Here is a 71,735-nt window from a genome sequence, read left to right as displayed (position 1 = left end):
GGAATTGTTCCCTCTCTGCTCTGACAGGTATTCAACTTGTGTGATTGAAATCTTTGTGGAAGAGGCTCGATCATGTGCTACAGTCAAAAAATCTGTGTACAGCATAACCCAAACCAGGATGGCTGACTGCCTTTCAACAGGCATGGTGTTTTCTTTAAAGTAAATAAGTTGGTGTCTGAGCTCTTTGGTCTCTGCCCACAGGTGTACTCTTTCCAGTGAGGAAGTGGATGAGAATATTTTTGGATGTTTTCGGAAGAGCTGGCTAAGGAGCTCAATTCATGTTTTGAAGCCAGCAATAAGTACTTTGAAATAACTTTTAACGAATCACATTTTTTAAAAGTGGAGGAATATCTGCACTTTCCAAACATTACTGTGAACCTGCACACCCATATTTACGTTGTGCAAATCCTGCAGGTTTGCAGTCCCACTCAGTCACTCACTATATCACCAGCACCAGGCTCATAGTGCAGCTATGCCCTGCAGAGATGGGTTACATGAATGCCAATGGCACTTGTGCACATGTTTCCCAGAGCAAGTGGGCCTTAAAGAACATGGCTCCTTACATCTTGCCTTGCATGTGGGAAGACGAAGCACAATGAACAGAGGGTTTATGACATACTGGTCTGCAAGCAACTTTCCTCTAAATGTGTTTGTATTTATACCACCCTTCACTGGCAAACATTACTCTCTGGCTGGGCTTGTGCTGCTCTTGCAGCTTGTGCACAGAGGCGGCTCCCAGCAATTTTCAGCCTGAGCTGAAAATTTCTCCCTTGCAAAAAGCAGCGTCTGGCTGAAGAATACCAAAGAATTTCAGCTCTGATACTATGGATAAATTGCCTTTTTCTGAAGATCGTTTTCCTTCATTCTGTGCTGCACTGTAGTGACTCATGTGTATCCAGTATTCTTTATTCATTTTTTGTAATACACAAGTGATTGTGTAATTAACTTTACAACATCTGGGAGTAAAAAAAAACCCTATACCAAGAAAAAAAGTTGCAAACGGGAAATAACCATGAGCATGAGATCATCTCTATATCACTGCAGACTTTTATTAATGTTTGACTCAAAGGGATCATTTTCTCTAGATTCCTTGGAATCCACTTCTTCATTTTCATTGACATTCTGGCAGTATATTAAACATTTTCAAGCATTTCATGCTAAAGCTTGCTGTTTTCTTTTTCCCCTTGATTTTTGACTCTTACTTAAAGTAAAAGAGCAGATTCTTTTTCCTTTCACCTCTGTACAGAGCATCTCGGATGTGACCCCTGGGTGCGTTAACTGGGGCTTGGCATAATTCTCAGCTGGTGCAGAGCAGTGCTGCCGGCTCCCGCCCACATCTGCTCCTCCTTGGGTGGAAAGGAGAATAGGAAAAGGCATTTTGGGACAGGGTGGGGCACACCTGTGCTTGGCTAGCCCTCAGCTGGCATGGGGTTTCTTATAGTCTGAAACCATCTGGTATAAATTAGAGCTGTCCCTCCTTGGGTGCAGGAGGGGATCTGTGTCAAGAGGTCTAGGTTTTGTGTTATATTGAATTATATGATCTGATGGTTGATGGAGATCATCACAAGATGAAGGGGGAGGCAGAACATGTCCTAGACTAGCATAGTTTTGATTTGTGTCAGTTTGGGATGGCCACTTCACTTGCGAGTGGTGAAATCATGGTAAAGTTATGAAGCTCATCTCACCAAGTGTTTATACCATATGAGGACATGTTTTGCCCATGCCACAATCTCAGAAAAGACATTAATTTATTGTTCTAATGAGGTGTTGAAATTTCTCCTTGTACATTCTGTATCTCTGTAGATAGAGCCCCACTCTGCTGATTAACAAGGCTTTGTCAACAGATGAAAATCTGCTTTGCCACATAATCAAACACATTTGTTAGCCATTTGAAAGGATAAGGAGTTCAGAGCTTGTCGATAGAAAGGCGTACTGCGTGCTTTAGAGTGTGGAGTCAGTGGTTTGATAGTGGGGCCTGTGCTTCTCTGCAAGGTCTCTGGCTGACTCAAGCAGCCTGCTCAGCTTTGAAGTATTCAGGCCCAGACCCTCACTGAGCAGCAAACGACCTCTCCGGCTGCCTCTGGAGATTCCTGGACCTCTCTAGCTTTACACGCCCTGCTGCCATCCTTATCCCCTTGACAGGAGCAAGGCCACGAGGGAGCCATGGGGGAGTTGCAAGGGGAACGGGTGCACCTTGGCACAGCCACAGGCAGACCCCAGCAGAGTCCCCCTGTCCCAGGAACTAACCCTGCTGCTGCCTTTGCTCAGTGATGTCTGTGCTTTCTGCAAGGCAGTGGGCAGCTGTTTGCGACAAAAGCTGTGGCTGTTGCTGGGTCCTCCTGTTGTACCCAAAGGACACAGGTTTTTCTGCTTCCCAAGCCCCTACCTGCAGGGACAGACCTAAAAGCAAACACATTCTGAGATGTTGTAGCAAGACTGAAAACTAAGAGGTTTTTCTACTTAACTACAGTGTTGTTGGAATAACTGAGAAGTGGCGGGTCAGCTTGCACACCTGGGGTGACTGCAACGGACAGGCACTGGCTCTCCAGGAGAGACCAGCAGGGAAGATGAGGGAGCAAGGGGCTTCCTATCTCTGTGAAGGAGCAGCCCGGTTACAAGGAGCTCTTTGGTGGAATGGATGATGGGCTGAGCGAGAGCCTGTGGCTCAGGAGAGAGGCCTGTGAGGGGGATATCATGATGGGAGGGTATTACAGACATCCCATCAGGGTGAGTAAGTGGATGAAGCCTTCTTTGAAGCACTGGAGGAAGCCTCTGAAACACAGACCCTGGTTCTCATGGGGGAGTTTAACCTCCATGACATCTTCTGGAAGGGCAGCACGGCAGGACACCAGCAGCCCAGGAGATTTCTGGAGGGCATCATGGGTAACTTCATGAAACAGATACTGGGTGGGCCAGCTAGGGGTTACCCATAGCTGCATCTGCTGTTCACTGTCAAGGAAGAACAGTTTGGGGATGTGGGAATCAGCAACACCCTTGGCTGTTTTCACCATGAAATGGTGGGATGTGAGATCCTGGGAGAAGAGAGGAAGGAGACTAGCAGAAGGCAGACCCTGGACTTTAGAAGAACAGATTTCATCACATTTAGGAAACTGATGGGTGGGATACCAGGGCAGGCAGCTCTGAAGGGCAAAGAAGCTCAGGTAAGCTGACAGACCTTCAAGGACAGCATGCTCCAAGCATGAGAACAGTCCAGCACTCATGAATACAAGCAGACATATCAGGAGACTGCTTTGAGTAAACAGAGAGCCCATGGTGGAGCTCCAACACAAAAAGACACCATCCAGGAGGTGGAAGCAGGGATGTGCTACAGAAGAGGAATTTAAAAATATTGCCCAGGCAGGCAGGGATGGTGTCTCCCTAGAGGTAATGCTTCCAAGTGACATCAGGGGTAATAGGAAGGGTTTCTATGGCTACACTGGCAGTAAAAGGTTGAACAAGGAAAATGTGGGCCCATTGCTGAATGAGAGGGGTGGCTTAGTGACAGTGGACACAGACAAGGCTGAGGTAGGTGCCACCTTTGCCGAATCTGACTCTTGTGATGTATGCTAATAAAATAGGTTGCTATGAAGTAATCTGTCACATTAATGAATTGTTTTATTGTAAAATTGTTTACCATTTTTAAAAAGTCTTATGTAGTCATGGCTGTAACATCTGGAAGCATGATAGGAAGAGGAAAAAAATAAAGATTTGTTAGTTTTATTCTTACTACAGTTCTCTCAACATAGTAAACAATAGGAGTGGACTTAAGTTCAAGTTGCATTTCTATACCAGTAGAAAAAAAAAAACACACAAGCACACAGGGGCTTTCCAGTGATCTCTGTGAAACTCTCCTGCTCATGGAGATCTATTTTCCACTGAAATGTTTCATCGGGGGCAGAACTCTTTTACACAACAGCACCTCATTTTTTCTCTGCTGAGATCCAACCCTCCAGCCACAGGCGACTAAAAGCCCACTGAATTCCTTCCACGAAGTTCAGTGGGCTCCGGAGCAGGATCTGGAGCCCTCAGGAATTAAAGTTGGCTTTCCTGAAAAGTTGGACGTTGCTCTTCCCCTCTCCGAGCCTCTGACTTCTCCTACGCAAGCACTGGAGGATCCCAGTTCAAGTATTGTGGGTCAGTCCTGAAAAAAAGAGAGGCATCCTCCAGCATAATGTGAGACGCTCCTGTCCTGACTGCACGGAGTTGTCTGCCAAGTCACCGTGCATCTGTGCACATCTCCTGGGCTTCACAGGGCAACTGCAGAGCACGCGCGCCGGCCGTCTGGCTTTCTCCCCCAACTGAGGGAGCTTCTCCGTGGGAGAACGGGGGCCCCAGGTCCAAGAAGTCAGGAGGAAGTGAGTTAGTGAGTTAAGGAGGAATTTGAAATAGAGAAGGGAAAAAATCTGGCAGATAGGAGGAGGCCAAAATGTTCCAGGTGTAGGGGACAGTATGAGAGGCAATGCAGAAATGAGCAGGAGGGGAAGAAGTCCGAGAGGCAGGGAGCCTTGTAAGCTGCTCGCTCTGAATTCCCAGGGATGTGCCTTGCTTTTAAATTTCTCACCGCCTTTTTGAGGAGTGAGGTCACTTTCTTAGAAAATTTCCTAGGAGCATGGCCCAACACATGAAAATCCTGTTAAAATATACAGGCTTGCTCCAGTAAGCCTGTAATTTTAACAGGTCGGTTGTTTTAACAAGACCTATTTTAGAGTGCAGACCTATTTTCTGAAATATGTTTTGGATTAGTGCGATGGAAATGCGTTGGTTTTATAGGTCAATTCTCTACTGTAAATTGCTTCTCACTTGTAATGGATTTTTATCCCCTAGCAGATTTAGTCTTTTAACAGGAATTCATTGGACGGACACACAAGTAGTTCAGTCTCAAACTAAAAGTTGCTTCATTGTGCTAACAGTAACAGTGGACCTCGCTCTAGCAGCTGGATCCTCAGCATCAGTGGAGTAGTTATTCACGCTTCATTGCCACCCCACTGCCAGTCCTGAGCCAAGCCAGTGGCTGGTAAAACCTTATGGCTGTTCTAAATGACCATTATCTAGAGAAGTCGTCAGAGGAGGCGCTCTGCATTGAGAGATAGCAGGAATACCATTGCCATGCTGTTTTCTTCCCAATACAGACATAATCAGACTTTGTACATCCCTGGGAGCCTTCCCTGTGCTGAGGGGCTCCCCACCTCGCTGCTCATGGCAGCTCTGGACTGCAGGAACTGGATGAAGCAAGCTTGAGGGAGCTTCATCCTAAATATTTAGCTCTGGGCTAACGTGGTCATTGCTAATGCTTCCCAGGATGCAGGTGGATGGGATTCACCTCATCTAACTCAAATCACCTGCATGTGAGATGTCTGGTCTGGGCTCATTGCCTGGGCTCCCACTGCACCAGGGGCAGCAGCAGGGACCCTGGCAGGTGAGTGACCCTCCCCACCCGCCTCCGACTCCTGCCCTGTGGGGTGGGGTGGGGTGGCTCAGTCTCAGGTGGAGCTTTACCTTCCTCCCTTGGCTACAAAAGCATAGCTTGATCTGGACATCCAACTTTAAGAAGAACCCTAATATTAGAAAATTAACCCTGTCCTCTGCTGATGGCATCTCGCTCCCCTTTTTTGCCAGGGACAGAGGCATCTGACATACAGGGGTTGGATTTTTGCAGCTGTGGCAGAAATGCTCCTGGGAATCAGCTGAGGGACAATATTGTATGGACACATGCTTCACAGACTCGTCTTTTACCTCTCAGAAACCCTTGCAATATGTACATTTTGATATGGGTATATTTTATGCAGACACTTTTCAGTTATATCTTTAGCCCTTTACTTTCTGCTTACTAGATGTCACTAATATTTTCCTGCAAGTATGGCTACTCAGTGCAAGCGTAATGTTTTTATGGACTTGTGAAATTGTTTCATAAGTCCAGAGGCAGGAAATTGAAACTATTTACTAAATTAAGACAAAGTAAACCTCCCCACCCCACAAAGATAAAGTTCTAGTTTTTATTGCTTTGGAAGCAAAATGTTTCAGCTTCTCATTAGGAAATGGTGTTTTGAATGTTGGCTAATATTTTTTAAGAATGAAAGGAAAAAGATAGCTTAAGAACAGGGGAAAAAAGTTTTAATTACAGGTTAAATGAAGCATTCTGCATTGATACAAAATAAGCTTTCTGTTCTGGCTAGAAGATTTTTTTCCTCTCTCTTTTCTTTCTTTTTTTGGTTTGGCCATTGAACCAAAAAAAAAAATCAGCTGTGGCCTGAGCTCGTTTATATGTTTTGAATGCTAATGGCCACAGGAAGAATAGCTCAATGTAAATAAGTCACATTTTCAAAATTAATGAGGTCTGCTAATTGAGTTTATCCAGGTAATAAAATCCATCTAATAAAATGTATCCATCAAATATAATTCTTCCAGTTCTATAAAAAATATATGTTTCTTTGCCTGTATATCATCTGTGTGGAGATAATGAATACCTTGTGACATTGGGGTCATAGGTCAAATCCCAGACCTTATTACAAATCTAGGGAAAATTACTTTTTCACTGACCTATAGTACGACCTAATAGTCTAGGAGGAGTTAAAGGCCAATTGTTCATTCAGCATCGCCAAATAATATATATATAAGTGTATATATATATTTAATAACACTGATGCAATGAAAACTTACTGCTGTAGATATGGATTTACAGCACGTCCACAGGGATTTCTCATGCAGATCTCAAGATGTCAAAAAACAACATAACAGCAACACTCTGAAGTGCATGTTTGAAATGAATGATGACAGACCTTGGTGTGTGGGGTAGGGTTTTATTGTTCCTCCAGTGATTTGCCATAGCCCTGGATAGTGCATCTTTAACAACTCTAGATGACAAGCCTTTCTCACACTTTTAAGGATGTGGGTTAATTGCAGCTACTTTTGCTGGCTGCAAGGAGGCAAGGTGTTCAAGGGTGTCACTCCACGCAGCAGCGCCGCTGGTGCCAAAGCCTTTCCGGGAGATGCCAGCCCTCCCTTGCCGCGGTTTCAGCTGTGTGGGGATGGGCTGCTAAACTGAGCCAGGGAAATGATTCAGATCTTTACAAAAGCCCTTGGAAAGGGCACCTGGGGTTGTGAGGAGTTCTTCTTCCTCAGCTCTACAGCACAGCCCCTCACACGACTGCACCGGGACGGAAGGATGGGTGACCCACGTGGTGTGCAGGACCAGGACCAGAGAGCAGGGCTGGCAGAGCGGCATGGCCACTGAGGACCTTGTAACATCTCGAAATTGCACCCTAAAAGGTTACACCAGCCAAAGGTGCTGGCACTCCTAAGAGAGCAGTTTTGATTTGAGGAGGAGGCTGCTGCCTTTTTTGTGGCTGAAGATATTGTCCAGCACCAGTTATTACCAGGCTTTTTGTAAGAGCCTCATGCAGTCAGAATGGGGGAGCCTTAAATAATCACACATGTTTTCCACATTCATTTGCTCCCTTCTTTTAAGGCTCAGACACATTCTCAGCACGTAGGTCATTCACACGTGTCCTCGGCAAACTTGTGTCCCAACTCCCTCCCAGCAGCACAATAACATCTCCCATGTTTCCTTCAATGGCCGTCTTGAACAGGATCCTGTGCATTTGAGCCTGCCTTGATTTGCAGGTCTGCTGCCCTATAATGACTGACAAACAGGCCACAGATTACTTCCATTTTATGACTTGAGTTTAGGGAAATTGAGCATCCTAATTAAGCACAGATGTAAGGTTAAAGTGTAGAACAATCTGGACTGGTTTTCATTTAAGTCCCTTTCTGATTCATTTGGTTCCATAAGAGAGTCACAATTAGAAAAAAATATTTTGTCAATGTTGAAAGACATGTGATGTAGAACTGATTGGATTAAATCTGAGTTCATGTGAATTTTGGCAAATTCAATTAGGAGAGGCCCTTGCAAGTACTCTGTGGAAAACCTCCAATGGCTTTGCAAACTGTATTTGGATTTTCCAGTCCATAACGCTGCATGTGTTGACAGCGCGCCATCCCCGTGTAATGTGCAAGCATTACAAACAAGTTTCTTCGCTTTGCGGGAACCGTAAGGTCAGGCGTAGAGTGAAACTGCAAACCCGGGCTCATTTGAAGATTCCCAGACTGTGCAAAAGACCAGGTGAGTGTGGGTTAAAGGGTGATGCAAGGAAAGACCTCAATGAATGGCTTCAAACTGCTTGTGGTAGTACAGAAGTGGTAGGCTAGGTGGGAGAGCTTTCTGAAGCAGGGGTGGTTTTTGTGCAATTATTTGTCTTATGGCTGTGACAAAAGGACCCTAATTTCTGGCTGCAATGTCTATGTGCCACCACCGTGAAAAAGTTTTAACACCTGATATTAAAATGTCTTATGAAATGCGTTTCTGGGTCTGAAGAGGGTGGGTCTGATCCTGCTACTTTTTGACAGTCATCTGGTTGCTCCCGGCTTTGGTTCATAATGTTTTTGCAGGGAAAATATTTGTAGAAGTACCTGTGTCAAGCCAGATCTACTTGGGGGGGGCAGGCGGGAGATTGACTGAGTTTTGTCCAAACCAAACCTTGCTCCCCTCCCAAACCTCTCCTCCCCAAACAGACAGAAAGAAATACCTCCCTGTTAGAGGTAATAAGACTGAAACAGTTTGCTTTTATTTTCTGACTTTGTTAAAGATAAAATCCAGCTCCTGGCTTCCCCTATGCTACGCAGGAATGTGCATCAATTTTAATACTGGTAACATATGTTGTCGGTTTATATTATTTTTAATAATCCTTTGTTCTGTCTGTGCTGGCAAAACATGATCACCAGGGCTCCTTTGGCTTGATAACCGTTCTGCATGAACCAACAGACAAACAAGCACAGCCTTGTTTTTAAAAAGCAGTTGTTTTCCTTCCCTTAGAAATGTGGTGTTTTCTTATTGATGCAAAATGGATTCGCCTTTCTTGAGTCTCTCTCTCTCTTCTTCAGTCAGGCACTGGATAGCACTGCAAATAAAAAACAAAACAAAACAATAAACCCAGCACGTTAAAATGGACCCCCGCAATACAGTCAAAATAGAAAGCCAGGAGAAGGCTTGGTGAAAGAACCACGAAATTCGTTGGCCGTTTCCCATCTCTCCCCGTGGTGGGGGACTGTCACGTGTGCCTGATGGGGGTAAAGTCCCCTTTTGCTGTGGCTTTCTAAGAAGCCTCTAGCTGTGTTAGCTTTGTCTAAGCGCTTGAACTGATTTCAGAAGCTTTAGAAATACTCGTTGCTTTTTGATTCACTTTACAGAGCTCCTTCTTTTTCTTGTGTAAAATATGGGGGGGGGGGGGGGGAAAGTCACTTCATGCTTTTCCTGAAAACAAAGAAGGCAAAGCCCCCCTCCATGAATACACACACCCCCCCGCCCCTGAAACAAGCAGCCAAAGATATCTCTGTTGTGATGGAGCAGCTATTTGGGCTGGAACAGCTGTGGCTGCGGATCTGGCTCCTGCACATTGAACACAAGTTTCAGCCATGCCCAGATCAATGGCTGAGGCTCTGGAGCAGGCTGGGTCCCTTTGCAATGCTACCTCACAGCTCCTTCAGTCCTGTTAGCTTACAGTGAGGACAAGCTTATGCCTGGCCTGCACCCAGAGTCCCCCAAATCAAAGCTGTTTCTGTTTTCACCTTTTATCAAAATTTTGTATTTGGTTATTCTGCCAGCAGCAAGAGTTGTTTACATTGACCCTTTCCACTGCAGCTCCCTTCTTCTGTGCATCTACCTGTATCGGCTCGTGGCACTCAAGTTTATACTAAAATGTGGCAATTCAGCTTGCTGATATATCTCAGACTTCTGCTTTTTATTGACAGTTCTCCCTCACAGCACAATTTTTCCTCCTGGAGTAAACTCTGGGCTCCACTGAGTCAGTGGGAATTTTGCCTTTTCCTTTCATCAGGCCAAGATTTCCTCTGTCATCTTCAGATACCGTCATGAATTTTCTCCCCTTGTTATCATCTCTGCCTGCTCTGAAACTTTCTTCCTATGTTCCTTAAGTACTCCCTTTCTGTTTCTTCCAACACCCTTCCCCTTAAGCGCTGTACTGTGGTCGAAAGTCCTTGTAGGGAAGCCCAGGGAAATTTTCTCTGGAGAACCTTAAAATAATACATACAATCTTCTGCAATCTGGTATACCACAAGGCAGAAGAGGAAATTACACTCAGATCTTTTGTACCATTAGAATTGACATAGAGATTAATCCTTCAGACTTAGGTGGAATCTGAGCTGGCTCTTCCACCTCTCTAAGTTTTGAACGTGTAATTATGTCTCTGTGGGGAGAACATGGATAGATTTTGTATGACACAATTATTCTTCCCCTTGTCTGGCCATCACGAACAATGAGGCCGACTTTCTTGATACTTCTTTGGAAGGGTGCATGCAAATCCCATTAACAAATTAAATGCTATGAGGAAAATCTTCTTGAAGCCTTGCTGTAGTTGTTGGGAAGCCAAGATGGGTCATATTGCAAACTTGAAAAGAAAATGACTAAGCTAGTGATCTCTGTTTTGGAAAGAAACTTTTCCTTGGAGGTGCTTTGGAGGCATGTGGGAGTATTTATTTGTCTGGTATATGTGAATTATTTGGTTACGTCTTACTGAATTGTGGATTATTAAGTTCTTTTTTATTGAAGTACTTTTTCAAATCCTCTGTAGCCAATCCAATTCATACTCGTATGGTCTTAGTACGTTATTGTTAAAATAGTGCACAAAATGTTACCCCCCCCCCTTTTTTTTTTTCCTTTTTCTATAGTGCTATTACAGGATTTTTGTAGAATTAGCAAATATGAAGCCACCGCTTATGTCTTACAACCGCTTGTGTCAAGGAGACAGATTTTTGAAGTTACTTGCCTAAAATGGCAGCAATGCTACAGGTTCTACCAAAATCAGTTTCTGCATCACTTGCCTGGGTTTTATGAACCTAATTTTTATTGAGTTGGTAGATCGTAGGACATCACTTCTGAAGCATGGCTGAGTCATTTGGGGGTACTGACAACATCTACTTTTCAACACCAACTTGAGCATGTAACTTTAAAACTTAGCATCATATGGGGACCACTGGCAGGTGGGAGGAGCCCCTGAAACGCAGCTCTGTTAAGCAGTACGTGGGATCACGCCTAAGTTAAGAACCTTTCCTCCTTCCCTGTAAGCTATTACATGCTACTGTCTAAACATCTTTTATCTGGCTCTGTCTTCCTTCACTGTACAGAATGTGGTTTCTGGAAAATGTGCTTGTCAGGGACACAGACAGATATCTGTCCAACTTGCATTGGTTTTGTATGGGTATGAAGTCCACAAGCAAAATTTGTCCAGGAGAATGTGATTTCAATCCTGTTTGGAAATGACAGAGGAAACAAAATAACCACTCTTATTATCATAAACACACAAAACCTGTGCCACAGCTGACATGGCAACAGATTTCAACACATTCAGTGTTGAATCTTTGTTTACTGGGCTTGTTCACTTACTCATGCGCAAAATCCAGCTCCTAGTCACTCCTTTCCCAGCCCGTAGTGCGACTTGGTGCAATTCAACTATACTAATTTCAAACTCATTAGGAAAAAATCCAAGCATCGTATTACTCTGTGCATTGTATATGTACATGGAAGCAGCTAATAAAGTCATGTTCGTGCCAGGCAGGAAGGGGAAATTCACAGCCCTGTTAACACTTTTGAAATGAGAGGGAGAAAAATCTCAACTGGATGTGCAGCTCTGTCTTCTTACCACCACAAGATGGATTCTGCCTTGTGCCTTTGCAGCCGTGCAAAGAAGCAGGACCAAAAGCTCTCCTAAAAATGGCTTGGGTTAACCAGTTTGGAGATGCACCAACCTTGTCATTTGCAGGGAACCGGTTAGAATTTTCCATGTAAATCAGAAATGACCTGAATGGAAAGAAGATGTTGCCAAACTGTTAGCAAACTATTCATGCCCACCCTCTGTTTTCCTATAGCTGTCCTTTGGCCTGACTCATCTCCTCCTGGAATCACTGGACATCCCTCCCCTGGATTTGTTGGAAGCTTATCTGGTCCTTTGCTTTTTACCTAGAATTTCTGAGAAATTTATGTACAATTTGGTGAGTTAATGTAAAAGTAAACATTTATTGTACAGAGAGTAAATACTGAAAAGCAATACTGTTTTATGTAAAAATCATTCTGCTGTGGACACTGTGCACACAATCTAATAAAACTCTTAGGAACACATATGAGAAAGGTGGGGTCCTTCACTTTGGGGTGAATTTCATATGTAAGACCTTAGCTACACTGAGATCACACTATGAAACAACCTATTGTACACACCTTGCATTGAAAACAAAAGGTAAAACTTCATTGAAATAATCATAAAACTATTTTTCCTATACTAACTACAGCTGTGGGGCATGTTTCTATGGAAACAGTTTTCCTTATGTGCTTCTCTATAGCTAAAGGTCTCAAATGGACCTTCTGTCTACTCATTGCCTGTATAAACTGCAGATTCTGTACAATAATCTCTAACACAGATCACCTGAATCTCCTGATATGTGTCAGAAAACATTATCAGGAGGCAAACACCAGTTATCGCAGGTTCCTATAAATTTATAGATAATCAGGTCCTTAGCGGCAAGTTGGCATCTTAAGTGTAAGGACGGTATTGAGGAGTTTTGATTAGAGGTCAATGTCCTATCCAAAGCTGTAACACACAGCGATGAATTCTGCGGCTTCACCTTTGCTGTGCAAAGATTTATGTTGCTTTGATTTGAATAATTTATGCTGCATACTGCATTCTAGATACCAGACGCTAAAAACAATTTGTTCTTTGTTGACATAAGTAAAACACTTGCAAAATTGCTGATTAAATGAGCCATGCACCTTTAATATTTTCCTTATTGTAAACCATTGCTGTAGAAAAAGAAGGCATAAGTAAAGCTGATATTCTGTCAGTGATACCTGGCAGTACAAACTAGTTGGTAGATAAAGCCACTTAGAAAGTGAAACAGCTGTTATTTAAAAACACAAGATAAATTACCTACCTTTTTAGATATCCTCAAATTATAAGCTACTAGTCCATACTGTGCAAGCTGTCTTTATATTATTCACATTTGGGGACACTTAAACGTAAAGGTATACAAATGCAATAATTTTTTTATATGTTTATGTGCACATAGTAATCTGTGTATGAATAATGCAGAAGCAGAGGTATAGAGACTGATACATACATAAGTGGGTCTTATTTGGTTCTGTAGAAGGCAATAGGTACATTTACATTTATTATGACAGCTGAAAGGTTTTTTCCAAACTGTGGGATCTTATCGGTAGAGCATGGGCCACAGCCATGCACATGGTTACGAGAATAAAATTGTGTTATAGCAACTCCTAGTAAATTATGAAGATGGCAGGCAATAACTTCTGAGTCCATGATATTGCATAGGAGGGTAAGATTCGTTGTATCCTGCTTTAGAGTTAAGCACGACTCTGAGAGATCTACTTGGGATTCTTCTGGAGTCGGCAAAGAAGGACCTTCAGAAAGTGGAAGTGAGTTATCCCTCTGGGTAGCATGGGCTGAGATGGGTGAGATAAATGAAACGGGACAAATGCTCTCATAGGGGTGATAGCCTCTTTATGCAGTATAGGAGAGGAAGCCCACACCACCAGCTTTAACTGGACACCTAACTTTTAGATGAGTAAATTTAAGTGACGTGAATGCAGTTCTACTTCTCATTACCCAATACCTTCAGTGTTGCATTTTAAAATGCGATTCATTTATGCATTTAATTTAAAATCAACTTCACTTTTCAACAGCTACATTCTCAGTTTACTATTTATACTACACTCAGCTCAGGCAAAATAAACAGACAAGTCTGATATTTTATGTAATAATTTCCTCTTTCTGGTTCCATTCAGTGGCACAGTGTTCCTTGGACTTTTTTTAATGGGAGAATTTTACAGTTTATATTTTACATAGCTGATAAATGTATGTGAGTAAGTGGGCTAGGGTTAACCTGCCTGGGCAGGCACACTGAATTCAGGTAATGGGTGGCAGACAGCAGTGAGTAAGGAAAGTGCACTGTGTGCTCAAGCACAGCTTTGCCATGTTCGGGGAACACCTAGGGACTGAGGACAACGTCCTGGTTTAATATTGCAGGGAAATCATGTGTGCAGTCCACACACCCAGTCCCTGCTGCCACCACTGGGCATTATCAATCAGCCATGTGTTAGGAGGAAAAGTCCACACTATAAGAACAGCCACAGATTTCCTGAACTCGCTATTATTATGACTGTTTATATCAGGGCGGCATGTGCCCAGAATAACCAGGGGTTGCTCTAACCATTTTGGGATAAGGTTGTGACCTCCTAAAGGAGTCTGTGTGTGGAGTAATTGCATTTAATCCTGTGGAATTTCATTACATCTTTTCCTGGTTACTCAAAAGAGGAGTTTTGCTTGTTTATTTGTCACACCTCTCTTACATAAATTTAACTCCATGGCTTTTGCTATTGTTTCAATAGCTAGGGCTTTTATTTCCCCCAGATGAGCAGTTGGAAATGCATGGAACCCTGAAAGCTTTGTAAAAACACATTCAGCATGGGGAAATGCTGCAGAGTGAATAAGGGGCAGTGGATGACATTGGACCAAATAAGAGGAAACCTGTGGAAAAAGGGGACCCTGCCGAAGACGAGTTTTGTCAGAAAGATAGAAGAGACTTAAATGAATAGACAATTTAAAAAAAAAAAAAAATCCTTCTTGCCTTGTTTATGCTTTTGAATCACTACCAGACACTTTTCAACCAGTTTATTTGTATCTGAGACATCTGAGAATACCTCAGACCAATGTAACATCTCAGAACCACACTACAGGCAAGCTTTATTGAAATTTTAATTTTTTTTAATTAAGAATTACTTTCTGATGAGATACAGTTGCAGAAGGATTACAGACAATCATTAAAAATATACGTACTTATTCCATTGTTGGGCTCACCTGTTACACTGTCAGGCTTAGCAGTCCAATACTCTTATCTGCAGACTGCTTTCAGTAACTTGTGCAAAAGATAATTATTAAGGACATATGGCCTTACACTAAAAACTTTGCTATTGTGCATTTTTTTTTGCAATTTCTTTCTTTTTTCCTTTTGTTAACATATCCATATATAACCAAGCATATTGAAGCTGTAGTTAAGCCCCATGCACCTGCTTGAGCTTACTTCCCTTCTCCCAATAGTCAAAACAAATCTCTGTTAAGGTTAACCACGAGGAAAATGAATAAGCAAGGAAACCTGCATTAAAAAAGAAGGCTCTCTGGAGCTGAGCGGAGCAGTGGGAGCCAGAAACACCTCTGGTCCGTAGCCTTCTTTGTCCCTGACAGAGGCCAATTGTGCAGAAAAAGCTTCCAAATCTGAATGCTGGCATCTGCGGGACCCTGAGCACCGAGTGCTCATTCCTGACCCTGGAGGCTCTGGTTGCCTGAACCCACGCCGGTGGTCTGAAGCTGCCTCAGCTATTGAGCTAAGTCTCTTCTCGTTCCCGTCACCTTTAACACCAGTGTTTCACTAGCTAGTTACAGTTCTGCATTTTCCACTCTGCTGAAGAGCCGCTCTGTTGAAATGGTTTGTTTTCATCATTTATAAATGCTTCTTTCCACTAGTGCTTTAGCATGCTCTGTGTCAGTGTGCGTTTAAGCTATCAACACCTGTATCTCAACTTACCCTTTGAATTATGTAAGAGTTGTAAAGGCTGCCTATCGTAATGTCATCTTCATTAATCAGCCTTTTAATTTTGTGGTATATTGCTGCTAGGGGTGAAGAAATGCCTCATTTGGGTTTGCCTTTCACCATAGCTGTTTGCTGCCATACTTCAGTGAGTACTTTCTGTGGGATGCAGGAACCTGAATAAACTTCCCTTTAAAACCCCCATGCCAAATTTTGGTCTATTTGGTGCCCTCTCCAGTAATTAAAGTAGTATACTGTTGCAGCCTTGCAGCAACAATGTAGCAGAGCTCAGAGCGAGACCTTGTAGGAAGGGAAGGTGATTTATTTTACAGCAGAACTGGTCTGTCTGGCTCATGCTTTCACACCCACAGGCTCCCAAGCCCCCAAGTCTTGGCTCTACACAGCCCATTCGGCATCCATGGATTCCTGATTCCCTGACAGACAGAACAAGAGAGGCAGCCTGGCAACTCCTCTTTACATCTCTTCGGGTTTTAGACTGGTGGTCATGTTCTGGTTTTGGATGTACCCTTTTTAGGAGTTGTCAGCGATTACCTTCTTCCCTCTCTTTTTCCTTCCTATCCCACCTCTGGCATCATTAGGATTTATTCTCTCTCCTTTGCCTCTTTTTCTGGGTGCTTTGAAGCTCCAGTCCCATTCTGCTCCCCCCTTTTTTCTGCTCTCCCTTGTTTTCCAGAACTGAGTATCTACACATAGGTCTGGTGTGACTTTGATGAGATGCTAGTCTCGGTGCCAAAACCATATATCTCTTCTACCTTTTCTTTCATCTAGTGCTCCCACACTCAATCATGTCCATTCATTCTCCATTCAGACTGATTTTAATATTTCTGTTACAGATTTCTACACCTTCAGGAAAATAGATAACTGTAGGAGACCTTGGTGGTCCCCATGAGGGATTTCTACAGTTCTCTGGAGAGCTATTCCTTCTTTTGTCCTTTTAGTTGAGCTCTGAGCTTTGCACCACTCTCACAGAAGTCTCTGCTTGATAACTGGGAGCAGTTATCTGACGCTCAGCGAATCTATTCCAGTCCATCTGCTTGTTCCTTTGCACCCACTCCTACTGCTGAAGGCTTTTGCATGTGGGTTTGCAGCTCTATCAATAACAAGGCTGGCAAATCTATTGACTTATTTTCACTTGTTTCCACTCAGGCTGAATGTTCTTGATGGTCTCTTCTTCTCTCTGCACAAAAGGAGACCTCAATATAATAAGTATTTGGCACCTGTGGAAGAGCTGTGTATTTGGCCTAGAAGGTCTGCTTGTGATATCTTTTATTTACTCTTCGCCACAGTCCCACCACCTTGATCCTGTCAAAGAAATAGCAATTATTAGTGCAACTGACACTTCAGTGTGGAGGTTACATTTGCAAAGGGTGTGTATAATTAATTTATTGTTATTAAAATGCTTATCAGTCAGCTGTTCCCATGTCTGGTATCTCTCCACAGGCTTTAGTTGCTCACTTTTAAGGAGTCCAAAGTTACACCGCACCTTGCTTTGGGGTAAGGAAACTTTGCTCCTGACAGGCATCATCTGTGTACTTTATATAGTGGAGAACTAGTTAGTTTTTACACAAGGTACTGCTACTGGGTGTCTCCAGATGCCTTCAGCATGAGGCATCATTGCTCATTGGATTCACTGAAAGGCATGGCAAGTACAGTTGTAAAGAGCACAATGTCTGAATAAGCAAAGGTATTCCTACTGTTTCCTGAGGAGTAGCAGATCCAGTATTCAGTACTTTATGCAGAAACTCTGGGAAGCCATCACACCTCTATCTGCTGCCAGGGACATGACAGAAGTAGCTGTACCAGCACAACAGGGGGATGTGTCCTGGTTATGTCTACACTAGCAAGTCGCCCATCCCAGAAGAAGCTGATCTCTAGAGCAAAATAGTGCTGAGGACCCAACACCCATGCTGTCTGCATTTTTTTTGGGGGGGGTTTACTTTGATCTATATCTAGTCAGGTCTTGAGGATTGAACTCCCACTACTGATCGATGTGCACCAAGTCAGCTCCTGGTGCACAGATTCCAGTGGTGGCCAATGGGCATCAGATTCACATGACGAGCACACTTCCGGTCTGAGCCAAAAGGCTGGTATGGACACATGATTGTGCCCAGTATGGGCTGGCTGCAGCATCCTCGTCTTTGGGAGTGGGGAGGAGAAGGGGAGGGGGATTATGACTGGAGGGGGTGGAGAGGAGCTGGCTATAGTAGATACCTAATTTAAGTACTGATGTTACGAGGCTGATAGTTATAGGCTTTCTGCACAAAGGTATTCTCTGTTAGGGGGAGATTCAGAAAAAGACCCTAAATTACGTGTTTTGAATAGACCCTTTGAGGGACTTGTCCCTACCCCGGGGTGAGGCAGTGAGACTAGTCTCACAAATGGAAAATGTAAGTGTAGTGGTGCACATAGCAGCATGGATATCCATCCAGGCTCTGAGCTTGGACTCCTAAATGTAAATGGGGAGACAGGCATGTGAACCCACCTGCAAATTAATTCCCAAGGTCAGGCCTCTGAAAACATCTAGTAAAGCAGGCAGGCAATTACGAAGTATTTCAAGTGTGGTGATGCACATGAATTCATTTCCTACTGACAAGCGTTGGGCAATTCTACCGCGAGCATCTCACTCAGGGATGGAGTGTACTCTGCTGCTCTGGTTTGGGGGTGGTGGCGATACTGGTGGCTTTCAAATTTTACATTGGGGATTTGTGGCCTGCATGTGCATCAGAAGCATGGTTAATGTGAGCTGTGATAGTTCAGGTAGAAAAGGACCTCGGTAGGTCATCTAGTCCAGCTATATATGGGTCAGCTCTGCACCTCTATGCATTTACAGTTATATATGTCATGTAAGGTTTTCTTTTCATTTCTCTTGAAGAATGTGATTATGGAGGCTATATATGTATTTTCCTACTGAATGCTGATTTTTTTTTCCCCTCTATACTACACTTTGTTAAATACTAAGGATAGGTGTAGATTAAGGAGTCTATATTACTTACTATTTGTCAAAGTGTAATTTTAACAAACTGAGAAAACATTGCTAATATTCTATAAATAGTTTTGCTTGGCAAACAAATTTCAGAATTTTTGATAATCATTTTGGAAAGTCATTACTCTGTCATTCTTTACGTTGAAAATGGCTTCCAGTAGCAGACTTAACTCTGACATCTTCAGTTCAACCTGACAAGCAGGAGAACTGCATGAAGTCACCTGGTTTGCATCACACATCTAACTCAGAGACAGAAAAAACTGGTCACTGTTGAGTCTTGTTACTGATGGATTGTCCGATTAAAAAAAAAAAAAAAAAAAAGGCAATGTTAAGAAATGTCTGTTCAAACACCCCTGCCAAAAATCTTTCTTAAACTACAATTTAGGATTAGCAAATATATTCATACAATTTTTCTCCCAGTGGGCCTGTTTTATTTTAAAATCACTTTAGAAGTAACAGAAAATTGAAGTGTGCACAATTTACATTTGACATTTCATCCATCTATCTATTATATAACCATGATGTGTCTGAATATGAAGGATCTTGAGGCATAGCAAGGTTGCCTTGTAATGTACAATTAGACCACAAAGGGAGTTTTCTTTTTTCTCATTCACGTTATGATTCTCTGAAGGACAGTATCATTTTTGTATCTCCTCCCTCAAGCAGCATGAAGTCTGTGTCCACAGAGCCTGAATATTTGCCATGGGAAAACAAAACAACAAAGAGAAAAAAACTAGTTCAAAAATCTTAGAAAGTAAGGGACAAAACCAACCGTGTTTAGCGGTTGTTACTAGTAAGTTATTTTTAAAATTAATTGCATCTGTGTGCTTCTGGAAAAACAATCACACGAGCTATTACATTAAAATTTAAATAAGGAAACTTATTCAGAACACTCCAATGCATTTTACTCACATATTCATAAAAAGTAGGAATTAGTCCCAAACATTTAGGTTTTGACCGTCTAAACTATGAATATCGTAGTCCTCGATACTTACTCCCTGTGTGCCCTGCTACATAGGCACACAAAGTGAAAGCAAGTCTGAGCTAAGACGCTGACCCGTGCGTTTCAGTGGCCGAGGTCTATGCTCACTCCCCTCTGTCTGCGGGTGGGAGAAGGAGGTAACCTCTGGCAGAAGAACAGCAGTAAACAGCTGGTGATGGTAACTTCTTAAACTGTTCCAGCTAGGTCTGCCAGTTTTAATCTGATCATACCCCTCTTTTGCTGTAATGGGGGGGAAAAAAAAAAAAAAAATGTAATTACTTAAACCTACCCTCTCAAATGCACTCTTTAATTTGAGGTGCCTCACCTTTTGGTGATTTAGGAGATATACAGGACATGACTTTTTGCAGGGCATGGTACTTAACAACTTATAAGGTTTGAAGACAACAGGAATTGACAACACACCCTACAGTTTTAAATCTGGACATGTTGTCTCAAATTAGGGAGGGAATGGAGACATGAAAATGACTGGCCACTTTTAAAGCCTGGGCTCTGCTCTTCCCAACCACCCCTCTAAAGGATTTAGGCATCTTCATCATGCAAGCATGATGTCTACATCCTGCATGGGTCCTCTCTTTCCATGAAACTTCCCTTTAAAAATCACGGGAACCACTTCGCTGTTGAGTGTTTTGGTCTTAAGAAGAGACATTATTTTTGGGTCACTGGTGGTTCAGACCAATCTGCTGAGCAGAACAGATGAGATGGGTCAGTTTGGCAGACAGCAGTGATTATTATTTCCTTGTAATCTGGCAAGACCTTGTTCAGTGAGAGGCAGAGACCCCACAGAGATGCTGTGAAGATACTTTCCTGCATTTGGCTCATGAGAACAAGATGTGATGTGCTCTGTGGCCAAAGGCAGAAAAAAAGAGAGAGAACCTGTTAAACCTATTATCTGTGTTATGGAAAATGCCTAAGGGTCTCAAGGAACATGAAACTGCCAAGCAGTAGACACAACAAAAATAGAGGCAATGCCCTAAACTTTATAGACTGCGTAGATAAGGCAGACAAATGAAGAGAAGACAAAATGTTCTGTTTAATTCCCATCTTGCAGATGGGAAAGCGAGGCTGAGAAAGATTAAAAAGTATCTCACTCAACAGCACGTGGGAAATCCCTGGCAAAGCCACAGATCACAAACCTCAGATATTTGAGGCCTTCAGCAGCAGCAGCACCAAACCCTCTTTTGTACACAAACTCTTCTCCTTCTGGCTTTCACTGGTGTTTTTTATCTGCACCAAGAATTTCATGTTACTGCAGAGCTGGCCTCCTGATTTCTTTTTTTCTGTACAAAAGCTTATATATATATATAAAAAAAACTATATATTGTGCTTGATGCCACACCTTAGATCAAAGTGTGCCTCCTTTCAAAGGCAAGCGGTTAAACTTCAGGCGGGTTGAGCTGACCTTTCTCCTTCCCCAGCACGACCCTCCCAAATACTTGATCGAGTCATGGGAAGGACAGCGATGGCTCGGAGAAAAGCCGTGATGACCTCTGTTAATGCTAACAAGTTTCACTCCCTGTGAACGCAGCGAGGATTCATTAGCACAGGGAGGATCCAAAAATATATAGGATGAACAAAATTAGGCAAATTAAAGTTGCATTCAATTTTGCCTCCTCTAAAATGAATTCCCAGAGGAGCGCAGTCAGTTTAACTAGTTTTAAAAGCTGCGGTGTCTGGAGGCAATGTACTTAACTGTTCCCTTCCTCCTTGCGCTTTTAGCACCCAGCTCCTTGTCTTTTTCTAGTTGCAAGAGGGGTTTATGCAAGTTTTTTTTCCCCCTTACAGCCTAACATGGGCTCTTTGCATGTTTTCCCGAGACCTTTGGCCTCTGTCCCCAGGCTTGCCTCCACGAGCGGCCAGCCAGCCCTCACCAACCCGCCGCGGCACAGCTGCATCAAGTTGCTTTCTGGGTTACCCGAGCCTGGAAAGACACTCAGGCTCTCCAAAGCCTTTCATATCCCTCCAGTTGCTCCTTAATGCAGAAAGCAGGAGTGTCCCACCATAGCAATCAATTGACGCTCTCCTTAAGCGTGGTCTGTGTGAGGGTTTCCTTGGAACCTCCCTGCAGCAGGCAGGCGAACCACCGAGAGCTGATAATCTTCTAATTAATAACACGGAGTTAGTGAATAACTCATGCTTTACAAATAAGTCAGCACATGGAGGTCTCAAGACCCCAGTGTATCCAAAGGAAACCCGAGAGAAACTAATTGACATCTGTGGGGGCTACAAGGTCTGTTGGCTAGCCTTGCAGCTCTCCGCAGCTGCTCACGCATACCCAGAGGAACTAAGGGGAGGCTGCAGGCGGCCAATTTTTAAACAAAACCAGAAACCTCCACAGCCTCTTCAATGGGTGGATATCTGTGCACGTGGACACGCAGTAAGGGTTGTAAACGGGAGCGCATGGTGTGATTTGGGTGCGCAGCAGCCTCAGTCCTGCTTATTTAGCAGCATCGAGGACAGAATTCCCCTCTTTAAGGACAAATAAATGAATAAACACTCTTCTCTCTGACCGCGGCTCCCACCCCCTGCCCCAAAAGGAGCAGCATTACTATGCCATTAAACCTTTTCCTTCCCACAGCTTTTCCTCACTCAGCATTAAATGAGGACACAGTGCAGCAGAGGGACTTGCAGATGTCAGCCCTGGGCCTCCATTTCCTTGGGGCTGATATCAGGAGACCCAACTATTTCTGAAGGCCACGTCTTTACTGCCGAGCAGCTGAGCCTGTGTGAGCAAACACTGGGCAAACCACTGGCGGGGCACTTCTTGCCGCAGAGGTGAGGGGACAGTGCAGCTGAGAAAAAAAAGAGTATCAGCTGGGAAAATAAGCCCCAAACCCCTCCAGTTTGGGGAAAGGAGGGAAAATATTTCACTTTGCTGCTTCTGGCGCCAGCAGCTCCACCAGCATCCCCTTTCCCACTGGTGCAGTAGCCCCACTGGTGCTGGAAGGTGGCCCTATGACTCTCCAGGTGTCCCAGAACCATCGCCTCTGGGGGGTCCTTGGAGGCCAGCACCATCCCAGGACCCTCTGCATCGCACGGGCTCTGGGGGGGCGATGGCTCCCCTAGGCCAGGCAAAGGCTGCAGATAACCTGCAGCCCTAAGCCCCTGCCTGCACTGTTGCTCTCCTCGCAGCACAAGCAGCAGGAGGGCGGCTTAAATCGGTCATTTCAAAAGTTGGAGTTTTCACACGGCAAGCACGGGGAACCTTTGAAATGGCAGTAAAACACATGCCAGAGTTTCAGTTTGCCCTGTGTTTCTAAGTGTAGTCAAGCCTAGTCTTCAAGCATTTCTAAATCCAATTCATCCACAGAAAGCCTGCGCGCTTGTGGGTAATTAGCTTGGAAGATCTCTTTGTTGCCTCAGACTGGCTCTGTACAATACGCTCTGGTGAGTCGGAGAATTTAGTTCACTTACAATGGGGTGGTGTTAAGAATCAAGCTTGCAATCCTCAAATTGCCTCTGTCACTGGAAAAAATAAACCTCGCTCTTTCAAATCCTATTTACAGAGGCACAACGCAAGCCCCCGTCAGCATAAGTGTCATGACCCGCCGCACGTGGTAGGTGCTCCCCGGGGCTGTGTCCTGTCCCGTCCGCAGCCAGTTCCCAGTGTCAAGTGAAGCCAAGGCTGAAGCGCGGGCACAATATAAGGGAAAACCACAAGGACGGGATGTTCCAGGAGTAATGAAACACCAGGGAAATTAGGAGTGGGTTGCATGTATCTGAGAGAGGGTTTGATGCGCAATTTAAGGGCTGAGCGTATTAAATGAAGTTTGTCATATCACTTATCCCACTTTTTTTCCTCTGCCAGAGCATGGCTTTCTGACTACTTCCACTCTTCTTTCTTTGTGCCAGACACAGAGCGGTGTTGCGGTGAAGGGCAGACCGGCTCAGGCAAAGCCGAGGGTGTCTCATCTGGGTAAACACCTCTCCCGCCGGCGGGTTTGCTGATGCCGTTTCACTCGGTAGAAAGTTGAGGTTGTTTGCAGGGGGGGAAGCAGCTTTGCTGTGGGGCTGGTACCCCAGGGAAGACTGCTGGCTGCACCCCCCAGGCTGCCTCCCAGGGGGCTAGCCCACAGAGGGGGTACACCAAGAGTACAGTACGGAATTAGGAGACTTCACGCTGATGCTTACAAGGTAGAAAGTCCATAACCCCTTCTTCTCTGAAGAGGGGAAGGAAGAGAGGGCAGGGGAAGGAGGAGAGGGCAAGCTGCTTCTTGTACCACCTTGCAGGACCCCCCCGCTCCACGTTATTCTCACCACAGACCCCTTAGAGCCTCATTTGGCAAGGGGCTTAAAAGCCCGTCGGGCTGCTGTCGTATAACTTTGTTGCACCACTCCCTCGCCTCTACCTAGAGCTACTGTTCCTGGGCTTCCCACCTCTCCGAGTCTCACCTACAATAATCCCTATCATAAGCACCTCTGCATAACCCCCCTCTGTGCAACACGGGGGGAAGCCCTGCCTGCTGCCGGTGGTAGAATGTCTCCATTGTGGACCCGTGCAGGCGCTGTATATAATCTTTCTCTGCCAATATATGTCTTCGTGAGCTGCCCCCCCCTCCCCCTCCCGAAAATAAAACGACTATTCTTTTCTGTTTTAAGTAGATTTCGTGCAATAAAAAACATTTTATTGCTTCCAGTAATTGGTATTTAATTTGCAGGCCTTTACAACTTGCAAAGAACAGACTGCTTTAGCCGGAGAGCTGGTATGTGTGTGCACTTTGTGGATTTTATTCCACTGGCACTTGCTTAGTTGACCGGTGTAAAACGATACAATTATGGTTTTGCAATCAGAAAGGCTGCAGATAAAGACCTGGAGAGACGTTATAAGGTCCTGGGTCCAATTTGAAGCAGCAGGCAAGACAATATAATTTTAGGGGGCGCTGCCAGCCTCAGACATCAAAACTTGACTCCTGTTAAGTGTTTTCCATTTTACTGTCAAAATATCAAAGGCTGTTATTTAAACCCGGAGTCTCTTAAAGTTGATTTTCTTTCTCTCTCCTTCTCCCCCACCTCTTTTTTTCCCCTTTAACTACCCTGATAAACGCGAGGCGAGGTAACCTGTGAAATGTTAGCCCCCTCGCTCCCCACCTCACCCTGCAGAGGCAGTGAAGCCCGCCGCAGCCCTTAATCCCTTTTTGGGGTGAAATCTCGCTCCGGCCGGCCCCATCCCTTCCGAGGACGGCCGGGCGACGGCGGGGGGCGGGGGGGGGGGGTGTCTCTGCCCGTCGAGGGCCGCGGCTGCGAGGGGCGGCAGCCGGGGCCGGGGCCAGCCCGGGACCGGGGGGGGACGCGGTCCCTCTCTCGGGGGCGACGCCGCTGCGGCACCCACGCCCCGGCCCTGCGGGTGGGGGGAGTCCGATTCCCGCCCCCCTCCCCGGGGGGTCGGGGCAGAGCTCAGCAGCAGGGACCGGGCGGGCACACCTCGCCCACCCGCAGCCTGCACGAGTGGGGACCGGGGACGGGGGGGGACTCGGGGGGGGGGGGGGGGGGGTCCGCCCTGCGCCTCTCCGAGGCACAGCTGCAAATCTGCCACTAACACGCGGCCCCCCTGCCCCGCTCCCACGGCGGGCCGGGCCCCGGGCAGGGGAGCATCCCGCCCCGGCCGACACGGGGGCAGCGGGGGCCGGCGCAGCCCCTGGCCGGGCCGGGGGGCGAGGTGGGGGGGGCTGCATCCCGCCGCTGCCGCTGAGCCCCTCCAGATCGCGGAGTGGGGGGCCGCAGGGCTTGCGCGGGTGTGTCCGTGCCTGGGCACGCGTGCCTGTGTGCACGGATCCGTGTGTGTGCGGGTCCACGCGTGTGCGTGCTCCCCAGGTCTGCGGGGACTCAGGGACCCACCGCCGGAGGAGGCGAGCACCGCCTCGGAGGAAAGACCTTTTAAAAAACACGCGTGTCGTTTCCAACTTGCTCTAACCGTGCGGTCACGGCGGAGCTCACGGCGCTCCGGCGGAGCGCGGGTCAGCGGGGGTGCCCGCAGGCTCCCCCCGGCACCCCGACCCCGCGGGGGCTCCGGCACCCACGCAGGGCCACCGCGCCGCCCCCCCTGCCCACGGCCGGGGGCAGCGACGGAGGCAAGCTCTGCCTTGGTCTTATATAAAAATATAGGTAAATCCACGGGCTCCTGCTTGTAATAAACTCGCAAATGAATTACTCCTTCCCTTGAGTATTAAACCATTATCTGATTTAAGTTCACCCCAATGCTTCAACAATTTCATTCTGGTCAGGGAAAAGGCGGGGGAGGGGAGACCGTTGCGCCCTTGACAGAATAAATAAATAAATAAATACCCCCCCTAAATAGTCTTCTGTAGGAAAGAAGTTAATATACTCAATTATTTTCTGAAAAAGATCATAACATCTGGAAATTGATATCAAATGGTGTACAATCCCTGAGAGACGATAAACTTCCACTGTATAATATTTCCACTAGAAATCTTAATAATCCCATAAATCTTCCCTGTGAATTGGGAAAATGTAACAGTTCATTGAAATACTCGTTGGGAAATAATTGAAAAAATGTAATAGTTCACTGAAATATTCGTGGGTTTTTTTCTTTCTTTGGTGCTGTTGCTAACTCTGTGCATGTGTGTAAATATTCCTACTTCGTTTTAAAGACATACACGGAATATTCCCTTGAGCGCTGCATACCATAAAAGAAAAATATGCCCTTTTGACTTATTAATCATTATTACAGAGTTCAAAATTGCAGCGTCCCTCGCACATTACTGAAGGAGGCAAACAATCCTCTCTGTGTGTATTTTGTGTTGCTAAAATCGGTACAAACTTTACAGCCCGGAACTTTTTTTTTTTCCCCTCTTTTTCTGCGGTTTTTCTGATAGACTCTTCCAATTCTGCTCGAGTTGTCCAGGGCGACTGAAGCCAAGGGGGCTACTCGCCCATTACGCTCGCCCACTAAATTGTAATTAATTACACACCGAAGAGATTGCTTATTGTAATTCACCACGTGAATGTTTAATTTTACAGAAGTAAAAGTAGATGAGGATTTGAACGCGTCGAGGCTCGCTGTAATGAACATATGAGTAATTAATGTTGCTGGCAAGCTGCAGCTTTTTAAAAAAAATAATTGTGATAGAGAAGGGACGTTGCGTGCGTGCGTGAGCGTGGGTGTTTGCACGTGCCTCCGTGTAGGAGAGCATTTGTGTGTTTTGCTATTGAATTAATGTATCCCTTTGGTTACGTTGCTAGAAGTCGGAATAAAGACAATTAAGCCCTTAGCATTTCTGTCACACTCCATTAATTACTGTAGCCGCTCCTGTCCCGACCGCTTCGTAACATATTCATCAGGTACGATACCCGTCCAGCAGCCTCAGCCGGGGAAAGGAGGCTATTGTTACTTTAAACTATAGCCTTTCTAACGTTCTTTATTTTACTTTTCGTCCAAGATTGTTTTCCTCTCCTTTAAAAATGTTTTTCTAAAAATAAAACTCAACATAAATGTTTTAAGATTAGATTTGCGGGGAAACAGTTTAATTTTCACCATATGTTTCCCCAGCGGCTTGTAGATTTAAAAAAAAAAAATATTTCCACTGAAGCTACCAAAAAAAAAAAATCTAATATAAAAATGTATTCTTCCCAATGCGTTTCCCTCCTGTAAGCCATTTTACGGCCCCCAAATAAATCTTTAAGGTTGCAAGGAGCGGGGGGAAAAAAAGTGCCCTGATGACGGAAAAGCAAGTCCGGCCATGATAATGTCCTTTATTAATATTATAGATGTGTAGTGTGCTGGATGGATCAATCATATCCATTCACAATCAGGATTAAGAGAGCCTATTTTAATGAAAATCTATTAGTCTCTCATTTGAGACACGGATGTTGCTTAAATCAATAAACAGCGTAAGAGAGAATACGACGCAGGTTTCTAAATTAAAAAAAATCCCATCTATGAAATGTGTTAAGACGTCTGTAAAATCCTGAAACCCTCGATCGATACTTATAAATATTTAATGGTTTTTTTTTTTTTTTAAACACAAATTGAAAACCATTAACACTGCATCCATTCTTATTATTAAAACAAATTGTCCTTGGAATTATGTGCTGTGGAAATGGAGCCAGATTGAAAGGGCATCCTCTGAAATATGTTTACTCGCTTTCATGTAAACCAATAAAAATCTGCAGGAGTCTGTAGCGTGAGCAGAAAGGTTTGATGTACAATGTCCATGATTACAGTCTCTGAATTAATCACGAGAGAGAGAGAGGGAGGGAGGGAGGGAGGGAGATGGAGAGAGAGGACTCAGTTATCTACTCAACAAAATCTTGCTCTTCAGGTCAGCGCTTATTAAAGCGTGGATTAAACCGATGATTTTTCTGTTTGCTTATTTGCCCCATTTCGACCAAAATAAGCTGAAGCGGAGGGGGGGGGGGGGGGGGTCGGTTTCGCCCTACGTCATACCATGAGTCAATGTACAAATGTAAATTCCTCTTATAAATATGAAATCCAATACTTTGCCTTGGAAATGCTTAAAGCTCATGCAACGCTTAAACTCATTCATAATTATTCCTCTCGTTTAACTCGGAGAAGAACCCCAATGGTCAAGAGGTCCCTTCGAAAGCGGAATTTAAAAAAAAAAAAACAAACCAAAAAAACAAAACAAAAAACCCCACATGTATTGATACCACGCTAAATAAACGCTCTTCGGCGGTACCTGGTCCGGGGCTGTTCCCGGCCATTCCCGGCGACATTCCCTGCTCGCCCACGTCCCTCGCTCTCCTGCCCCGCTCGCTCCCGGCCGGTTTTGAGCCCCGGGGGCCTCGGGGGCTGCGGGGAGCGGCAGCCGGGGAGGAGGCGGCGGCCCGGGGGCGGGCTCGGGTCTGCGGGGGGAGACTCAGCCCCGCAGGGCCGGCGGTGGGGCAAGTGAGGAGGGGGGCAAGAAAGGGGAGTGGAATGAGGGGACACCCCCCCACCTCCCCTTTTTTTTGCCCAGTTAGGGCGCCCAGCAGGGCGGAGGGCTCCTCTCCGGTGCCCCGGGGCGGTGGGGAGGGAGGAGGAGGAGGATTTGGGGGCACGGTGCCACGCAGGTGACCCGGGAGGCCGTGCTGCCGGGGGAGTCCCTCAACATGCTGCTGATACCCGGTCCTGCAGGGGACGGGGGGGAGCCGGGGGGTCAGGGAAAGCGGGCTGGCTTGTGCCGCGGGGTGGCTTGTGCCGCGGGCACCCGGCGTGCCGAGCTGAGCCGGGGGCAGGGGGCAGCTCTGAGGGGCGCCGGCGACTTCTTTAGTTTTGCGACAGGGTCCCAGGAGCTCCGTGCCTGCAAGGGAATGGGGTTTGGACGGCAGCTCCTTCCCTCCCTCTCTCCTTCCCTCCTTCCCTCCCTCTCTCCCTCCCTCCATCCCTCCTCCCCAGCCCGCTGTCAGGAGCAGCAACGAGCGCAATTCCCCTCTCAACCCGCTGCCAAAGTTTGTAGCGGGGTCACAAGTGCCCCCCACCTTTGCCCACACCCGCACCACCTTGCCCTAGGTGCCCGCACGCCCGCGGGCTGCGGGGGCGGGGGGAGTCCCGGGGACGCTCCCCGCCTCCCCCCGCTCCCCGCTGGGCCGGGCCTGGGTCCGCGGCGTGGGGCGGCGGCCGGACCCCCGGGGAGGGTTGCGACTTGCACCGCTTCTCTCTCTTTCTTTTTTTTTTTTTTATTATTATTATTCCCCCCCGCTTTTTTTTCCCCCCTTTCCCTTTCCGGTGCTTTGTTTCGCTTTTAGCTTTCGGAACGAGTCTGAGGCAAGTTCCCCCCGTCTGCGGGGCTCAGCCCGGCGGCCTCCCCGCTGCCGTCGGGGGCGGCGAGCGGCCGTGGGCCGCCGACCCCCGCCCCATTTGCGCGCCCGGCGGCTGCCCCGGGCCCAGCCGCGCCCGGCGGGCTGCGGGGAGGCGGGGGGCGGCCGGCTTTCCCACCGGGCGCCCCGGCGCTGCCGGGAAGCGGGGAGGGCGGGCGGGATGGGGATGGGGCGGGGGAACGGGGCTTTTCTGCCCGCTCTGGTTTAGGGCGCTTGGATTTGCCCCTGTCCTCGGGGGCAGGAGCCCCGGCGGTGACAGCAGAGCGCCGGGGGGGTCTCCGGGAGCAGAGGTCTGGGGGGGTCTCCGGGAGCAGAGGTCCGGGGGGGGTCTCCGGGAGCAGAGGTCCGGGGGGGTCTCCGGGAGCAGAGGTCCGGGGGGGGTCTCCGGGAGCAGAGGTCTGGGGGGGGGGGGTCTCCGGGAGAAGACTTGCGTGGGCTGCAGGCGTGGGTCTGGGCGCAGGGGGGGAGCCGCGGGGAGGAGAGCGGGACGGGGGCGAAGGGGAGCACAGCGGGGGGATGCGGGCGCAGAGTGCGGCAGCTCGGGGCGGCCGAGGCGCAGGGTGCCGCAGCGGGGCCGGGGCGGCGGAGTCAGTAAATACCAATATTTCTCCTTGTTGCTGCCAGGGGGGCAGAGGGAGGCTGGGCGAGGCGGCGGGGCGGGGGGGGGGGGGGGGGGGGGGTCGGCGCCGGGCGCTCCGGGGGCTGGGGCGAAGTTTCCCCGCGCGTGGGCTTCTCCCCCGCGGGAGCGGGCGCCGCTGTCCCCCGCCTGCGCGCGTGCTGTCCCCCGCCGCCGCGGCCTCGCGCCGCGCCCGCCGGGCGCGTGCGGCGCTCCGCCGCGAGCCCTCGGCCGCCCTCGCGCGCGCCGGGCGGCACGAGGGAGGGCAGGAGCCAGCCGCGCCGCGCCGGGGAATCTTTCCTCAGCCGCACGTTACCTCCACGTCTCGCCTTCGCCTTTATTATTTATGTGGTGCCGTGTGATATACATTAGAGCCTGGGATTTGATTGGCGTTTGCGATGACAAGACCTGTTTGTTAAGTTGTAAGGGGCTTCCTCGGCTCCCTCGCCTGCTAAATGAACTCCGGAGGAAGGATGCCACCGAGACACAACAATATAATAAATGTCAGGGATATCCGCAATGCCGAGATCAAATGATCAATCCCTGTCCCCCAGACAATCATTTTAAATTCGCACAGGGGGAGATTGATTTTTTTTTTTCCCCCCCTAAAAGCCCTTTATTAATTGCTTCCTCGATTATTATTTTTCCCCCTCCTCCTGTGGAGGTGTTAACTCTGGTGCTGGCGGCACCTTTGGATTAATTAAACGTATTTTTAGTGTTTTAATGTTCTGCTAATTTTCCGAGCAGTCCCCCGCTCCCCCGGAAAAGAAACAATGGCCCCTTGCGCCAGCAAGGAGCCTCCTTTGGTTGCGATTCAGAGCGGAGGGTGGCGTGACGATGGGCTCCGATTATCTCAAACTCGAGGCGAGGGAACGAGAAGGAGGTAAAAAAGCAAACGACCAGAAGACAAAATTCCTCCAAATACCAAATAACCCTTCGCGTGAAAGCCCGAGGAGAGGAGATAGAAACAAATAGCTGGAAAGTCGGCTCCGCTTGCTGATCAGATGGTGCCGAGAGGGGCTAGAAATGCCGGCGCTGTTATCTGGAGATGAATTTCAGACAGCTATTCGAGCGCACAGAATAGTCATTTTTCCGGGAGTACAACAAAAATAACAGCAGCCTACCAAGAACAAGGTGGGGAAATTATTGCCAGTCCTATCTTAAATCCGGCAGGATATGTTTCGTTAAAAAAAAAAAAAAAGACAGAAAAAAAAAAGACAATTTAATGCTCTATTTGTCGTGCGCAAACTCTCGTGTTAACAAATTACCCCTCTACTGCACGCAGCAGGGTAGCTCTACATCCAAAGAAACATTTTAAGATTTTAATTTTCCCCAACAGTATCTTCAGACGACCTAATAACAGTAAATAAGAAAGCAGATCCTGCAATGTTTACACGCATCGGGAGAGTCCCCCTACCTATGGATAAACACCCCCCCCAGCCAGGCAACCCCCCTCCAAATCCTCCGAACACCCCGACACGGATCTCCGAGACACCTCGCAACTTGTTTAACTGCAACACACGTCCCCCTCCGCGCACCCACCCACCCGCCAGAACAGGCAACACTTTCAAAACAGCATTTTTGGTTCGCTGATTATTTTGAGCATTTGCTTAAGCGAAATTAGCTAAATAGCAAATCAGGTAGAATTTCCAATGATTACAACAAATGCACATCTCCGGCTTTTTATTCATTACCTTTTTTTTATTGAACACTCATTTTCTTTTCCTCTTGACAGCGATACATTTAATTGCAGGAGCACAGTTATTTGCTTAGCTGTGGGTCCGTTTTTACTGACGGTGTTGCCACGCACAGGATGTCCTTACAATCAATTAAGTCTTCCTCGACTTTCATTTCTGCAACCCATTTACAGAATGCAGATACCTATTTTCGTGTTTTCCTCTCCCCCCACCCCTTTATTCCTCTCTCTCCCTCTCTCTCTCCCCCCCTCTTTTTCGCTTTTGCCTCTTTGCCTCCCTAAATCAAGGTGCAAAGATGCCAAAGAGTGATGAAATGAAAAGAAAGCCAATTGCTGGACTGAGGTGGGGGAGATAGCTGCTAGGAGTCCGCCTGCGACTATGGAGCAGTCAGTAATTGCTGGAGACAGGGAGAGCTGGGGGTTGGGCTGAGGTAGCCATGTATAAATAGTGTGATCTCAAATTGAAAGGCATAAATAACAGCAGGAGTGATCTAACCCTATACAGCCCATCTTCTACGTGCAAAAACAGCGTGCGGAGGACGGCCACATCTCCGACTGAAAACAAGTGGATCTCTGTGGATAAGATCACCGGGCAGCCATGGAAGAACTTACGGCTTTTGTATCCAAATCTTTTGACCAGAAAAGCAAAGAGAGCAGCAGCGGCAGTGGCAGCAGCAACAAGAAGGAGACGATCACGTACAGGGAAGTTTTGGAGAGTGGGTTGGCTCGCTCTAGGGAGCTTGGAAACTCTGACTCTAACCTGCAGGACATGACCGAGAGCAGCAACCATTGCCCGGTGCATCTTTTCAAAGACCACGTAGAGAGCGACAAGGACAAACTGAAGGAGTTCAGCACGGGCAGGACGGCGGAAGGTAAGAGCGGGGCTGGGCGCCCTCCGCCCCGCGCCCCTCGCCGGCAGCCCCGGACCCCTCCCCGGCCGCACCCCCGCCGGCCCCGGCGCTCAGCAGCGGGGACGAGCCGGCCCCGGCGGCCCCGGCCCCGGTGGCCCCGGCCCCGGCCCCGGCCCCGGCCCCGGCGGGGCGAGCGGGCTCGCCTCCCGCCTCCTGCCTCCCTCCTCCGGCCGCCTCCCTCCCGCAGCGGCGGGAACATACGCTTAGAAAGACATATGCCTGCATGCATAACGGGAACATAGCCGTGCAAAATAAGTCGCAACTTCTGTCCTCCCCCGCTTCTCCCCTCCACCTCCCTCCGCCCCGCGCCAAGCCCCCGTTCACATCCGAAATCGATCCGGTGCGTTAGGCGTTCGCTCGCCCGGGGGAAGGGGGCAGCGCAGGACGTCAGACATTTTTCTCTGTCTGTGTATTTTGTACGAGGAAACCCTTGTCCGGGGAGTTTTAATGCCTCAGAAGACCTGTTTTTCCTGCTTCCGGGCCGTCAGGATGCTGCTGCTTCTTCTGGGAGAAGGCTGGATGTGGAGGGGGCTCTCCCTGGACATTTTGTCTGGCGTGGGTCAGCCTGCCCTGGCCAGAGGCTGCGGCCGGCGAGGAGGAGGAGGAGGAGGAGGAGGAGGAGGAGGAGGAGGAGGAGGAGGAGGAGGAGGAGGAGGAGAGGTGCCTGGCTGAGGGGGAGCTGCCCGGGCCCGGGTGAGAGGGAGCATCCCTGCGGAGAGAGGCACCGGCCGGCCCTGCCGCCCGCTCCCTCAGGCCCCCGCCTGCCCTTCGCACCTGGGCCGGGGCAGCACCGCATCCCCCCGGGGTGCGGGGCCGGCCGGCCGAGGCGTGAAACGCCATTCCCTCCTAGCGGGAAGAAATTAAAATTAAAAATAATTTTTAAACCAAGGCAGCTAAAAGTCACGCACAGGCTGGCAGGGGAAGGAGAGAATAAAAAGGGCGGGGGGATTAGAAAGTTGAGAAAGTGTCTCTAGGCAAGTTAGACAGGTGGACCTGCCTGGGGAGCTACCGGCTAGCTTGGGGTAATAAAAAACGGTTAATAGGTTGGGGAACAACAACCAGTCTTTCAGCTGTTTCCTACTGTTTGATCTTGTTTAATATAACATTGGGCGAAAGGCAATTTAATTTACAGCCCAAACGCTTATTTAATATCCTCCTCTCTTCCACCCCCTCCCCAAACAGAAGGACCGGGTATAATCACATATTCGGGTACCCGTATTTCTGCACAAGCCAGTACCACTCGGCGCTGATGATTTTCCTTCTCTGGTCGAGAGATTGCAAAAAGAGAGCGTTCAGTTTAGAGGAATCGTTCGCGCAGGAGATGGCTTTAAAAAATGAAAGCAGGGCAGGCTCCAGGAAAAAAAAAATCTGAAAAAAATATTATAATGCGAACGAACGAAAAAAGAAATCTCTACTACTTCCCCTTTTCCCTGTGTATCGAAATTCTGGCTTGTATGTTTAGCTAATCTAATCTGTGGAGAGGGGCTGGGGGTGGGGATGGAAGGGAGGAGTTGGAAAGAGCTGAGATGCTTGTGACAGTTTAAATTCATGCCAGGTTTCAGTCTAATTTCAACTGATTCCGGCGTGTGATTCCAGTCCCACCGATTAATATTTCATACCTATCGCGGACTTGCTGTAGCCTCGCACCTCCGAAAGGAGACAGAGCTTTCGAACGCGCCTAATTTTCCCCAGGCAGTTGCTGGGTTAGCACCCTCGTCTTTTCATAGGGGTTCCCCGTACAGAATAAATGCGAACAAAATGCCGTTAAACCCAACCGGCGAACACCCCCCCTTCGGAGGCCAGACTCTTCCCAAAGTTTTATGCAGCCGATATCCATCCCGGAGTCGGAGACGGGGAGCCCGGAGGAGCGATTACGGCCAGGGACAGTTTTCGTTTCGGAAGTGAAAACGAGCACTTCGGCTTGGGTCCCCGCCTTGCATAAGCACAGATGCAGTTCAGGACGGGTTATTACGTTCAATTAACTTACGATTTGCAGTTAGTCATTTGCGTTTTGGGATGCCCCTAAGTATCTAGGATAACATATACGTGCATGCGCACATTTGTGTGTTTGTATATATATATATATATAAAAAAAAAAGTGTGCATTTGATGAGGGAAAACGGATTTAATTGGGGTTCATCTGCAGATATGTCCTCCCCCCCGAGCCCCACACCGCCCAGAGGTGAAGCGGGACAAAGGAGGCCGCCGGGGCAGGCTCGTCCCGGGACTGCGCCGGTGCCCGCGCTGGATGCGCACCCCGCCGGGGCGCCCCGGGCAGGCAGGGGATCCCGGGGAACCGGTTCAGGCTCCAGAGGTGCCCCCTGCGCCAGCACCTCTTGTCGTTAGCCGGATTTAAAAGAAGGCCGATGCTTTAGGCCGCCTGGCATTGGGGCGGGGGGAGGGGGGGGAATAAAAAAAAAAAAAAAAAAAAGAGGAAAGCAAGCTGTAACGCCAAAACACGAAATCCTCCCCCCCCCCCGCCAAGACAAAAAGGGGCAATTGTTTTTCCCCGCTGTCTCCCTCTGCCCGGGACAGGCGTGCACAGTGGCTGCCTCCGGTCACAAGCTCGCCCCGAGCCCCGTTGGGCTCCATGGTGTGTGTGTGGCGTGTCTGCTGTTTTGGAGGGGCTGGGGGGTACCCACGGTCCTTGAGCCCCCTCCCCCGCGCCGGGCCGTGCTGGCCCGTCGCCCCGGGGGTTTCGATCCGCGGCAGGTATTTTGGGGGAAGAAGGGGTGGTCAGGGGGAGAGGGACGGATGGTGTCGGTCTCAGGCCCATGGAAAGTTTCTTTTACGAGGCAAATATTTTCACCGTGGCTTCACCATGATAGCGGTGGGGAGCTTCTTGCATAAGCTTCCTTACTTTGGGAGAAAACTGCGACGGAGAAACCCCCTTCCCCGCCTCTTCCCAGCGCCTGGAGGCATCGGGGGGGCGGCGGTTTCCCTCCCGGCCCCTTCCCCGAACTGCCCGTGCCAACCGGCGGCACGGCTTCCTCCTCACCCTGGAAAGAAAATAAAATTATATTTAAGTATATAGTTTTTCTGATGGGGCATCAGCCAGGCAAGGCAGCGCGGCTCCCTCCCTTCCTCCCTCCCTCGGCCCGGAGCTGGCAGCGGGGCTCAGCCCGAACCGGTGCCCCCCGACCCGGCCCGGCCCCCATCCCCGCTCGCCCCTCCGGCCTGCCGGGGCCGGCCCAGGCACCCCCCTCCCGCCCGCCGGTTGCCCCCGCAGGTTGCGCTGAGTTTGGGGACGAAGAGAGGGGAGGGGGGTGACCCCCGTGTGCTGCGGAGAGAAACTTCGGAGAGGTGCGAGGGGAGGCTCAGTGTCGTTTTCCCCTTCCCCCTCCCGGCAGGGATCTACGAGTGCAAAGAGAAGAGGGAAGATGTGAAGTCAGAAGATGAAGATGGACAGACCAAGCTCAAACAAAGGAGAAGCAGAACCAATTTCACACTAGAGCAGCTGAATGAGCTGGAAAGACTTTTTGATGAGACTCACTATCCGGATGCCTTCATGAGGGAGGAACTAAGCCAGAGGCTGGGACTGTCTGAAGCTAGGGTTCAGGTAAGAGAAAGGCTCTGTTCCTGGAAACGACCTCACCTCACTTCTTAACTGCCAGCGGATCCTAGCACAGTGCCCCGTTTCATCCAAAGCGGGGAGGTGAAGGCAGAGACGACACGTGTGATGGGGAAGCTGTTTGCAACTCCGCTGTACCTGTCCTGCCAAACAGTAATTCTGCTCTGGGAATATCTGCCCGTGCCTTGCATTTCCTAGGAAGGCGGTTTAATTTTTATTTTATTTTATTTTATTTTATTTTTTTTGCAGGGGGGTGTGATGGTGGTGATAGTGGTGACAAGTCTCTAATAACTCAGTAATTAGCTATTTTTTAAATCATTGTATTTTTCCTTGCAAACGTGCCATTAACTCTCCCTTAATCCTCAGTTTCCACCCACCCCCCGACCCTGCCTTCTTTTATGGGGCCGTTATGGAAAAAAAAAAGCCCAGAAAACAATCGCCGTGAATAAGGCTAGACGGTTTGGGTGCTGAGGGACGGGATTAGCCAGAGCCGGGGGAAAGGTGCCCCCTCTGATTCGCGCAGCAAGCGTATGAATGCATGGCACCCCATCTGGCGGAGGCTCCCCCCCGTCCCTCCCATCCCGCTTCAGATCCAGCTAAACACCAATTAGCCTTCGAAACCTTGAAAATAGGTTTGGGTTGCTGTAGTTCTGGGGCCATCAGAGCCGTCTGTTTGGGTGGCTCCACATCGATTATTTTAAAATTCGATTTTCGGTTTGATGCAGGGGAAAAAGATCCCTCCGCTGCCCCTGCACTCCTTAAGCCAACTGGGGAATGCATCCCCCAAAACAGATGACGCATTAAAAAAGAAAACCCTAGAAATAATCAGTAAGATCAACCTGTGGCTCCCCGAGCTGGCCTAGAGCAGGAGAAACCCGAAGGAAATCCTTTTTTAGGTTAAAACTCTGCGCTTGGCCTAACAGACCCAAACCAAAACCCAAGAAGAAGAAGTCACCAAGCCAACACCCCCGACCCAGCAAAAACGCCTTCACCCCCCAGAGATAAGCGATGCATGTGTATATCCATCTATGCGTGTGCGCGCGTGGGTACGCATAGGTGCAGGTGTGGCTACGTGGGCCGCATAGGTGGGTGTCTTCGTGCCTACCCCCACGCCAGGGCACAGTGGGAAGACAAGGAGTACAGGCTGGAGTGGGGAGAGGGGTCCCTTGTTCCCAGTGGGGAGAGGGGTGGCCTTGTCCCCCTCCTTAAACACGGCCCATGGGGGAAAGCAAACAGGCAGGACCCCGCTCCTCCCGGGCCCGCTCAGCTAGCCTTTGCCAGAGTAAGCGACTACCTCGCTTTAAACAACTGCCTCCTGGAGGCATTTCCCGAAATATATAGAGTAGCTAGGTTGTTTTCTTTCTTGTTTTGTTTTGGTTTTCTTTTTTTTTTTTTTTAAGGGCTCTTTTCTCCCCTCAGCTCCTGCCTCTCGCACTATAAACTGAGCTGGGCGAGGGATGGTGCCGGGCACATGCCTTAGGAAGGGCGGCTTGCAGGGGTTATTGCAGGGGTTCAGAGTGCTGCTGGCCTACTTTCTCCTGGAAGATTGATCTAACCACACCATATAAATTAATGAAAAGATTAAACTTTTGCTGAAGGGGACATCAACTCTTATGTCATCTTCCCAGATCTTCTTACTTGGGCTCTGTAATATCTTTCCAAGGCCTTGATGTACTGTTTCTATAAAAATAAATTACTTGTAATTGAATTCTGCACTCTTTCTTTCAAGTACTTTATTACTGAGCAGCACCTTAACAGGATGTTCATAGTTACAGGAAAATTGGTGCTTCAAGTGCTTACCGATCTTAAAACAGCACACCAAAAAAAAAAGTAAAAAAAAAAAAAACCAAAACTGATTCAGGCAGAGATTATGAGAGAGAGAGAAAAAAATAATAAATCTAACAGTCTTACAAAAGAGGTTTGAATGAAAACAAAGCTAGAAATAAAAGAAATATCAAGAGGGAAAAGAGGAGAAATGGATAATTAATTAGGAAATAAGCCGAGAGCTTGAGATCCATCAAGAAATGGAAGCAGAAAAAAAAAAAGAAGGAGAAAGGGGGAAAATGGAAAGGTTTTTTTTTTAATACTTTCGGAATTGTTCCCTAATTCCTATCTGAACCGTCTGTCCCTTGCTGTTAAAGGATATAGTTTCAATTTAGTGTGGAAATTTGCTGTAAATAAATTGAAGCTCCTATGGTAGCTAGTCCTTATTAACCTTTTATTTTTAGTGTTGTACTGGAAACTCATATCACCCAGCTGTCAGGGTTATAATTGAAAGTTATGAGACCATAGTGAGGAGCAGGCAGTAATTCAATTACAACAAATATCTTTGGGTTTATGGTGCAGGGCTAAATTAAATGTCATTATTCACTGTCTCTAATGGAAATCAAAAGGAAATCAGATTAGAGCATTTGTGAAAGAAATCACTGAGTGATCCTTAATGAAGAAATAACTGTCTAAAACAGTGTACTGTGCTTTACTTAGCATATTCATGACTAATTGGAATTGATCGTGAATCACACCAAGCCTGATTTATTATCGCTTAACGCAGTGGCTAATTCATCACTTTTATTCCTCATAACCTTATTTTTTCATAGCTAAAGGGAAAGGGCACTTCGTTTTCCAGATTTAAATATAATTTCTGTTTGAAAGATGTTCTGATTTGCAAGAGAAGTTGTTTAAACGCTGCTTAAATTCCTCCTGACAATTTATACTCCTTTGGGGGGGGGGAGGGGGGCAGCGTGGGGAACACACACAAGGAGATTTCCTGCAAGGATTTACAACCGTAAAAAAAAAAAAAAGTATTATTGTCGCTACGGCACGATGATATTTTGCATGCCTTTTTTTTTTTTTTTTTTAATGTCAATCCCTAACGGCCCGGTTAAAAGGAGAAACGTTGCATGTTGTTAATATTTGCGTATTGCTCGTACGGAAAAACAGGCTTGTGCCGTGCTGTGCGTTGCGGAGCAGCGAGGCGGCAGCGGTGCCCGGTTAGCGCGGGGCGGGCCCCGCCAGCGACACGCCGGCGGGGAACGGGAGGGAGGGAGGGAGGGAGCGAACTGTCGGTCGGTCGGTCGGTCCTTCGGTCCTTCTGTCCGTCCCCGCAGCGCCCCGCAGCTGCGCGCTCCCCCCCGGCCACCCTAGGCAGGGAAAATGGTGCTCCAAACCAGAGAAGGCCAATTCCTACTTAAGAAAATCACTGAGGTACCCGAGGTAATTAATGCCTTTGGAAGCCTTTCTTTGCACTAATTACTCCGTTGTAAATGACCATCATTAAGGCAATTGAAGAAAGCTTGAAGGGAAAATTTGATGTAGGAAGTGCAGTTAGTATTAATTAACCGTATGATCTCTTTGGCAAGTGCAAGAACATCAAAGGTTGTAGGTGTTTGCTTAGCTACAAGATTTTATCAGCGGTGAAAGTCAATATTTGTCCATATTCGGTAGGTTTTGGTGTGAGGATAAGGGTCCGCAAAACATTTTGGTCCGTGCCCCTGACGATCCTTTGGGGAGAGCTGCTAAACCAAGCATCCCGGGAGGGGGGAAGTCATGCAGGTCCGAAATGCCCCTGGAGAAGGGGCACAGGGGGTGCGGTGGCAACTGCGAGTTCTGCGCTTGTCCGAGTCAGAACGGCTGGAATTAGGGCTGGATTACGGGCATTTCTCGGGTAGGGGCATAAGCACTTCTTTACACCCCAGCCTGCAAAAGTGTTGCTCTTGTCTGGCCACAAGTCTCCAGAAGCGGGTTTTGTTTTCTTTTACCGTTTGGGGAACGCTTCAGCCCCTTTTGTGCAAGTGCGGTATCTCGCATCTTCCCTGAGACCTTCATCTCCTCCGAGATCCTCGTCCGCACCTCCATCGTTCCCAAACCCAGCTCGGGTGAGAGCAGGCGGCTCCGGTGGCTCCGGGGCCAGGCCCCGCAGCCTGGCCTGGCCCAGGCCGGCTGCCCCCGGGGCGTTCGCCGTGTGACCGGACAGGGAGCCAGGGTCCCGGCCGGCCGGCCTGCGTCTGGGCTTGTTTTGGGTGTTTGTGGGAGCGGCCCCTGGCTCCGGAGGGGTGGCACAAGGACGGCCACCGCCCGCCCGGGGGGACGCGGCGGCCTCGGCGACTCGGGGCGAAGCGGCCGGCCCCCGCTCCCCCCGGCTGCGAGGGCGCTTCTGATCTCCTCGGTTCGGCTCCCGCTGACAAACCACACCAAAGAGCAGGACCCCCCCAAACAGCCCCTCCGCAGCACGCAGAGGGGCTCATTCCACCCGGGGCTGAGCTCTCCCCCTCGGCTGCTCCCGTGGAGAGACCTCCGCAAAGTTGCGCGGAGCCCCTCGCCTCTCCCCTCCGTCCCTGGCCCCTGAGATGACCCTCTCTTCGCAGCTGCCCTAGTCTACCTCCATTTCTGTTGCTTTTTTTTGGTTTTGTTTGCGTTTTCTTTCCACAGGTCTGGTTCCAGAACAGGAGAGCAAAGTGCCGAAAGCAGGAAAACCAGATGCACAAAGGTGGGTAAGGGGTGCGGGCCGGCCGGGGCGGGGGGTGGCTGCCGCGGAGCCCCGGGCCGCCTTCGCCGCTCACCCGGCCCTGTCTCTCCCCGCAGGTGTGATCCTGGGAACCGCCAGCCATTTAGACGCCTGCAGAGTGGCCCCCTATGTGAATATGGGAGCCCTGAGGATGCCTTTCCAACAGGTAGTTAGCTCCGGTTTTATTTTCCTTTCCCCCGGCAAGCTCCGACCCCCTTTCGTTTCCACGGGAGGAAGCCGGACACGTTTACAAGTGCCATTTATATAGAAGTTGGCACGTATTAAAAACAGGCTGTAAAACTTCGGGAAGGAGCCCTCGCCCGGCCGCCGGGAGCTCAGCGCCCCTCGGGCCCGGGGAGGGGGCCGAGCGGGGGGTCCCGCGGCCCCAGGAGGCGCCGCCGGTGCCGGTCCCAGCCGCCCCCCCCCCGCCCCGGCCGTGCGCTGGCACACGGCCCCCGGGCCGCCCGCAGACGTGGCAAAGGCGGCCTGGCCTCCCGAGGGGTGCATCGCCTTCCCGGGGCGGGGAGGGCCGGGGGGGGCCGGGGCAGACCCGCCCACGCCCCGCGGGGACGGAGCGGCCCGGCCCCGAGGGCTTCGGTCCCCGCCCGGCGCCGGCGAGCGCTGCTGGAGGGTCTCCCACGCAGCGGCGGGCGAAAGCCCGAGGGGGAAAAGCCCTGCGGCCCCTTGCCCTGCCGCCCTCCCCTCCCTCTCAGGCGGGCTGCCGAGGCCTGGCCTTTTCCGATGGAGGCGGCCGCCCAGGAGGCGGGGGGGTGGCGGGTCCCCGGTGCGCTGCCGGGCAGCCGGGAGCGGGGCGGCGGGGCCCGGGTCCCTGCCCCAGCGAGGTGCAGCCCCCCGGGGGAAGGCCGGTGGGGGCAACCGGGACGAGGGGGATGAAATTCCGTCCCGCTTCCAGCCGACCCTCACCACCTTTTGTAACTTCACCCCCCCCCCCTTTTTTTTTTTTTTTGTCAATTAATCGGGGAATCGATTTTTTTTCCCAGCCCAAAGGGACCCTCCACCACCTTCTCCGTCTCAGAGACACGTGGAGCTGACAGATTAATTGTATTGATTTTTAAAAAGACATATTTGGACCAAAATAATTAAATGCATAAATAAACTCCCCCAGCCTCCCAGCCCTCCCTCCCCAAACCTACCCGGAGCTGAAATCTCTCAGTCAACCCAACGTGTTTGTGTAGGTCGGGAAAGCTCCAAAGCAAACACCAGCCCGGGATATAGAAGGGACCCGTGGCCAAAGAGTTTTTAGCAAGGTATAAACAAACATCCCTGGAAAAAAAAAAAAAATATATAGATATATGTATATATAAAAAAATAGCTATTTAGCAGTTGTTGGCACCCGTGGGTTGGGCCGCATATTTTTTATTATTATTTATATTTATTATTATTATTTATAAATACGAGGAGGGGTCAGCGCGTCTCTGTGCCGCCGGCTGAGCGCGGAGCGGGGGGGGCTCCGCTAAGCAGCTGCTCTTTCAGCCGCCGGGCTCCCGGGAAGGGTGGAGGCGGGGAGCTTGGGGCGGGGGGGTGGTGGCGGCGGTGGGGGGGTCCGGTTCCGCGGCCGCGGTGCTGACGCCGTGTCTCTGCCGCCGCCGCCCAGGTCCAGGCGCAGCTGCAGCTGGAGGGCGTGGCCCACGCGCACCCGCACCTGCACCCGCACCTGGCGGCCCACGCGCCCTACCTGATGTTCCCGCCGCCGCCCTTCGGGCTGCCCATCGCCTCCCTGGCGGAGTCCGCCTCCGCCGCCGCCGTGGTGGCCGCCGCCGCCAAGAGCAACAGCAAGAACTCCAGCATCGCCGACCTGCGGCTGAAGGCCCGCAAGCACGCCGAGGCCCTGGGGCTCTGACACGCTTCGGCCGAGACCCCCGATCCCGCCCCGGGTGCCCGCGGCGGGCCTGTGTGTGACCCGCCCGGACCGCCGCGCTGCCCCCCCGCTCCTCCTCCTCCTCCTCCTCCCCCGCGGCCGCAGGGCGAGCAGCGGGCGCTCCGGGCCGCCCTGCCGCCTTCTCCTTTTTATTTTTTATTTCATTTTGTTTTTTTCCTTTTTTTTTTTTTTTTTTTTTTTTACTTTTTAAATGCCTTCCCCCTTTCCCAAGGTCTGCGAGCGCTCGGCGGCTGCCTCCTCCCGCCGCTCTCCTCGCCCTCTCGCCCCCAGAGACTCGGCGGCCGGGGGAGCCGGGCGAAGAGGGAGGGCGCCGGCGGCCGTTGGAGGCCGTTGTTGGCGGCCGTTGGCGGCCGTTGGCGCGGTGTGGCACGGTGGGGACTCTCGGCCCGCCGCGGGGCCAGGGCGCCCGGCCCCCGCGTGGGGCCCGCGCACACACACGCACGCACACACACACGCAGCAAACACGCACCCACGAGTCAGAGACTCCGCGGAGGATAAAGTAGGTGGGAGGAGAGAGAAAGGAGAGTTTAAAAAAACAAAACACCACCCACACAAAAAGAACAAAAAAAAAAAAAAACAGCAAAAAAAAAAAAAAAAAGGCAAGGAAACGATCTCTAAATTATGTTAATCTGTGAACATTGGGGACACGTTGGATTTTTGACCCTGGCAAAAGTGATCGCTCCAGCATAACGTCATCCGCTGCTGTCAGTTTTGCTACCTTGTGCATGTGTCTAACTAAACACGTTTTGAAGATCAGAAATATATTAGAACGAAACTAAACAAAACAAATAGTAATAATAATAAATAATAAATCCTTGGGGCTGGTCTCCATTAAAGATGACATTTCTTTGTTGCCAACAGTATTATTTCACTGCCATGAATCTCTTCCATCACTGAGGAGCTGCTGCTGCAGAACTGGTTTGAATTTAAATGTGGAATTTCAGATCTGAGGCAAGGCAGTTTTTTTTTTCCTTTTCTTTCCTAACAAAAAAAAAAAAAATCAAACCAGCAATAACAAAAAATGTGCGTCTCAAATGGCTATGTCCTTTGAAAGGAGAAAAAGAGAGAGACTAGAATTTACTAAGCGTTAATGATAACTCGAAAGATGGGAACAATAAGAAATGCACCTGTTTTGCCAGAATCACCTGAACTCAATGAGATGCGTTGTGCCATAGAAACAGGTCAATTTTTCTATTTTTTTTTTTTTCCAAACGTCTGGATCTTTGAATCAAAATCTCGCTGTTTTACAGGATGTAGAAAGAATGACTTATACAACAAAGATGGACATATGGTTTTAAGGCATAATACTGATGCAGCATTAACTTTAGTGAAATGCAATTAAGTGCAGTAAAGTGCAATACTGTAAATATTATAGATTAAAAAGAATAGCCGTACTTATTCTGTTAATAACCAATTCTGCAAGAACCATAACTTAAGTCCTTTATGCTCAGACTGGTGCATCGCGGCTTCTTGCCAAAATGACAGTCCGAGTCTTCTATGAAGGGATAAAGTTATATATATCACGTGGGAAAAGGTAGATGCCATGATTTCTAGTCGAGTTAATGTGCCATATTTCTGGGAAGTAAGCTGAAAAGTCTGTATGACACTTTCGCAATCATTTTAAGTAAAGAAAAAAACAAAAAAACAACCCACAGAGTGTTTTGTAGAGGTGGACAAGTTCAATATTTGGCCATTTTAGTTTTTGCCTGTGATTTAGACTCCAAGTCTTAAGCTAATGCTTAAGCAAAATAACTAGTACAAATCCAGAAAGGATGGGGAGTAGGGAAATCCTTTAAATTATATTACCAAAGTGTCTGGGTTTACTGCCCCCTCATTCTTTTTTTTTTTATTTTTTAATATTATTAACTTCTCAATAGTTTTGGGTTTTTTTTTATTTTTTTGGTGGGGAGGAGAGAGGAAGGTACAAATATTGGTCTTGTCTACATCTAACAAGATAGCTATTTGTTGCCTTTGTTACCAAGGCCTGTGTTGATGGAAGGTTATCCTCTCAATAGTACCGATATTAAGCCTGCTTTTTATGTCTCGTTTAGCAATCCATTACTAGTTTTGGCTTTTGCTGATATTTATCAAATCCAAATATTACTGTAAGACAAAAATTCATGCTGTAGATAAATTTTAGACACTTGTCTTCTTTTTTGTTTCTCCTTCAAGTTTTGATATTTTCTAGCAAGCAAAATTTCTGGAATGTCAAAGTCATGCCACATTTCCCTTCTGTTTATTACATGAGAAGTAGTTATATTTTGGATTTGCTAGAACTGATAAATGTTACCTGCCTTTTCTACCTCTCTGTGATAGCCCAGGGCCTTTTTAAAGCAAGGCCAAAATGTTAAGATAGTCTTACTCGTTGCTGAGAAATATGGACAAAAATCTCAGGCAATTAACGATTTCTTATTGAAACAAAACATTACCCAGAAAGTAAAACGTTATTCATGATGATGTATGAATTTCTGGCTAAAATAAGAAATATTTGGAGTAATTCCAGCACTTCTAACATGCAGATCTGAAAAATAATAAACATTACTGCAGAGATGCTTTAGGCTATAACAAGTAACGTGTTGTACTGGATACCCACAGCCGTCGAAGGAGAATTTGATACACAGTGTTGAAGACTGAAGGCATAGAAGGATTGAGTGGGGACTGCTCGTTATCTGTACCTGTCATCTAATTATTACCCTTTCAAGTCCTCTTTTGAGAGTTTAAGAGAGGCTTAGGTGATTTTTTCAGTCCTGTGCTGGACTTCTGCAAAGGAGTGACTTTCACCCTCAAACAGTTCCGTAGAATGAGCTCAGTTGAAGCTGTGGGTTTGGGATCTGAATTTTCTCAGACATCTTCTAAGTGAGGCTGTGAAGTGCTACTGATCTTACAGTGTAACAGGATGCAGGTACAGTGTGCATCCACCTCATATTGGGAGGAATAACTTTTCCACCTTTGCTGTGTTACTAGGTACCAACAGAGCAAAAATGCCTGTAGATTTCTCTCAGAAAGTTTGCTACCCACAGCTTCTTTCTTGTATTCAAAAAACAGCAGTAACGTGAATACAGTTCCCTGCTAACAGGAAACAAGGCTGGTAGTGTAGCATACTTCTTTCCAGAATGAAAAATTCTTACAGTTTCTTCTGATTGCTTTCAACGGATGTCTCAAGGACAGTCTTGCCCTCTGCTGCAGAAGGGAAGAAGGTGGCAAGATTTATCAGCTTAGCCTGTTTTGAAGGAGGTACCATAGATCAGCCTGGGGAAAGGGGCAGGGTGTTGCTGTGAATCTACCAAGGCGCTTCATGCTGTTCTTGCATTTCATTTAGCACGAAAGGAAACGAAAAGGTGCACTGCGCAAGGGCTGTAGCCAAAACCGGTTCTGCTTTGCTTATTTTTCAAATGGGCCAATTGCATCAGTGGTGTTATAAAAGCTTTGCCTTGTTTTGGATGATGCATGTAGGTGGCCTCCTCTTCTTGTGACCCTTACGTCGCTGGGAAGAAATGAGGAGTCCTACCTGGGCTGCCGTGTACTGGACTGTACTTTTCACTAAGCGTAAGTCACTGAGGCTCCATTCACCATGTGGAGCTCCAGTGATCCATACAAGCTGAGAATCTGGACCAAAGCATCTACTCCATCTCTGCTAATGTGGTGGTTTTTTTTTTTTTTTTTTTTTTTTTGCATTTCTTTAATTATCTTTCTTGAGGATGTTGGAAGTTGAAGATAAGATAATCAAGGTCCTGAGGTGCATATTAAAGTTTAAAAGTATTGTAATTGTTTTAGATTCTCAGGCATGCCAAGCCTTGTTTATTGTCCACCATCATTCAGCTTCATCTTTGTGTAACCTTTCATTTGAGAAGTGTGAGGTTTCCAAGTTCATCAGAACAGTGGCCACTGGGCAGAATTCCCCTGGAGGAGGCCTTCATTTAGGGTATGTGGATTGCTAAAGAATCTTCCTCAAAAGTTTGGTCTGGTATTTGAAAAATAACTTGAATGAATGCCAAATGAATAATGCTGTTTATAAACAAGTCTATAAAAAAAAAAAAGGATTTATGCATTACATGGGTCCCTCTATAATGGAAAAAATAGTCTCTGGTTCTTTTGGAACTGTCAGATAAACTTAAGTACGTTATCCATTTGTATCAAAATAGCAAGCTGATTCCATGGTTCTTTTTTATTGACTTGGAAATGTGTGAAAGAAAATGTACTGGAACTTTTTTTGCTTAGTAGGGTCATATAGATGTAGTGACATTTTGGTTAATATCATAATACTTAGCACTTATATAATGTTTATTTGCAAAGCACTGTATAAATGTTTATTATTTAATCCTCACCCATTATGAAGTAGGTAAGAATTATTATCCCCACTTTTGTAGAAATTAAGGCATATAACTCAAGGGCCAGGTTTCATCACCCATTGTCAACACTGAGTATTATCACTTTTTGTTTTTGTAATGCAGCAGCATCCCCCAGATCATAATATGACATGAACTTTGTGGTCCTAGACACCTTTCAAAACTGTAAGTAGCAGAGGCCCTGCTCCAAGAAATTTAAACTCTGTACCTGACTTCAGCAAAAGTCTTAAAGGGAACATTGAATGTGGTTCAGAGTGGCAGAATGTGTCTGTGAGTTATTTCCACAGAACACAAAGTTACTGCCCAATCCTCTGACCCCGTACTTGAGTGGGAATTTGGTTTATGACTCAGTGGGGCCGAGTTGCGGCAGTGCTAATCTAGAACCAAAAATCTGAGTTCCCAACAGCATGCACAAATTGCTAGAAAACCCCGATTTCCAACTTCCCCTACTATAAATTTTTCACACAGACCAAGTGTGCTGATGTCAATTCTTTGCATGCTTTATCTGCTATATATTTTAGTCCTATGTTTACCTATAAAATAATAATAAGACATGATTTTGAATTGACATAACATTGACACATTGGGACTGTTGACTCAAATACAATAGACATGTAGTCCTACAGAAATCTAGATCCCTAAGGCAAGCCCAGGTTATGAATTTTTTTTTTGGTGACGAAAACTGCGCATGTTTTCTGCTCTTTTAAATGTGCTAGGCAAAATAAATTGTTTCTTTCTTTGAACAAATAATTTTAGTTTTTGGAAACATTATTACTTTGGAGGTGGCAGGCTTTTCCCCCCTTCAGTTTGAGGAAAATTTTCAAAGTATAGGAAAAACAGATTACACACCTTTCTTAGAAATGTGTTTATTTTTATAATACCTAATATCTAATGATCCAGGTGGTTGGTGTCCTTGTAATTGCTAATTGTACTCAAGTCTATAAAGTGCGCACAACCAATAAGGTTGGAAATTTGTTGTGTTCCTGGTTAAAAAGGATGGTCGAAGTGCCCCAGTCATCATCTGTAAGCAGCCTACTGACCCCATGCTGTTGTTTTCTTTCCCTGATATGACAGAATTCCTATGGCTAACAAGTTTCCAGACAGCTGTGGCTAACATGGCAAGAGCTTCTCATTCAGTCACTTGAAAAATCTCTACTGGTTGCAGTAAGATGTGGTAGGGCCAGAAGGCGGCCTTGGTATTGCTTGGAAACAAAAAAGAAATGCAGTGAGCTACAGAGTGATCTCCTCTCCTTAAGAGAAGAATAGAGCCTTCTGCTTTACGACTCTGCTTTGCTTTTTGTAAAATTGCATCCCTAAGTCACATCTTTAAAAGGTGCAACATGGGTCCCATCAATGTAACCCAGTGGCTAATATTACATTGGTTATTTTTGTTAGTTGGCCTTTCTAGCCAGGTCAATGGAAGGCCATAGGCTTCAGTGTTTGAGGCATTCTTCAAAAGGGGTATGATACCAGATATCCCTCAAATTTTGTTTGTCTGTTAGACAGATTTGATGCTAAAAGTTGGTGCCTAATTTTAGTAAATCAGCTTAGAAACTTGCTGATTTCCAATAAATAATTGAAACTTGATGCAGTTCATACACCTTATATTGAAAATTGATATTTAACTAAAATCAGTTGAAGAATGTAGAAAATATCAGATTTTGAAGCTGAAGATATTTATTGAAAGGCAATACTTTCATGAATCTAGGCTTATGGTATGTATTAATTACATCAAAGACAGGCAAATATCTCTGTTTCTTTGTATTAATGTATGTGGATGTTTTATTTATTTTTTGTTTGAAAATTTCTAAATGTGTATTATTTTAATTATGTTGAGTGTAAATTTGACAATGCTTTGCATTTATTTTTATATTTTTTAAACCTGTTGCTTTTGCAAAACTATGAACAGCCAGTATGATTTGCAGTACCATTGCATTGTTTTGGTTATGTACACATAGTGTGTCTGAGTTTACAGACATTTCAGGGATTGCTAAAATGAAAAAAAAAAAATCTCCAAAACCATCTCGTCTTAAAAGTTTGTACCCATTTGTTATTGTGGAAGAAAAAAACAAACAAAAAACCAACTTTTTTTTAGGTTTTGGTTATGCCAGCATGCTCCTACATGAATTCACCAGACATGTTGAGTTCCAGTTTCAGAGTGTATTATGTTGAATCACATAATATGAATGTACATCTTGTAAAAGTGAGATATGAATAAACTTATAAATATTTGTAATCATGTGTTAATGGATACCCAATATAACTACTACCAAAGGGACTATTAATAACAAGGCATTTCCCTCTGTTAAAACAGAGCTTTTTCTTCTGTATTTAATGCTTTTTCATTTTAAAGCACCTTGTTCACTTTCTCCTTCCAAGGAATGAATGCAGTGCATCTTACTCCGTAGCCATTCCACTTACCGATCTCTCACTCGCTTCTGTGTGAGTTTTACAAGGCAAGTTATAGCTTAGTGATGACTAATTGGAAGCTACTTTTGCATCCCATCTGCCAGTATGAATTATTTTGTTTGGTATCCTGTTTTTTTTTAAAAGGATTGATAATTATTCCTTAGCGTAAGAAGAAATGAGTCTTCATAGTGGACCGTTCTAGGAACTGTATTTGATAGGTCCAAACTGGTGTCTGTTCAAATGCATAGAACAGGCATTAGATCAGGCCCTTATTTTTCAGACAATTAAGGAGTTTTTTCCACGTCCCTGCTTGTCAGTATGTTAGATGTAATTTTCTCCTACAGTTTTATTCTTTCTAGTTGTAATCCAGCATTCTGATGTTGAAAAGGATATCCTAAGAAACCTCTTGTTCCTGTGCACCGTGTTGTTTCATCAAAAGTGCCAAAGCAAACTGGGTTAGTGGAAATCTTTCTGTTAGGTTGCAGGCTGTGGATCAGGTTATAAACCTCTGAACCAGCCATGAGAGTTAGGTTAGACTTGTCTTGTTTGAAAGCCAGTTTGTCTGATGCATACGTTGCACTTAAACTTCATCGGCTTTAGAAGAGGGGTAGTTCCATATCCCAGCCCTTTCCCCAAATCCTCCTGGCGTGTCTTTATTCTTTCTTGTCTGCAGCTGGCTGTATAAGCTGAAGTTAGAACCTGTACATAGCTTTTCTAACCTTGCATTTTCTGCAAGTATTTGCATCTATTGGAGATCTGACCTGGAACATAGCGGGAAAGCAGTCGGTACAATAGTCCCACATCACAATTACTATTTCTCTCTAAGTCAACACCACAAACTGTCATCCTGTTTTTCCTGCCATTAACTATGTAAGAGACAGGCTATTATAAGAAAATTAATCCTTCCTTTCTGTCTCTTAAAGATATGTGGGCAGTGAAGGGTTGTCAGTAGCATGTACTGTAAGAGCAATCAGAAAAAACACAAAGTGATAACAATGTGTGCTGAAAGATTACCTTCACCAGAAGACCATCTAATAGCCATCTATAAATAAATATGTTTTAACACTCTTATATTTTGTCTATTCATATTTAGTTCAGATGTTGAAAAGAGAGATAAGTTCTTTTGGCAATTTAGCTGTTAGGAAGAGGTTTTTTTCCCTCTTCATTTTCACTAATAAGCATGTTTTTCCAATGGCTACTTGTTCTATTGCTTCCTGAAACCTTTGACAGTTCTGAGGGAGGTTTCCTCTCTCTTTTCTTTGGGTAGATTTTTCTTCTTTGCATGAAAATTTATTTTTAATTCAAAAAGATTATACTTTGACCCTATTGCCATCAGCATTTTTGGCTACTGTCTCTAGTTCTCTCTGCAGGATCTGAATTGAATTGGATAAGAATAAACGCAGTAACAAAATAAATTCCTTATGAATTGTCCATAAAATTTTCCTTTCCTTCTTGAGTAGCTTCTCTCATGAACTATTATTTTTTGAGCTGCAAACATCTGAAAAGAAAATTATGAGGAGCTACAGAGGAAACAGGACTGAGTATCTGCTGGCATGAATACCCGTGAACTGGGGAAATTTTACCAGTATGTGTGGTTCAGTCCTATATTGCTTGCATATCCAAAACTCCAGTTAAAGTTAGAGAGAAATCTTTATACTCAAGTCTGCAGGAGCAACCGCAGAAAGACAGATCTACATTCAAGGACCACATGTAAATGACTAGAAATTGGACAACAGAACAAAAGGAAATGTATGTAATTTCATTTCCCTGAATCAAATACTCAGACTTCATTACCAATATGATTAAGGGTAATGATCCTACTCTTACATTTAATTGCTGGTTATAATTGCTACCAAGAGGCTATAAAAATACAGGGTCAGAAAGCTGGATCCCAAAAAGGGTCTTAATGCCTCACTCTAAAGTTAGACTTCAGAGGAATTTAAGCACTTAGTTCCAAAACCTTAACACAGGACTCTTGGCTGCTTCTCAAACTACTGAAGCCTGAGGGCTGCAGGTCCTCTAGTTCCACACATTAAATTTCTCCATGAGCCTCATGTTCTACTCTTGTGTGTGCCTGGCACCTGACAGATCTCTGTGGCTGGGAGGCTTGTTCCCTTTTTAGCCTGACTGAGTTACAGAAACTGGGCATCTGTTTCACCTTGCTTAACTTCACATGTTTGCAATTCAGACATCTACATCAGAACTTGTCAGTGGAAGCAAGAGGACACTTTTAGCAAATAGACCTTTGGTGAGTATATTAAGGTGTGCCTTAGAAGCAGACTAGCTCAGATGTAGCCACCTTCTCTGTAGACATCTCTCTTTGGACAGGCATGTCCAATTCAATGGCAAGTATCTTCCACATGCTTCCTTCCTGTGTCCTCCACTGCACAAATGGCAGCAGTTCCACCGCTTTGTGTTCTTCAGAGGAGGAGATTTCCTTTTACACAATGACTCAGTGGCTGGTAGATTCACACAGGACTCTACAATCTGGGTCTTCCTGACTTCCTTTGTCTGAAGAGATGGGGAAGCTGAAAAAGTAGAGCTCTCGGTCCTGGAGAAATACTTTACAGACCATGCTAGACACGGATTTCTTGGGAATGAGTTGACTGTAGCTGATGCCACTTTGATGGCATAGCAGGCAAATGACCTTTCTGCTATGATTTCCGTTCTAACTGGTTTCCCTACTGGTTTTTTTTTTGATATTATAGTCAACTGAAGTGCAAATTGTTTTTCTACAGGTTCTTGGCAAAAAGAATCATCTTATCGTTTTCCCTAGGTGGGGCTCAATACAGTAATATTTGAATATTTCCTAAATATATCAGCTTTGCACAGCAAAGTTCCTAGATTTCATGAAGTTTCCAATTTTCCTCTCTTCCTGGTTGCAAAAAAACCTCTCGAGAGGAGGGATATAGATGTACATATACACAAAAACATTAATAAACAAATCCCTCAAAACTTTAGAGAGTTTAAATTGCCAAATACATAGCCTTAGGGTCTTTAATGAAGCAGTCTCATACGGTTCCATCTTACGTTATCATGTATATTCTTACCACAGGACCTCTGTCTCTGTTGCTGCATGAGGTAAACTGTGCTCAAGGAATGAATCGGAACTGTGAAGAGAATGAAGCTGCTTTCTAGTATTACTCCTCACTGCACACCAGTAGGTGTCTGTATGCAGGCCATGAGGGAAAATACTGTAAATAGTGTAAGTTTGGCTTCATCATTAGCACAGTTAATGATAATGTGGGAGAAGTAGATCTGGCCTGCTACAGAGTTTCAAGCTGATACATTGAAGACAGTAAGACATTTCCAGGATATCACTGAATGTGTGCTTTCTGTTTTCTGGGGGTTGAAGTCACAGGACTGGGAGTCTGATGTACAGAAATGCTCAGTGTTGACTGTCACAACCTTAATTAACACAAACTACGTAGGTTTGGGATTTTGAGGAAGCAGGCAGCATTACGTAGCAGTGTAGATTCATGCAATGTACCATTGACTTATTGTCTTACCTTAGCCAGGTCATTGTGTCTTTCTGCTTCAGTCTATAAAATGGGTTTAATGACACTCTCCTGAAGTGTACATAAGAATGACGCTCTTCTAGTGTGTACATAGGGGGATTGTGACCATAAATTCATTGATCTTTATAGTACACTGATATACTAGATTTGCGAGCATCGGCACAAAACCCATGAGGCAACAAGTAACTCTGTATTCAATGCAATGTTCAGAGAATGTGCAGTAAATAAAGCATGAGGATAAAGAGAAATATTGAGCAGCTGCTGTATTCACTGAACACTGTGCACTGAATAAAGCCAGGGTCCTGTGGAAAAAAAAAAAAAAAAAAGACATTGTATAATTAAAGAATGTATCATAATGTGTATACACATGGGATTAGAATTCAATTTCACAGTAAATGCCAGTAATGGCACTTCCTGACTTTTGGGTGTTTAATGAATTAATGAACGCTTATTTATTTCAGCTTTAAGAATCTTTTCCTTCAACATTACATATGCATTTGTCTATAGTTATGTTTTTTTGAATTAAAAATAAAAAGCTAGATTGCATACACCATAGAACCATTACGACTGGGACACTGGACTCTCCACTGAAGTCTAGAGATCACTTGATCCACAGAAGAGCCTATGCTAATAGGAAGAGAATGACGATTATGGTGTCTTAAGCTTACATAAGACTTGAGCAAATGAGCCATCTGAAGGGATGTAGAACTTACTGACACAAAACACAGGAGACTCCATTTTATGGACATTGAAGCCCTCTGATATGAGGGATGGTTGAGGGAAAAGTTTAGGGCCTCATGACAAAATATCAGTAAGAGGTAGGTTCTCAGTTCACGTAAGCTTTCAGTGCAGTGTGAGTCTCTGCTTAAAAGTAAAGGATATGAAAAGCTCCCAGATATGAACTGTAGCCAACAGACTGTGCATTCACCTTAGGCCAAATCACATTTTGACTTGGGGAAAAACAGTCCCAGTCCCCTTTTCATCTCATCCAGACGCATCCCAGTGCACCCCATACATTGTGAAGTGTGCTCCATCATCACTTGTAATTTGTTGTTAGTGCTGCTGGATATATAATTGTTCAGAATGTAGAAAGCTCTAGGCTGCAAGCAGAAGCTAAGCTAGCTTGAAGTAAGGGGAACAGCTGTGAAATGCAGAAGCTGGCCAAATTTGAAGTGATTTCATTAGGAGATGCACAAGCTCTAACCTGGCATTAGGGGGTGAGATGAATGAATGTTTTATCACTGGTTGACAAATGAGGTCTTTCTTCAAGGGCTAATTTAATTTGGTTTATACCATGTTTGCCAAGGACTACGAACATGTATATGGATATTTGTGGATGAACTGACTTTTCTACATATCTGAGTCCTAGGACTATTGATCACGACAAAAAGTTTGCAGGAGGTGCCAGCTATTATTAATACAGAGGGATTGCTACTGCTCCTCCTGTAGTTACTAACTCTGCTATAAAGGAAAGCTGTAGTGTTGATAAAATATTGAACCGCTTCTCAGTGTGATAGAATTAGAATAGGGTCTGATTTTCTGGGAATGTTTATTTCTGGGCCTCATGGGTTTTTTTTTTGAGACTTGCACTGTTAGAGGGGCACATAGCTTATGTTGGGCTGTGATAGGCGGAGATATGTTTGCTGGTATAAATAGATTCCTGTGGCTTTGGAAAGTCCAGCTTGGGGTTGCCATGGACTGGGAGCCAGGGCTTGAACTAGGATGTTGTGCTCATGGGAACCCTTCTGCTTATCAGAGAGGCACATGAGTCCATGTATCAGGGCCTTGGAATTGTTTGTCCCTTCATCCTTGTTGCTAAAGAATTGGCTATGGAGTATTTGGAAATGCTCCATTTGGAAATATAGCATGTCTAGGCCTTGAATAGTGTCCAATACCTTTTCTTTGAGGATGGTTCGGCATTTTATTCATGGAGAAACAGAAGAAAGAGATTTTTTTTTACCATGAATACTTCTTCTGAATAAATGATACACTAGGTGATACTGTGAAGTCTGGAGTAATTTTGATGAATAAGAATAGGGGAGGATAAGGGAGAAGGAGGACCTGGTGAGTTCAACTCACTTATCTCCTTTAAGTGTTCAAATTCTAGTCTTTATCAAGACTACATGCATCTCAAGAACTGGGAAAATCAGGTTCTCAGACCCATTACTGTATATGTCTCTTCCTGGGCCTCATTCACTTTACCTTGGACCCTACAACTTTTGCTGTTGCAGAAAGGCATAGCTTTTCTTGGTGAGTAATAGTTTCTCTCATATTGTTTTAATTGCTTTAATTTTTCTGCTTTCTTAGTTACTCAGTGTTCCTTTATTCTTTTTATCTGGACACTTGCTCCATCTAGTCTTGCTCCATAACTGTAATCTATAGTGGTATTTCTGTAAATAAGCTAAAAACAGATTGTATAAGTTTTCACAGTTTTCCGAAAAATGGTGATAGAGGTCCCTCACTGCCAGACTGATGCTGAATTTTGAAAGAATAACAGCCATGCTATTATCATGCACCACAGCACAGCCAGGCCATGAGCTAGTTTAGTCTCAGCCTTTCACCTGGGTTGTAATCTGTGAGGTTTATAGGGCCTAGCAAGTTGTATCTTCTTGATCCAAGTGTCTTTTATAAGGGAAGAGTAGTGCTAGCTAGGATCTGTAAACTATCGTAGAATCCCATAATACTGTGTGCAAAATCATGCAAATAGAGCTACATCTTATGTTGACTCAGATGTTGGAGTATCCTGTTGGTAGCCACCGTTCTGTGCTAAACAGTGACTGCTTGTTTGTTTTCTGGTGATATTGAATGGGTTCATTTCATTATTTAAAGCCTTGAATGGCTCAGGACTTATCTACATAAAAGACCACGTCTCTCTTGGTGTTTCTATTGGTCAATAAAGAATGTCTGCTCTGAAGACCTTCCAGTGTATAAAGGAGGCTGCTCTCAAGGTATTCCCTTTGGGATCTACTTCCTGAAGTGGTCCAAAATAGTTCCAATCCTTTGTCCCTTAAGGTATGCTGCAAGGCACATCTGTCTACTTAGGCTCTTGGGGATTGATATGGCCTGCTTTTGCTCTGTGTTGATTATGCTTTGAGGAAGGGTTCTTAAAAAAAAAAAAAAGCAAACATTTAGAATATCCACACATCTTTTACAACACCATGAGGGCTGAGTACTGCTTGCATACTTCAGTGTGGTTCTGCTGAAGGTGCAGAACAACTGCTGATTTATGTTTTCTACACTCCTGGCCCTTGCTTTGGGTCTGAGTTGTAAGCATCTGTTCATAACTTTGCCTGTCTCCCTGGCCATAGCCAGAAGGAGAGCTGAAACTTGTATGATGTTCTGTCTGCTCACTTGTATGTGCATTTGTGGTTTCTTTTCTAGGGTGTCATTTTATTTTGGCCTTTGCTCACCTGCTTTGCATGTGTAATAGTTGATAGAGAAGCAACCTCTGGAAATTTGGTTTCCTCGCTACTGCCAGGAGTATGATATGTTTTCTTTGCAACAGTGTGTTTCTTTCAGGACTGCTGCATGAGGCTACCTTAGCATGGACATGACAAGATTGACCCCCAAGGACAGTCTCCTAAGTTCCTTGACCTGAGTGTTATTTTTGGAAACTGTATGTGAGACATTTGAAAATTACACAAACTCTCTGTGCTGCAGGAGGACAAGGTTTAAAAGGAATGCCCAATTCATCAAATAAAACTATCCCAAATTCCACCCAGACATAGAATAGAAGGTTCTTTTCCAAGCCTCCAGAGACCAGAGGGCTAGAACCCAAGAGGTACCACAAACACACTTTGGGGAACTTGCTTTTTATTTAAACCTTTCCCCATCTCCCACATCTTGTTAGTTCAACTCCTCCTCCTCATGTTTTATACATTGACAGAAGTCCTAGAAAGGTCACTCCTTTAAATGTTATATATGTACATGTCATGTTGTGCTTATAAATTTTGAGAATTACCATCTTTCATGTCACTTTTGAGGTAAGATAGGTTTTTATCTTTAAGAGGATTGTTATTTAAATGGCCTGTTGCACCTACAATACATACGATTGGTAAAGAGCATAGTTTAGCTTTTTGTATATGGACATAGGAATGAGAAAGAAGTAATGTTTATTTCAGAAACTAACTGTAGCTATGGCAACAGATACATGCTGTATTTCATCTGGGAAACATAAGCAGCCATGTTAGAAAATAAGAGGTTGTTTCAATAATGGCTTTTCAATAATTCATTGCACAAATTTTAGAAGTCAAGAAGTACTGCCATAGTTGAACTAATCAGTATTAAGTTAATTTTCATACTCAACAGTGATTATTCCTGCAATTAAATACTCTTCTCAGGTTATGGTTAAAAAACTGCCTGAGAAATATTTCCCAGAGAATCACTAACAAAATCAAAGTTTGACATTTCTCAAGTGGAAATAGGATGCAAACTTTTTATAGCTGTCCTTGTTACCATTTTATATCCATGGCATGTCTAGCAGGATAACAAAGATTTCTAACTACATGTCCACAGGCAGAATAGGTTATATCTGAATATGTATTTAACTAGTACTTAAATGCTTACCTAATTTGTAAACATTTGTATTAGGTTATGTGGTTCCTACAGGCACATTAGTGGAGTTTCTAATTTAGATTGTTTCTTAATAATTCAAAATAGTGCCATCTTTCCAAAGCCTTAGGTGTTGTCCCTGTCTGCTGCTTTGGTTGTACTGTGTCTATCTGGAGCTGTAAGTTTCTTTACCCTCTTGCAATATCAGCTGCTTCTGAAACTCCAGTAAGAAACTTGAGAAACCACTTTACGGCTTTGTTTATAGTAGTTATAGACAGCCTAGTCTGTGTGTTAATGATCTCAATAGCGACTAATGCGTACAGAATTTTTCAAGCAAGAAGATGTTGAAAAAGACTAAATAGCAGAAGCAAGAGAGAGAGAAAGAAAGTCTTTGAACACTAACTCAGACCACCAGCATTAAAACCTGGCAGAAGCAGCCTGGAATTTTCAGGTGAAATTCACACCCATCCAGAGGACCAGTATAGGATATACGCACCAATTGACTCTTTTAAACACAATTTTAATAGCTGCTAATTTTCAGATTAGCAATTAGAGAAAATTAGGAATTAAAAGGAGGTATAGGTTCTGTGCCATTTTACTGTGAAGGGGTTAATTTTATCATTAAAGAAACATGCAAAGAAAAGCATGTGTAAAGTGAGCACAGCTCTGGCTCAGAGACACACTTTGGCAGCAATGCCAAAGCTAAATCCTTGACTGGCTACTTTCTTTGTACATGCACATTTTATGACATTTAACCCAAAATTTACATACAAAATTGGCCTGTGCAGATCTGGGAAGGTTGCACTAGAGCAGTGGCTACTCTAGGTTAGTGATTCTTCCTCTTTGTCACCCCCCCTGGAAAATGGAATTCCATTTTAAGTGCTGGACATGCTTCATGGTGAGTGTGGTGGAATGAGGCTTTTCTTCTTTACATATGTGTCCAGACAGTCTGTAAAGGCCTGAAGGCACTAGGAATGTCATTTCTCACCTTATGAAGGATTACACAAAACTGATCCTTCAAGCACCGTGTCCCCAGTGAGTCTGTTATAATAAAGAACATTTTCATTCTGAAGAGATTCACCACTGTAGAGGAAGAATTTAATATATTCAGTTTTTCTGAAGACATAATTTTACCTCCTCTTTCACTCCAAAACCCCTGAGCTAAATATTTGTTTATGTTTGTGAAGATGGTATGTTTTTCTGTGATGTTGGTAGGGCAGATTTAGATTTTGTTCAAATGTTTTGTTATGACAGAAAAATACATTTATATTTTAAATTTACTATTTAAAAAATAAACACTACAGACAAAATTTTCCATCCTGACCTACACAGCAGCTCTCAACTCCAATAGTCTGTTCTTCCTGCATGAGGGGAACTCCCATTGATGTGTGGATCTGAGAGGAGAATTTTGCCCTAAGGGCTCAATTTTGCTCTGAGATTGACATATGCATATAATCAAAAATAGAATAATCTATGCATTTGAGGAGCTATCAGCAGCTCCTGTGCAATGCGTTGCTCTTGGAGATTTCTGACATCCTACTAGAATGTGTGATAGGTTGAGAGGTACCCAAGGTCTAATGTTTGTGCTAACAACTCCTCCCCCCAAATAGATGAGGTTGAAACAAAAGGGTGATCTTTCTTTGTTATTGTAATTATTCATATTATGACATCACAGGCAAATTTAACAAATGCTTTTTATCTTATATCACTTCCTTGAGTAGCTCTCATGCTAGGGCCTCCTCAGACATGTACTCAGTCAGGAACTGTCTGGCTGCATGTGATTTTTCACATCCTTTGACATTCTCTGAAAGACATCTGCAAAATATGGTATTTGTGACTCTTAGAGGAACGGGTGGGTTATGCTGGTCATAATAATTATAGTTTCATTGGGGGTGGAATAGTACTTCAGTGCCTTCTTGCTCCTTGGTGTTCGTAAATCTAGAAAAAGATATTTGAGGAAGAAAAATCATCACCTCTCCTCCTTCTTGCACAGCAAGCCTCTGTGGTCTTCCTCTCCACCTGTTTTCCTCCAGGTTTTCCTGCTGGCCTGAATAATATGACCACGTAGCTCCACTGAGTACAAGTTTAGATAGAAATCATCAGTAATTCCCATTGATTTCCCCTACCACTTCTGATCCCACCCTTCCTTTCCCATTTGTGCTGGTGGTGAAGTTCTGCTCATCTCAGCTACAATTTGTTTCAGGTAACATTAGCCATCTAACAAGCAAATTCTTCATCCAAAGTAAGGTCTTTTGATACAGTATAGCAGGAGATGGGTGCCATGATCCACTGCTGGATGGAGCTGGACTAGGTGGGTCCATCAAAAGGGTCCTTCAGAGCAATTGGTTAAAAAACCTTTAAAACAAATGGGATGGTTTGTAACTCCCAGGAACTGCGCCAGTATGAATATTCCATTAGTTCTTTAACAAAAGTCAAATGACCACCATCTGGGAAAGATGGTTTATGTAAACAATAACCTCAGCCTCAGGGATTGGTTACAGCTTGGAGTGGGGTACAACTTGGCCTCCATTAGGTGTTGACAATGTACATTTCTATGTTAGTTCAGTGCCCAAAACTCCCACTAAAGGGGATGGAGGTCTAGTTACTTCAGTCAATGGAGTCTAGAGCAGATACTTAGGGACTGACTCATTTACAAAGGGAAGATGTTCTAGGGTACCTGAGATCTCCAAGTAAGACTGCCAGTTTTGATATAATACATATGAGAGACCTTCTGGAGGGGCAGCTGGCACCTCACAGGATACACTAGAGCATCTGAAATGACAGCTGATTGAGTCACAGATCTCCTCATTAAGTAGACTGACACCTCATTCTTTTGTAGCCATCTACATTGTTAACACCTAAGTTTAGGTATCTGAATCTTGAATAAAATCCCCACTCCAGAGTCACTGTGTCACGACTAATTCCTGGAATTTGGTCATGTTGACTATGACATATGATATGGGATTAGTCAAACAAATTCAGTGATATTCCTTCTGATTTTGTAATTGATGTTTATCTAAGGCATAGAGACTTTAATAAATACTACAAAAAGCTTATCTTGTGAACATGGATAACAATTTGTTCTTGTTTGGACATTTATATTTGTCTGTGTTTTTGGAAAAATTCTCTTGTTAAAAGTATAAATATTTACATTCAATGCACTAAAGTGATTCCAAATGTCATGAAAATATATTTCCAGCTGTTATCTGAATCTGTGTTCAGGGACCTGTTTTCTCACTATATCACCTGCTTCTCCTCACAAGTGTTGTAGTGATTCTTCATTGCTGCTTGGAGCTACAACATACCTTCTCCAACACTCTCACTTTTGCTTAAGGTAAACTTGAGCCAGAAACTACTACTCCAAACCTTTCAACTTCAAAATGTTTCACAAACATTTAAAACTAATCACAATGATATCCTTCAGTAGGAAATATAACACATTTTACAGGTGGGGAACCAAGAGAGAGAGGTAAAATAACATCCTGAGAGAGCACATGAAATCCTCGATCTGCTTCAGGCCATTAAGCATGCTGCCAGGCAATATGGAAATGTATAAGAACTGTAGAGCAGTTTGTAGGGTTCTCAAAATGTGACTGTCAGAGGTAACTCTTATAGTGTGCCCACTGTGGGTATGGTTGGTGACACAACTACAGAAACCTTCCATGCTGTGCCGGTGAACAGGTGTGATGCTAGGGCACTGATAAAACAGAGGTTGATTGTCACATTCTTCACATCAGCCTCCTACAATGAAAAGCATATGTCTGAAGTCATACACAAAACATTGATTTTTGGAAATATTACCTCAAGATCAACAGATCAGCATATGTATGGCTGAAATATGACTTGATTCCTGGAAATGGCATAAATGCCAGACTGCACTTGTTTCTATAGCAGAGATGCCTTAAATCTTTCACACTAGTAGATGTAGCCACCTGATGGTGGAAATCCCACCTCTTTAAGCCAATGAGGTCAGTAAGGAAGCATCTGTTGTACTTCTGATAGACACAACAAAATATTGGTACTAGAAAGAAAAGTCCATTACAAAAATATTTTTTGCATTTATAAGAATTCACTTCATATAAGAAAGAAAAAAACATTGAAGCATAAATTAGAATCTCTGAAGCAGCAGAAACCTGCACTGAGACAATCCAGCAGGCTGAGAAAAAACCCCAAAGCAAAATAAAGCACAAAAATCCAGAGTCTTTCCTAGCAATTTATGCGATGCAGCTGAGTGCGTTTGTAGTAGGCACTCCAGAAACCACTTTTCATTAAATCATACTTTTCCTGCATTTAGTTTTTTTCCATATGTCATAGAACAATATTGCTTTGCTCTTCTGGTCAGATGAGCCAAGTAGCTTCTCCTAGTGGCAGATGAGAGTGTAGGCTGCATCCTGTCTCCCATTGTAGTGGGATCCACTGTACAGGAGCACTGGAGCTGGCACCACTTGGTTATATCGGCTTTACTACTCAAGGGTAACAGGCTGATGCTTCCCAGAGTTGTCAGGCTGGCTAAGGCTGTGCTAAACCCCATATATGCCTCAGGGAAAACCTTATATGCTTCAGAGGGGTCCAGGAAAGAAAGTGAGTGAGGGCAGACTACCATGATCAGAAAAGTGCCTATTGCTTATAAGCATCTTGTTGCCTGAGGACCATTCCCTGTTGACTTATAAAAGATTGGGAGCAAGCAAGGCTGAATGAATTGTCTAGCAAGGCTATTGAGCTGGGTATCCTTTTCATAAACCTGGGGCTCAGCTGGAGCTTTCTGAAGCACTTGTGGATTGGAGTAGAGTCTTAGACTGTCAGCTACTGAAGTCTCTTTTTCTAGGTCAGATTACCAGCTGCAGATTATCAACATGTTTACTAACAAAACCTGCTACCTTGTGTCTTGATCTAGGGCTGGATTTTGGTTCTCTACTGACTGCGGTATGAATGTGACATGACTCAAGAAGAGACAATTTAGTCAATGGAAGCAAAAATCCACCTGTGGTCCTCAGGTCTGCCATATGCTTCTCTTTCATTCTGGCACATGGCATGGCCTACACCCTCAGCCTCATTAGGACTAGCTTTACTTCCCTTCCTGGAGCTAACACTTCTGATCATGATGTTCAGAAAAAATACCTTGAGGGAAGAACAGAGACCTAAGACTAATTTTTCAGGCATTGTTTCAGTGCTGGAAGGCTGATTATCTTTCCTTATTATGTCATATATTTTGAATTTTAACATACCCTGATCTGAGAGCAAGAGAGACAGTTTTTCCCTCCTAATAGAAATTCTGCTTTCCAAACCTTAAAGATAATAAAACTTGCAATGTTAATGTCCATTTATCTTATTTGCCAACATTAGAAAGCATAATTCTATTTCTTCTTTCAGATATCTTTTCAGTAAGCTTTTTTCCCACCATCCCTTCTCTATCTTCTTTACCCTCTCTCTTGGGGCTCAACCTTGTCAGTGTTCTAGTTCATTCACATTTCACATTTCTGGGCAAGGTAATGTGCTTAGGGTTATGAAATGTTGATGGATGGCCAAATGAAGCTGTAATGACAATATGAGGCCAAGTGTCGGGTCCTGCACTCTGGGCACAACAACCCCATGCAGCGCTACAGGCTTGGGGAAGAGTGGCTGGAAAGCTGCCTGGCCGAAAAGGACCTGGGGGTGTTGGTAGACAGCCTGCTGAACATGAGCCAGCAGTGTGCCCAGGTGGCCAAGAAGGTCAACAGCATCCTGGCCTGTATCAGGAATAGTGTGGCCAGCAGGAGCAGGGAGGTGATTGTCCCCCTGTACTCAGTGCTGGTGAGGTCGCACCTGGAATACTGTGTCCAGTTTTGGGCGCCTCACTACAAGAAAGACATTGAGGTGCTGGAGCGTGTTCAGAGAAGGGCAACAAGGCTGGTGAAGGGTCTGGAGCACAGGCCTTCTGAGGAGCGGCTGAGGGAACTGGGGTTGTTTAGCCTGGAGAAGAGGAGGCTGAGGGGAGACCTTATCGCTCTCTACAACTCCTTGAAAGGAGGTTGTAGTGAGGTGGGTGTTGGTCTCTTCTCCCATGTAGTTAGTGATAGGATGAGAGGAAATGGGCTTAAGCTGCGCCAGGAGAGGTTTAGGTTGGAAATTAGGAAAAATTTCTTTACGGAAAGGGTGGTCAAGCATTGGACCAGGCTGCCCAGAGAGGTGGTGGAGTCCCCATCCCTGGAAGTGTTCAAAAAATGGGTAGATGTGGCACTTCGGGACATGGTTTAGTCTAGTCTACCCTTGATTGGTTTAGAGTAGACTTGGTAGTGTAGGTTAATGGTTGGACTGGATGATCTTAAAGGTCTTTTCCAACCTAAACGATTCTATGATTCTATGACATAGACCTCCTAATCTATTGTATTTAATTAGAAATTTCTTAGGAACCCTCAATCCTTTAAATCCTTTCTTGAGTGAAAGCTATAGGGAGACACAGTATCCTGTTTTCTGTAAGAACACCAGCAAGGATAGGGAAAGTGCTTGGTGTTGATCATAACCAGCCCCATGAATTCAGGTTCATCTGAGGGAGGGTTGTTCAATGAGCTAAGGCCTGTGCTGCACAGGGAGTTATCTCTGTATGTGAGTTCAATCACAGGACTTTTGGCTAGTCAGTGTTGTCCATACATTACAATTACCAACTTTGACAGTCAGAAATAATTTGTAACTTTTAGTTATTTTTAGAAGAATGGACCCCAAAACTGTGTTGTTGAAGATATTACATTATGGAAAGAGAAGGATCAGATGATACAGTGTTGTTATTTCTAAAATTGCTAAACTGTCATTCTCCTCTAAAGCTAGTAATAATAATGGCAACAGTATGATTGGTAGGACCCCCTTTCCCTTCCCCCACCAGAGTATATACAGGGCTTTCCACACTATGTAGCTTGATTTCTGCTCTTTCAAAAATTCTTTTAAAGCCAAACTCTGAGAAATCTTTCAGAGTGAAAGCAATTGACAAAACTCTAAACTTCCTTTTTGGTATCTCTAACCTTTAGCTCCAAACTTTTCAGAAGCTTTCCTGATAATCAAGAGAGGAACACAAATCATCTTTGCATTTGAACTGCTTATAGTAGATTAGAAAATCTCTGTAGTAATCCTGTTTTCACTCAGTCACATTTTCTTTAAAATGGTCCATTGGCAGTAAAAATGATCATGTGTCATCTCAGTTTACGGACAAATAAGTTTTGAAAAGAAAACTGACATTTGGAAGACTTGTTCAGTCATTTTGCAATTGTGCACATGTGACCAGCCAGTAAACTTTCCAAGTTTAAAAAAAAAAAAAAATTGCAAACAAGTTTTTATGACTTGAAATTGTGCTAAATATAAGGCTGTATCTTCAGCCAATGTAATCACAATGTATCTTGAATGATGTCAGTAAAAACACTCTTTTGGCTTTGTTAAGGACACAATGACCTGTGCAGGTCCAACTTGAAACAATCAGCTTTCTCACTGACTCAGAAGAATCTTGCCAAATTCAAAAGGGAAAAAGCATTAATATTTTTAAGCTGTGAGGGTTTAAAGTGATGGATTTGCTCAGGGTTGGGAGGAAAAATTTAATCTGACTTCTTGTTTTGGATTAAGAAAAGTGCTTCCAGAGCCTTGAATCTGAGTGAAGGTTGGCCTCGCACTGATCTGTAATAGCAGCACTTCTCTTGGAATCTGCAGCTCTGCAGGGATTATGAGAACATGGAATTTGAAGAAGGAAAGTTTGGCTATGTCAGATAGTTTAGTCCCCTGCAAGAGTTGAACATTCCATAAACAGACAATAGACCAGCCCTTATGTGTAAATCCTACTGAATTTACACAGTGGGGAGGCCAAAACTGCAGTAGCAGTTATTTAAAAAGCATGTGAAGTGTGAATACAGAAGATGAAAACTTTTCTATAAATTCTTGCACTGTTCTATAGCACTTTGCTGCTGGATTGTAAGGATTTTAGTCAAAACCAGGTGTCATGAGAACCTGGAAAAAATGATTATGATGTTATTAATTCATTGGGTCTTTCCATAACGGTGTTATTATCATGGTCTAACTTCAGATTCAGCTTTGGCTTGTTAAGTGTCTTAACAAAATCTGAGAGTACATCCTACCTCTTGGCAGGAGCTCATGGGCTGATGATGCATCTTTCTCAGTTATTATATAGAGACAGCTTTGTTTATGTGGTCAGGAGACAAAGAGACAACAATTTGCAACATTACTCACCGCGTCAGCTCTTGCAGCAGCCTCAGACCTTTTATGAATTTGCAGATATACGTATATATGATGTTCATATGGAAGATCTTTCATTATCACCTCGCACTTCACTGAGGTGTACAACACATTCAAACTCTGTCTTTCAGCAAAAAAAGCAAGATAAGAGGTAACTTTGAGAAATTTTCTTTTTTTTTCTCTTGGCTCTGCTTAAAGCTATGTTCTGTTAGGTTTTCCAGATGATGCCCTTCTGTCTTCTGGCAATTCTAACCACATGGAATTCGAAGACTGCCTTTATTTATAATGGATTTTCAGACATTTGATAACCCGCTTGTGCCTACAGTGTAGTTTAAACCTTGCTCATCACGCTCAGAGATCTGTCATACCGAGCATGGGTGAGATAGAAGCAGCAAGCCTTAGATTTCCATGACAAAGATGTACTCAAGGACAAGCAGAGGGAAATGATATGTTCTCACTTGAATGTATCTGTTGTGGTATTTGCCTGCTTCTCTTTTATACCAAAGGTGTGAGTTTATTTGCCTTTTTTATTTATTATTGTACCACTGATCTTGGACCAGATGTGTTAAGTCCTGTGCATCTTGACAGCAGCAGACCATCTGCACCCTGCGTGTGTAACAGGTTCAGTCCTTCCAAGAACTGTTAGATTTACTGAACTTGTGCTACGTGGCTTGCACACCTAGGAAATGAGAGGAATTGCCCTTGCCCTAGTTCTCCTGAGGGATTAGAAAGAAGAAGAGAAACATCTTTCACTGTAGGAAAACTGACCTTCAAGAAGAAGGAGTGCTTCCCCCTTCGGGAAACTTATTCTGTGAGCTTTGGACAGAAGACAAATTCAGTGACTATGAGTATCTGAGAGAGAAATCTTTTCAACAGTTAATATGGCTTCAGGCTCTATAATCCCCTGAGGCAGCAAAGCAACCGCTGTGCCTTAGGAACTCCTTCAAGCTGTCAGCCTTATCAGTGTGGCACTTGTGAACCACTGTGCTGGCAAGCCACAGGGTGTGGGATTGGATCTCCAACCTGCAAAGGCTAAGGGCCACAGACGGTCCATCTGGTTGAGGACCATGGAGCTGGTGTAGCTATCCACAGTGATGGGAAATGGGTGGGATACCAAGTCAATGGCTTGTACACAAATTAAGCACCAGGAGGTAACTGATGGTGCTGGGAATAAAAAGGAAGGAGAAAAGTACCCTGCGTGGAAGAATGAAGCAATGAAAAAAATCACTGCAGAGAAAACTCTGGATGTGTGAAAGATAACAGTAGAAGGTGTGAATGACTCCATACTCTTTATCTATTTACAAAAGGGAAGACAGTTAGAAGATAATAGCTCTGTCTGACAACAGGTGGTACTGAAGTCCTGACAGGTTTCTTTGGTTTCCAATTACTTAGGCTGAAAAGTGTGAAAGTGTTCAGGAGTATTTTGCTCTGAAATAATGAAAAATAAGGATTTTTTTTTTTTTTAAAGGAGAATGTATTAAAAAATAAGGTGAAATCCGTAACAGTCAAAATCTCTGTGGCTGAAGAGAAAAATTTGCAATTTAATGGAGCAAGACCCTGATCACAGAAGAGGTTGTGGCTGGGATCTCAAACAAATCATTGGATCATCAAGAATTCACTCAACAAAGGAGTTAGAGTTTGTCAAACTAACCAGTTCCCCCGATCAGAATGAAGGGGAGGACATAAAGGAGAATCCAAAATAGTGCAAAGAAAGATGCTTGAGGAAGTTATGCTTGGAGTCCTACAAGAGCAGCATCTGGGCCTGCAGATGGCGTGGAAAATAACACAAGCTATCAACTGGAAAGAGGTATGCACTAGATTACATCACTGTGAAATAGTTTGTAAGAAGCAGAATACAGGAGATCAATGACAGCACCATTTGCTCTGGGGGATTCTTCATAAGAGCAATTCATCAGAAGATGAATGGACTATCACCCTGAAAGCAAGTAAGACATTTATTAATTTTAAATTGGATACTGGTGCACATGATGGTGTGTTGATTGAAATAATGTTATCCTCCTGACAAGAAGCAGATAATGGAGAGTCAAGGGAGGCTTACAGGGGTAAGCTAATAGCAACTAAAGTTAACGTGAGGGTAAATAAGGTGGACAGATACCGTCTGTATTAACTTTATGGAGAAGAGCATCCATTATGGAATAAATAATGTGTTGAGCCTTTGTTCTTATCAGGACGATATGCTCACGGGAGAGAACAGGAGGACAATATACCTAGGGAAGCATTAGAGGACACCAACTAGGGAACAAGCTGTCTCTGTGTAGAACACACATCAGAGGAGAGAGTCAGCCTCCCTCCAGTCCCTCTTCCTATTCAAATTCCATTCCTCTTAAGGAAGAGGCTAAAAGAGGAGCTGGGTGAGTTTATTATCCCAAGAATCACAAAACGCGTAGGAGAATGAACTGTGGGTGCATTCTTTGTTCATCTCTAGAGAAGAAAAGAGGGACAGAATGTTTTGCATTTGGATAGACCAGAAGAATTGAATAAATACAAAAAAAAGAAAAAAGTCAGAGTAGTTAGGGGATTATTTTCAGGGAAGTTGTCTAATACTAGATATTTTTATACACTGGATGTATCAGCAGGGTTCTGGGGAATGTCTTCAGAAAAACATGGCACGTTTTGTGCATTTTCCATGTCTTATTGAGAAAACCCTGTTTCTTCAGCCTTCCATTTAGGTTGTGCTCAACACTCCATTTGTATCATCAGGAAATAAAAAAAAAGTTTTGATAGTACAGAAGGAACTGGGCACCAGAGATGATATTTTAGTCTGGGAAAAACAGTAAAAGAGACTGAAATGTCAGAAAAGAATGACTGGAATCCCTGAGCATCCTGGAACAGAACCAGAGCTGCTGTGTTAGTGTGACACCAGCAAAATGTAAATTTCTGTAACATAAATAACACACCTGAGAGAGAAGGTTATTCGGCAAGACATGTAGGTAACAGTGAGACCACTGCAGTTGACAAAGAAATAGTAGATTTCTTGGAATGATGGATTACATTAGGACAATTGTACCTTATAGTGCTGCCTGAATAAGTAAATAGAGAATGCTCCTATACAATGACATTGCCTGACCTTAGTAAAAAGTCTAAGAAGTAAAAGAAATTAATTTGAGAGGATGGTATGCACAAAACTATATCGTCCATGGGTGTCTCTAAGAAGGATTTTGGTGCAATCTTCTTGCAGGAGAGTGGTCACAGCTAGAGACCAGTGGTTTACGCATAATAGATGCTAACAGGAAATGAGAGTTAATAAGCTCAGATAGAGAAGGAGGCTTTGGCATGGTTGTAAAAGACTTCATGTCTTAGTTGTGGGAGGCCTTAGCTATTACTATTTTATTAGCTGAAATTGACTGCAAACCACTTATTGCTGTTACTGAAAATGGCCTTGCAAACACTCCAGAGAATTCACAGCTTACTTTTTTCAACTACAAATGGATGATTTGTAAATTGAACCTGAACCTGGAGGAGATTTGGAGATGCAGACACACTCTTTAAAGCATTTGACAGAAGTGGTGAAGTCCAACATTAGCATGTTACGCTAATAAAAGTAAACTTTGTGTTCTGAGGTGAGGTAAGGACTGTGAGTTTCAGATTGACTACCTTGGATGAGACTCTACACAAAGTAATTAAGATTAAAATGATAGTGGCAAGAACAGCATATTCCTCATCACTCATATCAATGTAAGGGGAACTACTACCACTGCATGAAATCCTGTTTCAAGAATAACAACTCCTAAGTTGTTATTAAAAAGTATGTGAAAAGTAGTTGTGGGGGTCGATCGGGGTTCTTTGAGGAAAAAAATTCTAAAGGAAAGAGGAGAGTTATTTTGACCTTAAACGAACAGTAGTATTGAAGAAGCTCTTAAGTTTTGCTGCATATGCCAGAAATAAAGATCAAGGTGTAAGCAAGTGTTGTATTGATGGTACAGAGAAAAAAAACTGGCTGGACCAAAGTACACATAGATTATTTACATTGATTAAGGGGAAAAAAGTCCAAAACAGAACTCTATGAACTATGTACTTACTATTATTCTGACTCCTCTGAGATAATTTTGTTGGGAGATACAGGTAAAGAACTGATGATAGACATCAAAGATATTTTCTTGCCTAATACACCTTACTTGACAGCAATGGGCCAGAATTAGCTGCTTGAGAAAGTAAGCAGTTTGCAGTGCAATATTGGCTTAATCAGCTATGTGCGAGTCCCAATGAGCTTCTGTCCAGTAGACGGGTGAAAAGCGGTGTGTGAGAGAGGAACAAACCCAGTGTGTTTAGACAATAGGTCTCCAGGTTATGAACTAGTCAGGAGAAGCAGCTGCCCTGTCTTCTGACAGGAGCAGGTCTGATCTTCCAGAGGAAGCGAGACACCACCTCAGACACTGTTGGACAGTTTAGTTATTATTGTGACTTCATGTGTTTGCATTAATAACGGTTTTAATTATAGCTGTCGTTACATTCTGCCTTGGAATGGAACGTGTGGTATTTGGGGCTGTGCCTTCAAAGGCTGAGCAGCTTGGCAGGGCACTGTGAGGCTCTTGTTGCAGTGCGCAGACAGCTGGATGCTGACAGAGGATTATTCCCAGCACCTCCGCTGCCGAGTAGCACTGAAGACCACAGAGGGAAGAGCTACTGAGGGCCAGAAGACAACCTAGAGGCAACTTGCCCTCCACCTATGATTGATCGGCTAAGACCCTGTGGGAGATAGGCCATTTGCTCCCGCTGGCAGAGGAGATGCCAACCCACCCAGAGAGAGGGATTCTGAGAAGTCTCTGAAAGGGGAACCTCAAGGAATGTCCCTCCTCCCGCCAGCAGTCATTCCTGCGGGAAACACCGCCTGCCTCCTAAGGAGGTGGTGAGTCCCAGCGACTGAGATATGAGGCAGAAAAGCTCCTTCTGCCCATTTTCAGGGCTGCGAAAGGCCTTCAGGTTTTGGTCCATGGACAGTAGAAATCGTAAGGCTTATGTTAATGTGAAATAGGCTGACAGGTACTGCAGGTGAGACATTTTTCTGCTATGTACAACTTAACTCTGGCAGGTTGAGATGGTGTGACTTGGTTCCAAGCCTAATAAACCAACAGAACTTGTGTTTCCTATGAATGGGCTCATTCATTTCAATGGCAATGTGTGTACACATGTGTTTGTGTGTGTGTGTGTGCATGTGGAGAGAAGAGAATCACTCTTCTCCCTTCTCCTCATGGCCTATATCATACGGCATACTGACGTATCCAGTCTATCAACTCCTTCATAAGAAATTTGAAATAAAGGGTCCAAGGAAAGTTTAACAGCTTCATAGCTTGTAATTCTCTTTTGACCACATTTTGTTTGTCAGGGAGAGCACAAGAATGAGGCCACACATAATTTAACACCTTTCCCTATTTAGAGTTTGTTAGTTTAACTTTTTCTGAGATTGTTTTTTTTAAAAATGTTTGTCTGAATTTAGTGGTTGTGAAGGAAAGTGACGGCCCTAAAGGCTGTAGTTTTCTTTGCAGAATGGGCACGGGACGAGCTCCAGCAGAGCGAGCTTCCTCATATTACCACCCTGATTTGACCTTGAATGACCTTTTGCAGGGCTCAGTAGAGTCGGTCTTCATATCTTTCCAGTTCTTGGCCTTTTTGCTAAGACTGACAGCCAGGCTGTGCCAAGTGTGGTGGTGCTTCTGGGAGGCTGATATATGTCCAAATCAGAGCCTGACTTCTTTCACATAGGCGCAGTGTTGTAATAACCTTTCCAATAATAAGGAGGCTGGCGAGCAGGGCTAATGAGATGGAGATCTCAGGGTGAGTATTTCAACACCTGCAGCCATGGAAGTGCCACCTTTCCCAAGGGTTCTATTATTACAGCCATGCTTAGGCTCTAATACTTGATGGGCCTTGTACAAACCCAGAGCAAGACAGGAAAAAATGTGGGAGGAGAAATGCTTAAAGCCACAAGCCCTCCTACCAGACCTCTTCAATAAATGAGCAGAGGCACAGGGAAATAAAATAGCTTTCTCTACCACAGTTAAGTGGACAAAAGGACTCAGCTATTCCAGTGTCCTGGCAAGCA

The 71,735-nt window shown here is 45.2% G+C and overlaps 1 protein-coding gene across 2 annotated transcripts; it reads left to right on the top strand.

Moving 5' to 3' along the window:
* The first annotated feature begins 32,354 nt into the window (after nt 1–32,354).
* Nucleotides 32,355–42,603, top strand: SHOX (SHOX homeobox). 2 transcript variants are annotated; one of them, XM_075726165.1, is made up of 5 exons: nt 32,355–32,628; nt 36,018–36,226; nt 40,667–40,724; nt 40,820–40,908; nt 42,358–42,603. In XM_075726165.1, exons 1-5 carry the CDS (start codon nt 32,355–32,357, stop codon nt 42,601–42,603), a joined length of 876 nt encoding a protein of 291 aa, XP_075582280.1. The 2 variants fall into 2 exon arrangements, with proteins under 2 accessions (XP_075582280.1, XP_075582269.1); XM_075726154.1 differs by having other exon boundaries at nt 40,820–40,918; nt 42,332–42,603.
* Nucleotides 42,604–71,735: the final 29,132 nt, after the last annotated feature.

Source organism: Pelecanus crispus, chromosome 1, assembly GCF_030463565.1.
Source record: "Pelecanus crispus isolate bPelCri1 chromosome 1, bPelCri1.pri, whole genome shotgun sequence".
NCBI classification, from domain to species: Eukaryota; Metazoa; Chordata; class Aves; order Pelecaniformes; family Pelecanidae; genus Pelecanus; species Pelecanus crispus.
Note: the sequence above shows the minus strand (reverse complement) of the source record. Positions and strands in the feature narration are given on the sequence as shown.

Coding starts and splice junctions, on each gene's coding strand:
- SHOX (XM_075726154.1), top strand. CDS start 32,355: ATGGAAGAACTTACGGCTTTTGTATCCAAATCTTTTGACCAGAAAAGC. Junction 32,629..36,017: donor CACGGGCAGGACGGCGGAAG/GTAAGAGCGGGG, acceptor CCCTCCCGGCAG/GGATCTACGAGTGCAAAGAG. Junction 40,725..40,819: donor GGAAAACCAGATGCACAAAG/GTGGGTAAGGGG, acceptor CTCTCCCCGCAG/GTGTGATCCTGGGAACCGCC.